The 71507-nt window shown below is 41.1% G+C and overlaps 2 protein-coding genes and 1 long non-coding RNA gene across 7 annotated transcripts; 1 reads left to right on the forward strand and 2 right to left on the reverse strand.

Annotated features, from left to right (window-relative positions):
• The first annotated feature begins 2910 nt into the window (after positions 1-2910).
• Positions 2911-4444, forward strand: LOC115797614 (uncharacterized). 2 transcript variants are annotated; one of them, XR_004021438.1, is made up of 4 exons: positions 2911-2992; positions 3093-3200; positions 4119-4254; positions 4336-4444. It is a non-coding gene; the product is annotated as an uncharacterized LOC115797614 (long non-coding RNA). The 2 variants fall into 2 exon arrangements; XR_004021437.1 differs by having other exon boundaries at positions 2912-3200.
• Positions 4445-6094: 1650 nt separating this feature from the next.
• Positions 6095-26196, reverse strand: LOC115797422 (circularly permutated Ras protein 1). 2 transcript variants are annotated; one of them, XM_030754002.1, is made up of 19 exons: positions 26152-26196; positions 20694-20745; positions 20412-20468; positions 18002-18133; positions 17833-17919; positions 17663-17748; positions 17320-17517; positions 16616-16660; positions 16413-16502; positions 13420-13571; positions 13245-13326; positions 12957-13084; positions 12492-12576; positions 12305-12411; positions 9794-9906; positions 9577-9688; positions 9340-9480; positions 7225-7318; positions 6095-6605 (listed from the first exon to the last, which is right to left on the reverse strand). In XM_030754002.1, the coding sequence occupies exons 2-19, from the start codon at positions 20743-20745 to the stop codon at positions 6462-6464; spliced, it is 1905 nt and encodes a 634-aa protein (XP_030609862.1). In that variant the 5' UTR covers positions 26152-26196; the 3' UTR covers positions 6095-6461. The 2 variants fall into 2 exon arrangements, with proteins under 2 accessions (XP_030609862.1, XP_030609861.1); XM_030754001.1 differs by having other exon boundaries at positions 6095-6602; positions 26152-26182.
• Positions 26197-28216: 2020 nt separating this feature from the next.
• Positions 28217-40045, reverse strand: tkfc (triokinase/FMN cyclase). 3 transcript variants are annotated; one of them, XM_030753712.1, is made up of 17 exons: positions 39967-40045; positions 38930-39119; positions 38736-38840; positions 37039-37226; positions 36216-36294; positions 36027-36116; positions 35558-35592; positions 35396-35480; positions 35214-35303; positions 33599-33715; positions 30736-30855; positions 30215-30352; positions 30036-30142; positions 29822-29928; positions 28998-29031; positions 28803-28895; positions 28217-28724 (listed from the first exon to the last, which is right to left on the reverse strand). In XM_030753712.1, exons 1-17 carry the CDS (start codon positions 39970-39972, stop codon positions 28566-28568), a joined length of 1743 nt encoding a protein of 580 aa, XP_030609572.1. In that variant the 5' UTR covers positions 39973-40045; the 3' UTR covers positions 28217-28565. The 3 variants fall into 3 exon arrangements, 2 of the variants coding, with proteins under 2 accessions (XP_030609572.1, XP_030609573.1); XR_004021395.1 differs by lacking the exon at positions 28998-29031 and having other exon boundaries at positions 28587-28724; XM_030753713.1 differs by lacking the exon at positions 28998-29031 and having other exon boundaries at positions 28593-28895.
• Positions 40046-71507: the final 31462 nt, after the last annotated feature.

Below are 71507 nucleotides of genomic sequence, written 5' to 3' on the forward strand. Positions count from 1 at the left end.
AGTTATAAGAGGTTTGCATTTCTTATGAGTTTTTACTTCTAGTCTTTATTTTTCAATTTTTTTTTTTAATTTACTTTAATTTCAATTCTTTCAACCCTGGATTACTCTTTTAGTTGTTTAAAAACATTTCCTTTATTTGTTTTTAGTGTAAGTTTAAATGTTTCTAACAGGGAAGTATTTATCATTTTTGAGTAGCTGTGTTTGTAAATTTGACCACACTGACTAAGGCTAAAACTGAAGACATTTCCTGGGTATTTTATAAGCTCACACTAACTTTTTGCTTTTCATTTGTTTTTAAAGTTCAGCTTTTATTTTTATTTGTTACCTAAAATGTTCACATATATAGTTATGTAAAAAAAAGAAAAAAAATAATAAAAACACACCCTCTTCCTTACATATAATTTAAAAAAGTCATCTTGTTCTTTGCAGGTCTTAAAATTAAGCAAGTACAACCTCCAATGAAAAACAACACTTGACATATTATAGTGTCATTATTTGCTTAACAAAAGCTAAGTAAAAAAAAAAGCAGTGTGTGGAAAAGGTACTCACCTTATTACTTCTGGATGAATGATGTATTAACAATTCTATGAAAGCAGAAATTTTGGCAGTTTGCTGTTCTGGAACATTCAGGTGTGTGTTAATACAATTTATTTACATATACAATTTATTTACAATTTATTTACAAATTGCCTATAGTAAACCCTAGAATAAATGAAATAAACATTCTAACAAAAAACTCTAAAAAAAATATAAATAGTAATAGAAAACATTTTAAGAAAATCCCCATGACAAAATAACCCCTTCCCTGCCATCCACAATCCATGGTACAGTCCAATCAGCTGATTAAGAATAAAAGTCAGGTGGAGTATCCTAATGAAAACACCATCCTCAGCCAATCAGAAATGGACCTCAGAAGAGAGAAGGGTCAATAAATGCCAAAAAAACAACCTACTTTAAAACCACCAACATCCTTAAATACATTTAAATATGATGTTAAATCAGACACTCACAATCATCATTCACTGAAATATCATTTAACAAACGAATTAACAAAGTGCTTTAAAAGACTTGTTCTATCTCAGATCAAGGTCAACATCCTCAATGATCTGGGCAGCCACCAGTATCCCACCGCATACATCAAGATGCTATTTGTCGATTTTAGTTTTGCTTTCAATACAATAGCCCACTGATAGACAATCTTAGTAATCTGCGATCAACCACTACACTGTACTCATGGAGTTTGGGCTTCTTCACCAGTGGACCACAGATTGTCAGGCTGGGTAACCACACATCGTCCATTCTCACTTCAGTCCAACCCTTTTCACACACAACTGGATACCCATCTATTTCAGTAATATAGGGTTATTTGCAAACAATCTTAAGTCCATAAAATTCTACAGTAAGAAAAATTATTCATAAGTGGAAAAGACAAGCGTGGACAACCCAGCAAATTCACCTTAAATTCAGACTGTGCATTTCTCAGAGAAACTGCAAAAAGCCCAAGAGGTACACCCAGGCACTACAGGCCTCAGTTAACACATTAAATGTTAAAGTTAATGACAGTAGGATTAGAAAAAGACTGAACAAATGGCTTGTTTGGAAGGGCTGCCAGGCGAAAATCTCTTCTTTCCAAAAAAGACCTAGCATTGTAAAATTTCATCTGAACAAACCACAAAACTTCTGAAACAATGTCGTTTACACAGATGAGACCAACGTGGAGACGTTTGGCCATAATGCACAGCAACACATTTGGTGAAAACACAGCATATCAGCATAAACACCTCATACCAACTGTCATGCATGGTGGTCGAGGGGTGATCATTTGGGCTTGTTTTGCAGCCACAGGACCTGAGCACCTCGCAGTCATTGAGTCAACCACGAACTCCTCCATATAACACAGTATTCTAGGGTCAAATATGAGGTTGTCTGTCTGACTGCTGAAGCTTGGCTGAAACCGGGGTCATGCAAGCGAACAATGATCATAAGCATAGCAACAAATCTACAACAGAATCGCTACAAAAAAAAAAAAAAAAAAGAATCAGTCCAGACCTCAACCCAAACCAAATGTCATGGCAGTACCTTACGAGAGCTGTGCATAAACAAATGCCTGCAAACCTCAATGAGGTGAAGCAACGTTGTAAAGAAGAGTGAGACAAAATTATAGAACCACCTTTGTGCTAACGGTGGTTCTACAAGCTATTAAACCATGGGATGTACAATTTCATTTGGCCTTAGTTTCTTTTTTTATAGGTGTATTTAAATAATTTTAGAACCTGTTAAGGAACATATGATTTTTTTTATGTCCTAATATTTAAAACCTTAAAACTTGAAAGAGGGTATATTTTCTTTTCATGACACCATCTAAACATATACAGTACATACATATTGTATGTTTTTAATCCAAATCAGTAATGGAAAAAACTTAGCATTCATTTAATGTCAAACTGCTTTTGGATATGAACTCTACACCTGTTTTGTTACATTTAATCTTTTTTTTCTGTCTTTCTTTCTTTGTAATTTTGGGTGGGGGTTGCCTTTATTAGATAGTGACATTGTAATGACAGGAACATAGGTAGCGAGGGGGGAGGACATGCAAAATGCAAAAGTATTAAAGTCTTACTAAAATTTTAATATACAAATAGTGGTAAGTTTTAAAAAAAAGTATACCACTAACTATTTCTGAACACTTAAATAGTAGTTTGTTTTTGTAATAGCTAAAAGACAACAAAACAGCTGAATTTTAATCTTATTCAACATGCCCATAAGGCCAACTTTGAGAAACAAGAACATTATTCTGCACACTCATTCTCCTTCCTCTCTGCATGTTCTGCTTTTTCCAGTCACACACCCTTTCTTTGCAAATATAAACCATGTGCCTTTCTTTCCTTCTTGACAGTTGCTATTGGCTTCAATATTTGCATCATTGCCACTATGAAGATGCTGACAGTGTTCGTACTTGTTTGTGCCATGGTGGCTCTGGCCAGAGGTGATGGTGAGTTTTAAACCTAATGCTACAATTGCCACAAAATGAGCATTTTAGAGAATGATTCAACCTGATTTAGACTCTGTCTCATAGTCTTTTTGTCTCTAAGCAGAGAATGGGTTGTTCAAGAGGTCATCATATTGTCCCACTGACTCGATTACGTTCAGAGGTCGTTGTTTCTTCTGTTTCAGCAAAGATGACATGGGGTGATGCTGAGGTGATTACCGTATTTTCCGGAGTATAAGTCGCACTTTTTTTCATAGTTTGGCTGGGGGTGCGACCTATACTCCGGAGCGACGTATATGTGACATTTATAACACATGAACCAAAATACTCCAGCCACTTGACATCTCCGTGAACTGCAGCTTTAAGGCAGTCTTGCGTAACCTGTGGGCGCAGTGGATGATGGATATAGAGCACAGCTTAACGGCAACTGGGAGAATGCGCCACCCAACTTTCCTGGAAGTCATTGGATGGATCAAGAAAACTTGGGCTTCAGTGACAACCAAACCATCCTGTTGGGATTCAGAAAGGCTGGAATAATTGGAACTGCAGCTGACGACGAGTCTGACTAACGCGACACAGAAGAGGAAGCGGCGCTTCGTCTACGGAGTGTACGGAATTGTTTAGAAGTGACACCGAGGATGAAGAATTCAATGGATTGATGGTTTGGTTAACTTGTTAGTATGTTCTTTATGCTATGGTTATCTGAATAACTTAATGTTACGTTAACATACCGAACACGTGTTCGTTGTGCGTCATGTAGCTGAATGTGTTACGTTAGCATAACGTAGGCGTAACCGTGTTCGTCTGTTCTTTAATCCATTATTATTTTAAATTGCCGTTCAAGATGGAATTTCTGCTCTGGGTCCTCGGATTCTATCAACCCCCTCCCAAAAAAGTGCGACTTATAGTCCAGTGCGACCTATATATGTTTTTTTCTTCTTTATTAGCATTTTTTGGCTGGTGCGACCTATACTCCGGAGCGACGTATAGTCCGAAAAATACAGTATCATGATTTGAGTCAGTGTACAATGTGCAGTTTTTGTTTTAAGTTTGATGTGGGTTTTTTGTTTGTTTTTTGTTTGTTTTATTTTGTTTTTACTAATTCTGCTCCGTTACCTTAGCTCGCTAGAAATTCTGTCTGACCAATAGAGCACACCTCGCTTCTGTGCACAGTGCTGAAGAGTATTATAGCATCCAGAGAATGATAAAAAACCCTCACTCAAGGATTGGGAAGAACATGGCTTGGAGGCTCCGATTGCCAAAAAGTATATTTTAGAGTCATTAAACTTTTTTAAAATGTATTCTGTAATCACAGTGTCTTTCATAAACTGTGTTGTGTCTTTTAGGAAGGTGTTTGGTTGTGGAGTGATGGCACACCTTTTGACTACCAACACAAAGGAAAGTTTGATAACCGCTGGTGGAGGGCAACAACTGGTTTGCAAATGAATTATGGAGGTAAATAGAATATTTCTATGAAATAAAAAAATAACAACTGAACTTTTTGGACTGTTTTGGACTGTCTGGCCAGTACTGAATGGTGCACCTTTCATTCTTACAGAGCAGAACTTGTGGGATGACGTGGCAGTGTAGCAGTAAGCTTCATTTGTCTGTGCCAAAGAGACTGGCATAGAGTTTCCTGTCAAACGCAAAGGTGTGATTTCATGTGACTTCAACTTTGTGAGTAATAATAATGGAACATAAAACAATGAAGAGTTATCAAGTTAGTCATTAGTTGCTTTCTAATGCCTAATAAGAGCAGGCTATACAAATGGTGTAATTGATGCTGTACCGTGGATTTATTGTAGTCTTTCTTTTCTTATGCAACATTAAAAGGCTCAAGAACTGAGACAAGCTGGTCTGTGAATCTGTGATGAATCTACGGTCTTGCTAAACCATGACAAAATAAAACACTAAAATACTTCTTTGCATTAAATGTCATTATTTAAATAGCATGTTGGTACAATAACTTTTGTTTGGGTATGTAGTGAGTGTTACACTATTAAATATCATTAGAATAGATACATGTTACTCAAAAATCAAAGTATTTGCTTTGCAACTTTTGTTGTTTCATGTGAGGCTACAACTAATGAAATGAAAACAATCATAAAATAGTGACAAATGTCAGTCCCAGTTACCCAGAGCTCAAAGCAACAGCTTAGTGTTTGTTTTGTTCAATCAAAAGTTAAAGATCAAAATTATTAAAATACTTTAAAATTATAATACTGAATGAGAAAAAAATTTAATGAGCTACCAAAATGTTTTCTTTTAATTAAAAAAAAAACTCTTCCTATATATGCTGTTTATGTAATGATTTAATTTTATAGTGTGACCATCTACTGGTCAGTGGCAGATAAATGTAGAGAAGTAAAAACTTGATGATTTCCCTCAGAAATAATAGAAGTATAAAGTGGTATGATGAGAAAATGGTCTGTTTTGGTGCGCATGCGCGGAACTGTGCATGCTGCCCGTTACAGCGCTCCGTTATGTGTATAGATTTAGATGTGTTTATAGTCAAATTATCTCTTTAGTCTTTATATTTTTATGCCTTAGTGTATGTTATTGTGTTTTTGGTTTACTTGTCTAAATGAAACGGTTGCAGCTGTAACAACAGAAATTTCCCTCTGGGATCAATAAAGTATTCTGATTCTGATTCTGAAATAGTATTTATACCTTAGTAAATGTACTCATTTCCATTTACCACTGGGCTTATAAAAATGATGGTATTACATAGTATTAGAGAGTAAAGACTGATTCACTATCTAAAGACCATTACTACTACAACAGGAAAATCACATACTGATGTATAACTTGTGACAAAGTGTCATGAGCTCTTTGGTTTTGCTTGTGTCCATCTATTAGAGAAAAATTTTTCCTACAGCAGTTTAAATGCAGTTGACTACATAAAGTAGTCCTTTTGAGTGGAACTCTAGATGTCAATTCCAAGAAAGAGCAGGATTATCCCACAAAAGAAAAGCATTAATTGCATCATAAACAACATTTTTGCAATGTAATAAAGACAGTAAGAATTTTAAAAATGTCAAACATGTATTTATTAAACATGAAACAAATAGAACTGTTTCATTTAATTACAAAATTCCTCTAAAACAGAAATCAAATAAAAACACATTTGTTTGGCTACATTTCTCTACTATGACTGATCAGTTTAGGACAGTCAGGATACTGGTTGTCAGGTTGTCAGTCTTCCCCATTCGGGACCAAAGTTTCTGATCCCATTTCAGTCCTGAGGATAAATTGACTGCTGAAAACCTATGTGGTTTAAGATAAATTAAACAAAAGTAATGAAGTTGTTTGTTACAGTCAGGCTTCAAGTTTGGCTCGCTTTCATTTGGCCTATTATAGGGTTAATTTGAATGATGTTCACACTTGTCCTCTATACTCTGGGCTTCTTAAATAAAAAGAAACTTATTCTTTCTCTGATCCAAATTTTAATATTGACCTTTTTTTTTTTTTTTTACACTGCTTCCATGGCAGCCTTTTTTTTCTTTGTGATCTTCTTTTGGATCTCAACTGTGCTGCAGCTGTTATTGTTGTTTCTGACACTGCTGGCTCTCTTCATCTGGTACACCACCTTAGCTGCTTCATCTGAGAGAGCCTGCTGAAATGGAAATAAAGAACTTAATAGCTAATGTGTGTTTAACTAGCAGTTACTAACACAGAAACAGACAGTCTAAAAGTATTACTGTCCTGATGTAGAATTAAACTAAACTCAATTTCTTGTTCCAGTAGAACTCAGTTTAGCAGTCAGTGGCTACGCTTAGAAGTCTGATCTTTTTCTTCTTTCTTCTTTTTTTAAATTCAGTTATGATAAAATAACATAATTTGATAAGACAATGCCACTGTCCTGCTAAAAAACAACAAGCTAAACAATAAATCAATCTTGGCATCAAATTATTACAATTTATGTCCCAGTAACAAAGAGAAAGAAAGAAAGAAAGAAAGAAAGAAAGAAAGAAAGAAAGAAAGAAAGAAAGAAAGAAAGAAAGAATTACAACTTCTGTTTAGTGTTTATAAATGTCCACAGGATGGTGCTGTTGTATTAGTATTATTTTCCAAAACTTAACTGGTGTCTGTTCTGTGATTGGCTGCTCAGTCACAGACAAACAGAACATTAGATACAATGTCATAAAAATAAAATAAATACAAGCAAAACTCCCTGCATGGTACAATATTTATTAAGTGAAGTGCCTTTGTTATTAAACTAAAGCTATAATTACCTGGGATTCTGTGGTAATGTCCTCACAGATTGTTGTCATGGTTTCCATCCAGTTACCATAGATACTCTCCTCCTTCTGGATTGGCCTCCACTTACTGCAGTACGGAAAGAGGAAGTGTGTTACCACCAACATAATCAAGCTGCATACACTTGAACTCTAAAACCTAATTCTAACCTATCCATCCATTTTCTTCTGCCAACTCCAACCCTTAGTGTGAAATGATCAGGTAGAAATTCGAAATGACCCCAACAGGCTCAGTGAACCCATAGTGTGGGTGAAATGATGGGCTTGGGTCCCCACAGTGCTATGTAAATCGTGTGTGTGTGTGTGTGTGTGTGTGTGTGTGTGTGTGTGTGTGTGTGTGTGTGTGTGTGTGTGTAATATCTACTATTTTTTTTTGCTACTTTATGTTTATACGGATTTAAAAACATGAGTACACAGAATTATGAAATTTTATAGCTTGATTTAATAGCACAATGGCGTGGTGATTAGAACTGTTGTCTCACAACTAGAAGATCAGGGTTCAAAACCACCTTGGCCCGGGCCTTTCTGTGTGGAGATTGTTCTCCCTGTGTTTGTATGGGTTTTCTCTGGGTACTCTAGTTTCCTCCCACAGTCCAAAGATATACAGTTAATGGGGTTAGGCTAATTGGTGATTTTAAATTTCCCATAGCTGTGAATGGTTGTCTCTCTCTCTGTTGCTACTTTCCCACCGCCGAGGTTCCGGAGCCGGAACAAGTTCCCGTGTCGATCCCAATGAACCGGCGAAATGCTTAAGAACGGGCCCGCGTTCCCACCGCGTTTCTGTGAACTGCTCCTTTACGTATGAGTGTGAGCGGGTCCTCGTCTGGACACGGAAGCTGAAGCGCACAAACGTCGGAGAACACGCTCCCCTTTCTTGTGCTGCAAATACGTTTTACGGTCCAAACCAAACTACTGCAGTATCTGTGTGCAGCACAGAGGGGAAACACAGACAGTGATTAGAGCCAGACGACAAGTACGCACTTTGTGTCCTTTTATCTGTGATATGAACTGATACAAAGCAGCAAGTTCAGCCTTAGAGCCCAACCTAATTCACAGCCGTGAAAATCGCTTCGCTTTTCTCATGTAATACACATGTAATATGGTAGAAAACTTGATGTTGAGACGGCAGAGTCACGCCCCTCTGCTGCTTTCGGCACGGGTTCCTGGTTCCAGACCAGCTAGTTTGCGGGGCCGGTATTGAACCCATTTTTCAGCCGAGCACCGAGTGTTTCGGTGGTGGAAAACCCGCCTAACGGTTCAATTTACGGCTCCGGCTCCGGAACCCTGTTGGTGGGAAAGAGGCTTGTGTTAGCCCTGCAACAGACTGGTGGCCTGTACAGGGTGTACCCTGCCTTTTGCCCTATGACAGCTGGGATAGGCTCCAGCCCCCCTGCAACCCCGAACAGGATAAGTGGAAGAGAATGGATGGATAGTTAGATAATTAAAGGGAAAAAATTGTAACAATAGATTAAACACAATACCTAGAAAATATAGATTTCTATTATATGAGCAATACTGCCCTCTAAAGGAAGGCAGCACTAACTACAGAAATAGTAAAATGAACGAAAAGCTACACGAAGTGTAAATCTATAATTTAATCACTTTTAAGCATAATTATTACTCAACATAATGTATAAGACTCATCTAAATGACTACTAAAGTAGGTTAATTAGTTTTTCTCTATTATGATAAGATTCTCTATTCTGATAAGAATAGAGAATATTATGATAAGATTTAATGGTTGTGTCATTCATGTGATGTCATAAACTTCATTTCTGAAATGGTGGTGCAGCTATATGATCATTTGCAGAAAACAGCGGCTATACTACTTGGGATTGATATGGATATTTTAACCTCTTTCTGTCACTTCTACAAAGTATTTACATCTATACATTTCTTACAAGTTAGATATGAAATATAATAATAAAAGGTCTGAAGGAAAAGCAGATTTCAGAGTCTGGTCTTCAGTGACTTATGATCAAACGGAGCTTATATTGACATAATGACAATGTCACGCACATTGTCATTATTCCTATTTTCTTCATATACCCTCTTCATGGTTTAGCAGTCAAGGGCCTCAGAGAGTCATACCTGACTTGTTGGAGCAAGTCTTGCTGTGCTTTCAGCTGCCTCTGTGCCTCCTGCACTTGGCCCTCCATGGTTAAACTGGCACAGAGCTGAGCACAGTGAACGCCAAGTACTGCCATATTGAGTCTACTGGCAGAAATCCGACTTCAGACAGACAGACAAAGGAGATAAGATAAAGAAAGTTATAAGTTTTAGTTGATTCTGCTAAAAGTATTTAATATCCAGCTACTGCTGTTTTACCTGCAGGTAGTTACTGGTCGCTGTTCAGTGATGATGCGGGTGATTCTGTGTTGGTCTCTGGTCTTGAAACTAAGCTGCAACTGGAATGGAAGCATGCCTTTCTGGAGAAAAGCTGGCAAAGACAATCCAATATAACAAATTAAATAAGAGTTTGGTTTATCCTATTAACTGCTTTCTGCAGTATAATTCATGTTATAATATGGCAAAGTTGACCTACTTTCCATAAAATCAGGTTTGACAGCAAACTGGAAGGTGATCTCCAACCCTTTGGTGACATTTCCAATCTCTTTCACCAGTTTGTGATTGTTTTCATCCTCATATGGAAAATATCTACAGTGGAAGAGAGAGAATGGTGAAAATAGGATCAGAAAGAAAAGAAATCAGTATTTTGGCACATTACAAACTACATATGCATCAAGGTATATCCACTATATTGTATTCGCTTGTCTCCCTTCAGACACATGAATTTAAATAACATCCCATTCTTTTTTTTTTCTCAACTACACTCTTTATTTATAATCATATTCTTATACAGGTTTGCAGAGCTGGGGAACATACTCGTCTTTTGTGAATACAGTGGAATAAGAGGGGGAGAAAAAAAGGGGGAAAAGGGGGGATGGAGACTAACAGAAGTTGCATAAGATGAGATAAAAGAGAATAACAGTTAATGTTACAATGTTTTAGGTTCACATCATAGAGAATATAAGAAAAAGTACCAGTAATGACAAAAAAGTACAGATAAAATTAGATCACGTGAAAACAGACATCCCAACTGAATCAACCTTATATTCCAAACTAATCCTAGTGTATCTCTCCCAGTTATGCCAGTGTTTAGAGAATTGATCCATCTTTAGATTAACAGTGAAGGTTATCTTTTCGATTTTGTAAATATCTGCCACTATCTGGGCCCATTCCTGGAGCGTAGGTTCATTCTGCACCATCCATTTTCTTGTGATTGCCTTTTTTCCTGCTGCTATTAATATATCCCAGAGATATCCGTCTATTAACTGCATTTCATCCCATCCTTAAGCCATAGGGTTTAAAAAGCAGATATAAAAGCCACCCTTGGCAGTTATAACAGCTTCAGCTCTTCAGGGAATGCTTTCCACAAGGTTTAGGAGAGTGTTTATGGGAATTTATGACCATTTTTGTCATGTCCTAGGCCGGTGGCCCAGTGTTTTATGTTCTTTTGGTGCTATTTGAGTTTTATTCTCAGATTATGTTTTGTTATCTTTTGTATTTGTCCTCAGTTGGTTATTTCTAGTTCCTTGTGTCTCCCAGTATTCTCTGTCAGGTTTGTGTCTCTGTTCCCTCGTCGTTCTTCCTGTTTTATTTTGATAATTGTCCGGTCCCTGTCTGTTGTATCCAGTTTTGTTCCTCCTGGTCTCGTCTTGGTAATCAGCGTCGCCTTTGTTCCCACCTGTTTCCTCTTCCCTCATCAGTCCTCCTGTGTATTTAAGTCCAGTGTTTTCAGTGCCTGTTGTCGCGTCGTTGATGTGGTTGCGTCAGTGGTCCTGTGCTGTGTGTGTGTCCCTGAGTCCTGGTTTGGTATTAGTTCTGGCACTTATCCACCTCCCGTGTAGCTGTGTTTTGGTCTCTTCAAGTTTCACAATAAATCCACCTTTTTTATTTGAACCTTCGTCCGAGTCTGCATCCTGGGGTCCTATCCTGCCCACCACACACACTCTAGTCATGACAATTTTTAAAGAAGCATATTGGTGAGGTGAGATACTGGTGTTGGATAAGAAGGCCTGGTTCACAGTCTCCATTCTAATTCATTCCAGAGTTCATTCCAGTATGTGATTTTCCTTCTGTCTAGTTGAGGTCAGAACTCAGTGCAGGTCAGTCAAGTTTTCCACACTAAATTCGTTCATGCCTTGCTTTGTTCACTGCTGTGCAGTCATGTTGGAACACAAAGGGGCCATCCCCAAACTGTTCCCACAAATTTGGGAGTATGAAATTGTCCGAAAGTCTTAGTATGCTGAAGCATTCAGAGTTCCTTTCACTGGAACTAAGAGGCTGAGCCCAACACATGAAAAACAACCCCACACCATAATCACGCCTCCACCAAACTTTACACTTAGCACAATGCAGTCAGACAAGTACCGTTCTCCTGGCAACCACCAAACCCAAACTCATCCTTCGGATTGTCAGACTGAGAAGTGTGATTCATCACTCCAGAGAACACGTTTCCACTTTTCTAGAGTCCAGTGGCAGCATGATTTACACCACTGTATCCAATGCTTTGCATTGTGCTTGGTGATATAATGCTTGGATGCAGCTGCTCAGTCATGGAAACCCATTCCAAGAAGCTCTCTACACACTGTTCTTTAGCTAATCTGAAGACCACACAAAGTTTGGAGGTCTGTAGTAATTGACTGTGCAGAAAGTTGGTGACCTATGTCCACTATGTGCCTCAGCATCCACTGACCCCACTCTGTCATTTTTCATGGCCTACCACTTTGTGGCTGAGTTGCTGTCATTCCCAATCACTTCCACTTTGTTATAATACCACTAAGGTGACTGTAGACTATTCAGTAGTGAGAATATTTCAGAACTGGACTTGCTGCACTATCATGATACCACGGTATCGTGGTTTTGGGAATAAAGTGTACAGTAAACATGCAAGCGCATGCCACCACACAAGTCTATGTTCTTATTACTGTTAGATTTACATACAAAACAGGCTAAAATATTACTGTTACTGTGTTTTTCAGTTGCCACTCACACTCCATCAGAAGCAAGCAGGGTTGCTTTGACGCCTGTAGCTAGGACATTGTCTTCTGACACTGATTGGATCTCTCTTGCCACTGTGCCAATGCTGACAATATTTACCTGTGCAAGACATGAAAGAAGAGTTACAGAAATATGGTCTTATTTGTGTTTGCTAGTGTGAATTATTTTGTGTGTCTCACCCTTCCTCCGGTAGCGTCAGCCAGTTTACCAATATCAGCCAAGCGACAGTCTGTCCCTTCAAAACTCATTACTGATATTATGACTCTGAAAAAGGAAAAGAAAGAGATGCAGTGTTTTCACATAATTATTGTTTGTGGTGGTATTCGGAGTACCAGGAGTGCATGAATGGAGGCACATCCATCCCTTCTTAAAGAATTATTATATAATAATGTATAAAAAGCTGACTTTGTGATAACATATGATCTCCTTAAAAGAATCAGGTGCCTTTCCTGTTAGTTCATCATCCTTTAGATGGACTGTACCTCACTGTCTGAGTGTGAGAAAATCTACATGTGGGAAATACTGGGGTGATATTTTTCATAGTAACACACAGTAACACGGAGTTGTTTTATATGATTTGTTAAAGCCATTTTTAACCATTATGACGTTAATGCAATTTAAAATCAACAAATGTGTGTCCTTACCCCTTCTCCACTGCCTCTATAGCCAGTTGTGTATAGAAATATGGAGTAAAGGAAGAAGGGGTCAGAGAGGGAGCTTGCTCCATCTCACCGAGTCCAATGTTGGCCTTGCCATCAGTACATAAAATGACCTGCAAAACATAACAGCACCAGGACTATTTTTTAATAATGATGGAGGTCACTGCACCCAGTCACACCAATCATCTCTAAATCTGAGCAAGTGATCAAATAAGCAAATTTCCCAAACTAAAATATCTGACCACTCCTTTAGAGGCTTTCACACTCACTCACCTTTGACCCGGGGTACCTTGAAGCCATAGCAACCGAGGCTAACGCTGCAGGACCAAGACAGGTAGCTCCATGTTCCCTGAGTCTGGTTGCCAATATGTGGAGAAAACAAAGAGTGTTTAAGACAATAAAGAGAAAAAAGGGTTTTCCATCTTTGTAAAACATTTCTAACACTTACTCTTTGACCCTTTGTATTAGATGATGATAGGTCTCAGCAATACAGTGTGGAATGTGGTAATTCACACCTTTTTGCCAAATGTGGTCATAGTCAACCAGTGCCCAGTCCCTGAGAGTGAGAGGAGTACTAGTACCATCACCATATATTACAACCTGGAAAACCAGCAGAATGAGGTCAGAGAATTGAGTGGAGGTTTCTCCCTCCATCTGCTAAAGAGCCATCTTCTACAGAGCATGACAGTTTATCATGGTAAACAGGAAGCCCTCTCTTGTTTTTACTGGGGCATGCTACATGACTGTCAAATACACAATGTACAAAAAGGACAAAAACAGGAAAACATTCAAAACTCCTGCATTTAGAGATAAATAAGACATGCAATAGACTGTATGTCTAGTTCTACAGTTATGATTTACAAGGGCCATGGTAGATATAGCTATATCTTTGTAGTCATTGTAACTTTAGTGACATCAAGTCAAACTTCTGGAATATTGATCTGGTCATTTAAGTAGCAGAGGGGGTTCTTAATCAGTTTCAGCTGCTTTGGTGTTAATGAAATTAACAACAGGTGCACTAGAGGGGCAACAATGAAACAACCCCCCAAAACAGGAATGGTTTTACAGGTGGAGTCACTGACATTTTTTCTTCCTCATCAACTGTTTTTTCACTAGTTTTGAATTTTGCTAGGGGCAATGTCACTGCTGGTAGCATGAGGCAGTAACTGGATGCTACAGTGGTTGCACAGGTATTCCAACTCCTCCAGCATAGCACGTCAATGCATGCCATTGCCAGAAGGTTTGCTGTGTCTTCAAGCACAGTCTCAAGAACATGGAGGAGATTCCAGAAGACAGGCAGTTACTCTAGGAGAGCTGGACAGGGCCAGAAGGTCCTTAACCCATCAACAGGACCGGTATCTGCTCCTTTGTGCAAGACGATCAGGATGAGCACTGCCAGAGCTAGAAAATGATCTCCAGCAGGCCACTGGTGTGAATGTCTCTGACCAAACAATCAGAAACAGACTTCATGAGGGTGGCATGAGGGCCTGACATACTCTAGTGGGCCCTGTGCTCACTGCCCAGCACCATGGAGCCTGATTGGCATTTGCCATAAAACACCAGAATTGGCAGGTCCACCACTGGAGCTCTGTGCGTTTCACAGATGAGAGCACGTTCACCCTGAGCGCACATGAAAGACGTGAAAGGGTCTGGAGAGACTGTGGAGAACGTTATGCTGCCTGTGAGATCATTCAGCATGACCAGTTTGGTTGTGATGGTGATGTCTGGGGAGGTATATCCATGGCGGGATGCACAGACCTCTACAGGCAAAGGCACCCTGACTGCTATTAGGTATTGGAATGAAATCCTTGAACCCACTGTCAGACCCTACATTGGTGCAGTGGGTCCTGGGTTTCTCCTGGTGCACGACAATTCCAAACCTCATGTGACGAGAGTATGCAGGCAGTTCCTGGAGGATGATGGAATTTATATTATTGACTGGCCCCCATGCTTGCCTGAACTAAATCCAATAGAACACCTCTGGGACCTTATGTTTTGGTCCATTCGTTAGGAACATGCTCTGACCTTGTCAAGTAAGCATACAAGTACGTGGGGGCCATACAAATTACTGAGTACCATTTTGAGTTGCTGCAATGAAATGTAGGCAAAATTGACTAGCCTGCTGCATCATTTTTTCCCTTTGATTTTTAGGGTGTCTTTGAATTCAGCCCTTTGTAGGCTGATCATTTTCATTTCCATCAAACGAGGTGGCATCCTAAGAAAGACTGCATAACGCAACAGTACAAACAATCTGAGGGGCCTGAAACTGGATGACTCAGAACCTACACAGACAATAAGAACAATGTAAAAATAGAGTGATAAATCTCAAAATAATTTTTTTAGGGGTTAAAAAAGGTAGCTAAGGCCCCGTTTACATGAGAGTGTTTTCAGTGGAAACGCTGATGTTTTGCTATCAAAGTAGCGCGTTCACACGGAAACGTTTCAGAATCGATTTCCGTTTACACAGAAAAACTCTCCACTCTGGAGCCCGTTTTCAAAAGTTATCACTTTCGCTCCATTCCCGTGTAAACGAGAGGCCGAAACACATCAAACGTAGCCATTTTTGGGTCACCAGGGTGGCTCAGGGCATGAGCAGGCAACCGTATACCCCGTGTGGTGGAGCAGTTGGCGTAGGTTCAAGTCCTGTCTTGTCGCCATTTACCACATGTCTTCCCCATCATTCCTCCTGCTTTCCTGTTTCTCTCCACTGCAAGAACTGTCCAATAAAGCCGTAAAAAGGCCAAAAAATACCTTTTAAAAACAAAAAAAACTTAGCCGTTTTCATCTGAAAACATTCTTGTGTAAATAGGGCCTAAAATGTCAGCATCCCCACTCCTGTCAAATCAAAGTTTATTTGTCACATGCATGGTCGTACAGGGTACAATTAGCAGTGAAATGTTTTGATGACTAGTCTTACACTATAGCACAAGATCAAGATATAAATAGAATGATTTTAAAGAATATAATCAAAATGTACACTGAGGTAAAATTGAGGTGGAATCATTAACAAAATACAGTCAAAATAAAATATATAAAAAGTAACAAAATATATAAACTAGAATATACTATACACTCATTACTATACATACTATACACTAGAATGTAACAGATATTTACACTAAAATATAATATATAGATACAGGGTATGTGTAGGGTGTAGGGTGCATAATATAGTGCAAATAGTCCAGTGTAAGACCCCTTCAATCTGAAACAATCATAATGATTGTTCCCATTGTGATGGTTGTGATATACAGGATCCCAAAGACATAATAAATGATGAATGCCTTACATCTTTTACTACAAGCTCGTATTTGATTAGGAAAACCTGCTCTATTGCTTTTGGAGTGAGATAATTATATTTGCAGTAGCAAAAGTAACAGTAGCATGCAAGAATCATTGCTATGATTAATAATCTACTACTACCACTACTACTTCTCCTACCTCATCATTGAATGTCACCAGTGCCACCCTCCTATGAGGGGACTGTTGCTTTATGGATGATAGCGCCCTGTAGAGAGCGTCCTGCATACCCTGTGAAAACATACCAAAACAGCAAAAACTTTCAAACAAAAAGTACATACAGCCCAGCCAATTCATTTTAATTTGTTTATTATCAATCAAATAGCAACAAATTATCCTCTCACCTCTAGCCTGGATTTGTATGATAGAGAGCCATTGCTTGATGGAACCTAAAGTAGAGCAAAGACAATGAGATTGATCATTTCAGATGCAAACAAACACTCTGCAGTCATTGAGTTGACCATGACTTCCTCTGGCATACCAAAGTATTCTAACTGGGTCATGCAACAGGACAATGATCACAAGCACAGCAGCAAATCTAAAAATCCAAAGAATCCAGGTGTTGCAATGGTCCAGTCAAAGTCCAGACACCAACCTGACTGAAATGCTGTGGCAGGACCTTAACCCTACAACACTAACGTGAGTTTTGGAACACTATCACTCTCACTTTCATGTGGGTGAAAATCACCCAGCATTAGTGTTCTGGAGTTAAGCTGTGCATAAACAAATGCCCACAAACCTCAATGAACTGAAGCAATGCTGTAAACAAGAGTGGGCCAACCTTCCCCCACAACATTGTGAGAGGCTGATTAAGTCACACAGAAAACAGTTACTTCAAATTATTGCTGCCAAAGGTGGTTCTCCAAGCTATTGAATCATGGGGTGTACTTAAGACTTCCTTACAAGAAGTCTTTTTGAAACCATTAGGGTCATCTCCTGCTGCCCATTAAAAAAAATCCACATTTAAGGCACATCCATGTAGAGACTTGTTTTTACATTATTATATTGGTGCTAATAAGTAACATATCCGAATTTGCTTTCCACACACCTCTGTTGTGACGCTCATACTGCCAGAAATGTCCACACAGAAAATGACTAGCGTGTCCTCCAAGTTCTGGTAGTCATCTTCGCTCTGTCTGGGCAGGTAAAGGTCGTCACTGCGCACACCTGCTCGCTGGCCAATACACAGTGTAGCCAAACTCTCATCTACGCTGTTTTCACCTCCACAGAACTCACACTGCCACACCTGCACAAGAGGAAGAGGATTTGCTTTCATTGGTTTTAACTACCTTTGTTCCACTGATGTGGAAAAAATAAGCCAGAAAGAAAAAAGTAAAAATAGAAAGAACACAAAATAAAACAAAACATGCAGGAATTAAATTACCACTCACGTTCTTCTGTAAGGAACTCAAACATGACAAAGCAGAACTACATTTCCCACAAATCACTGGCTTTTGGAAAGTCTCCATGCCCGAGTCTGGTAAGAAAAGGAAATAAATAGAGTGATAAAAGCAAAACAGACCTTGGAATGAAATCTGTTTGCAAGTGTGCGTCCTCTGACCTTGACTGATATCAACCAGTTTTCCAACACCGAGTGAGACGACATTGACGTTGGCCTTCAACCTTGTTACACCTTCTAGCTTGTCAACTGATGAAACATGACAAAGGAATGAGAGACAGAAACATTAAATCTGTCTTTATGGAAAGAAGGAGAGGTGAACCACACTCACGCCTGGGAGGGACAGGAGGAGGGAGGGATAGAGGAGCAGGTGGAGGCTGAAAGGAGGGACTATTGTAAAGAGGAAGGGAGGTAGGCCGAGGTTTCCTCAGACGACGAGGGGGCAGCGGTGGAGGAGCCGCATCTGTAGAAACAAGGAAAGACCAAATAAATGACTCATGTAGCATCAGTGAAATTAATCTAAGATCTGCTGTTGAGCACGCCAGAATGTGTAATGCCTTACTTGTATGAGTTCCCATCTATCTACCCATCTGTTAGGCCTACAAAAACAACGCTGTGTATCAAGCTTTCCCTGGGCCTCTCATTGGTACAGTGAAATGCTGGACTAAGGAGGCTATGACTTCATTATTTCACTGCAGTCACTATCTGATTTCCATATTTAAGATCCAATTCAATTAAATTTTGTTTATGTACTGCCAAATCACAACAAACTGTCACTTCAAGGCGCTTTTTGTAACGTAAAGACTACAATAGTTGAAAGAAAACCCCAACAGTCAGAAGACCCCTATGAGCAAGGACTTGGCGAAAGTGAGAATGAAAAGGTTTCTTTTAACAGGAAGAAATCTTTTTCAATGTTTCTTTAAAACTAGTCTTTAAACATTAAAAGTCTATCACACAATTTTGAGATATTCTCAAAATTGATGGAATTATGAACACAGAAAAGTACCATCAGATTTTGGTCCACCACACAATACCATCTGGAAAGAGTCAGATTGGCAGCAGCTTCATTTTTTTTCAGCATGACAAGATCCCCAACACTGCTGGCTGAAATACAGCGCCAAACCATGACAGAGCCTCCACCATGTTTTACAACTCACTGTTGTACATCTCTCCTGATCTCTTCTGGGGTGGCTATGGCTCAGGAGGTAGAGCAGGTCATCTACTAATTGGAAGGTTGGCGGTTTGATTCCTGGCTACTCTAGTCTGTATGCATGGATAAGATGCTGAACCCCAAGGTCCTCTCAGACGCAACCGTTGGAGTGTGAATATATGTGAATGTTAGATAGAAAGCACTTTGAAATAGAAATCAGTGCTTGTGTTAAAGAGTTGGATGTGTTGTATAAAGTGCTTCGAGTGCTCAGCTAAAGTAGAAAAGCATTATATAAGAACTAGTCCATTTACCATTCTGTACATAATGACAACAATTTGAACCAAAACTGTCAAATTCTGTTTCATCACACCATAAGACCTGTTGCCACTGATTTTCAATCTAGTAAAGTGGAGGGGATTTTTTTTTTTCCTGAACTTGAACCATTTAGTTTTAGATCCTTTACCTAACCAAATGCTTAATGAAAACAAAAGTAAACAGCAAGTGAAAACAGAATTAAGAATTAGGCCTAAAAGTAGAAGAACACTAACTCTGAAAGTAAAATGAAATAGTAATGTCTTTATGCATGCTCAATCATTCAGGAAAGGAAATCCCAGAAAGTGGGAGAAACATTACGTCACTCATCCTGGTGAATTCCTCAGTCTCAGCTGACTGCAGTTTTCCCCAGCCTTATAAACGGTACACTTGCATAACATTCGAAATTAGCACCACTGACTAACAATGGGCCATGAGCTCATTTTCATGATCGCTAGTATGCAAATTGTCATTACCACTGATAAATGACCATGAGTACCATGTAGGGAAAAATAAATAAATTAATTAAATATATATATATATATATATATATATATATATATATATATATATATATATATATATATATATATATATATATATATATATATGTCTATGCATATATTATTATATCTCTATATATATCTATATCTCTCTATCTATATATATATAATATATATATATATATATATATATATATATATAGTATATATATATATATAGTCTATATATATGTATATATATATATATGTATATATATATATATATATATGACTGGGCTGTGCAAGAGCAAGTGTAGCTGTAAATTTCAGTGATCTGTGTTAAGAATTGATAAGCAGTAATATTTATTGTCTCTCTTCCTTTCGTTACAGCCACAGACATGACACTGTGTTGGTGAGAAATGCGGTCTTGCTGAGAATGGGGGTGGAAGCAGACTGACACAAAATGATTTTTAATTTGATCAGCATTAACTGTCGCACTATTTTTTATGTCTTTGTAATTAAATCTGATATATTTTTCTCTGTGTGGACTTTCCCTCGTTGAATTGCTATCTTTGCATCTCCTACACAGTCTCTGTCTCTGTGTCTTTTGCATTTGCAAGCATGCCCACACACTCATGTACGTTACTGCTTAATATGCTTTCCTGTTATTTCGCTGCAATGCTCTTGAGAATTTAATCAACTGTCATGTCAGAAAAACAACAGTTCAGAAACGTCATCGTGTCATAAAGCTGCATGCTTTGTGCACAGTTTTGCAAGTGCATGCACAAGAAAATTACCTGCTTGCTGCTTTCCCGGCACTATGTTGTCATACTCGGGGCCCATCGGAAGAACGCCTGTAGATGGAGGAAAAAACCTCGTTATAACAGGCTTACGCAGTTAAGCACGAGCTCTTCCATCTTGGTGAAGTGCACTGAGTGCAGACAGAAGCAGACTGTTGTGCAGATTTGGCTCAAAGATGCCAACATTTCACATGTGGAGTGTATTAGAAATGTTTTAACTAGAGCAAACCTGTGAGCATTATGTGACATACTGAGGAAGACAGACTTTGATAAACTCACCTGATCCATCTGGACTCCAGTTACAAACAACGTGACTGCAGGCAAACTCCATCTGCAACACACAACCACACAAAATTAATTGCAATACCATTTAAAAGACCTACAAAGCTCACCGGGGTTTTATCTTCAAGAATCAAATGAATCAGATAATGGTGATGAAGAAAGTGAGAAAAGCTGACATATCAGTTATATGATTGTAGCAGATGAGCTTCCTGGCATTGTCAGAGTGTTGTCACCATGGCAGCTGTTCCTTTGGTTTGGTTATTTTTCTAGTTAACAGGTGGCTGAGTAAAACCATCAAAGAAAACACTTCCTGTCATATGAACACGGAGGCAACAGAACAGCACGAGAAGTAATGGCTTCATGGAGTTGAACTGTAAGCATGAATGTGAAAAAAAAGTTGGCTTCACGATTAATTAGTGCATGCATTTTTGTTCGGGTTTGTTTAAAGTACAGTTGCAGGCGCCAAAATGACAGCACAGAGCTAATGTGAGCGAGTTCAACATGAAGGAAGTTGCAGGGTTTAACGTTTTGAGAGCTTTACTATTAAATTATTAATGGGATTTAGATTTTAAACCAGCCCATGGTCACAGTTTTTAAGCCAGACTAATGAGCATTAACGGGGTCAAACAAAAAATCACAAGTGTTAGGGATTATTTTTTACTCGGTGAATAAAGGACAAATGTTTAAAGGTAAACTCCAGTAAATTAAATAATAAACAGTGGATCAACCAAATAATAAACAATTAAATAATACATTAGACAGAGAGCAACTGATCAGAAAGTAGTAGACTAACTTCTCTGTTTCAGTGCATCTTATCTTGAGGACCGGCCACCGAACGTACAATCGGAACATCACCAGCGTCACCATGTTCTGTCATTAATCTGGACAAGATTTCTCTGTATTGATTAAATTAGAACATGAGGAAGAAGATGTGCCCATGACTGAGAGGAATCTGAGTCATTAAAAACCAGCTCGAACGAAACTGAATGACGAAGGTCAACTCATAGCGCCCAGAGATTGTTTATGCTTAGATAACAACGTGTATAAAAATGTTTTGGTTAGACAGGAACACGGGCTCAGAGAGAGAGAGAGAGTGCACACTCTTACTCTGATTCCCCACATGGCCATGTGTGTATTTTCCTGATTCTTTAATATATTAAATGTTTTACTTTTTTAATTAAAGTGTTTCAGGTGTCTTCCTTCACAAAAAACCTGTTTACCTGACAGATGGTGACCCTGACGTGATCGAGGACTGATAACAGGTAATGACAGGTGATTTGTGAAGGAGGATGATTGGCAAAAGAGGACAAAGGGGAATATTTTCTCCAGGACTCACCTTGGGACTTTTACTCCTCAAAACATTCACAGGAGGCCTCATGAAAAAGGTAAGCAGAAACCTGATGTTTTTAAATAACCGAATTCTGCAGAATTGGATGTTGAAATTTTTTGTTAGTGAGGAGGAGGTAAGGTCTTGAGAGAACAAATTTTAGAGGATCTGTTGAACTGTTTAAATCTTGAAAATATTAAAGTGTCAGAAAAACAAAAAGGGGTTGACTTTAAAAAATGAATAAATTAGTAATGGGTAAAAGAAACAAAATAAGTGAAGTGATAAGAGTTGAAATGAATGAAAAAAGGATTGTGAGAGACCACAACCACTAAAGACAACAGCTATAAACTGTACTCATCAGGCTAAATCCATTGCTCTAATGTGACTCCAGATGACTCCAGAATGATCTCATGGGCCTCTCAAACCTGCACAGTTTTTTAAAAAACTGACAGATTCAGCTAACATGTGTGTGTTTGAACTGTGGGAGGATGATGGAGAACCTGAAGGAAACCCACGTAGGCGCTGAAAGAACATGCAAGCTCCACACAGAAAGACTTCCTGTGAGCCGACAACCAAACCGCTGGACCACCCTGCCCTGATATGACTGCTCTATCCTGCTGCCTTGCCCCTAAAAATGTGAGATTTTTGACTGTGTTTTTGTGTTCTGATGAATGATTAACTGTTTCAGACATTTCTCAAGCAAAAGTTCCTTCTTCCTTGTTTCAAAAGTGAAAATGTGCCAGTTTTTTTTTTTTTAATCATTATAAATTAAATATCCTCAGACTGTGGGGTCTGTGTTACACCCAGAAAATAAGCCAAAGATCCCAGTAAGTATTTTATTTTTATTTTATTTTACATTAAGCTCAAAGTTAAAAGGAGGAAGGTGTTTAAAGACTGAAAGTTAAAAACAGCCTTCAATGTAAAGCAGCTGTTTGTCGGAGCCTGTTTTTGTGTTACCATGAAGCCACGTGTGCACACAGGGAGTAAAACATTAAAGGTTCTCACGTCGACAGCTCCCCTTTTATTTCTTCAGATTATCACAGAGAGATTTGAGATGATATTTTGCACAATTTTTCACGGCTTCTTTCATATTTATAGAAAAGGGAATCACTCAGTTCATCAAGACAACTGCCGTCTGCACTGCTGACAAACAAAAATCCTGATCCATTATAAATGAACGCATAAAGTAGAAGAAATAAATGTAAACCTGTATAATATTAGGATTATAATAAATGCAGTCTTTTTTTTTCAGATTTAATTGAATCCAGAAACATTTTAAGGACAGAGACACTCAAAAAAAAAAAAAAACCCTACTGTGTCATGGCAGGCTCATCATTCATTAGTCATTCTTCACACATACTGACAAACACAGTGAAGCTCAGGTCATCATGACAGAATAATATTAACACAAAGCTCTTCTTTTTTTTATGTTAAGAAAAATGAATAAATAAATAAAATTCACTACAGCTGAGCAAAGATAAATCTGTCCTGGCTGACAGGACGAAAGCTCTCAGGTCAAGTTCCTTTATTTGTACCCTAAAGGTAAACTTGCTGTGCAGCGTAGTGAGTCAGCTCATAAAAACACAGACGTGATTAAAAAAGCAAAAACACAACATGTTAAAAGCAAACAACACATATAAGAACAAAAGGAATAAAAAAAACAAAACATGATGAAAGACATAAAACATACACAGCATCCACCCATCCTCTTATCCTGTTCAGAGTTGTGGGGGGGGGCCCAGCTGTCTCAGGGCGAGAGGCAGGGTACACCCTGTACAGGTCACCAGCCTGTTGCAGGGCCAACACAGAGAGACAGACAACCACTCACACCTATGGGCAATTTAGAGTGACCAATTAACCTAACCCCACTAACTGCATGTCTTTGGAATGAACCCACCCAAACACGGGAGAAAATGCAAACTCCACACAGAAAGACCCCGGCTAAGGCGGAATCAAACCCAGGACCTTCTTGCTGTGAGGCACCACGATGCCACCATGCTGCCCTAAAAACACAGCATGGGGTTGAAATTTGTTAAAACCTATGGCCGTAGGACCAAAACTGCTTTTATAACGCTTGGTTTTACATTTGGGCATTTTATATCTGCATCCTGACGGGAGAAGCTGGAACTCACAGTGCAAAGGGTGAAATCCTCTGCACCTGCCTGGAGCACAGAGAACTGCAGCTGTCCTGTCAGCAGTGTTTTGTCAGTATTAAGAGACGAGTTTTCTGAGAAAATGCTGGTTCCCTTTTTTTTATACACAGCTTCACAGTTTGCCTCAAAAGACAGTTTGCTGTCAAAAATGGTGCCAAGACATTTATACGAGCTCTTCTCGTCTAACTTGCAGCAATAAAGAAAATCACAAAATGTTAAACAAAAAAAAAAAAAAAAAAAAAGAAAGATTCAAAACTTAAATCATCTATTTTGAATCACACAAATGTTACATTTACAAATAAATTTTGCATTTTCTGAATTATTCCAAAAAGCATTTCTTGTCATCAGAGATTTAAATTTCTGTATTTAACTCTGAGAGTCTGGGAATAAAAAAACATTTTGAGTGCACTATGACGTTAGCTCTGTTTATGCAAAGAAAAGAAACACCAACCTGAGAGATTCGAGGTATTATTTTCTTTTTGTGCATCAAAGGAGGATAAGTGACAACAACTTAACACAGCACACCAAAGTAAAACTACTGTTTGACCACTTAAGTGCACTTTGTGCAACCTTAGCTTTGTGAGTACTCTTGACTCACAGAGCTAAGAATGTATGGTGCGTGAGGCCCTTTTCTTTCATTCCTGTGGCCCATAAACTGCAAATCAATTACAAATGATCAAAAGAAACAAATCCGCACCTCTGTACTCCCCAGTGTGCAGCCAGAAAGCTGTACATCAACGTAAGTTAGTTAACTCAGAAAACTTGAATACATTAAGCTAAATGCACTCGTTTAAATTGGGTACATTTTTCAGTGTACAAAAAAAAGGTGAGCATACCCTGGAAATTATTTCCTAGTTTTGCTTCCTTAAATCAAACAACTTTATCAGCTCACTAAATCAATCCAGGTTGTCCTTGGAATGCCAAACAAGTTGAGCTGCGTGTTTCTTATGTGTATAACAGAATTGCTGCAGCTGTTTGCATCAGTTAGGTACCAGAAGTATCGATGCCACAGGTCAGAGGAGAATGGCCAGAGTGCTTTGAGCTGATAGGAAGGTAAAGGTAACTCCAACCAACTCCAACCAACCAACCAACATTGTCCAACTTTGAAGCAGATGGGCTACAGCAGCAGAAGACCACACTGGGTGCCGCTCCTGTCACATGGTTAGAGTCAGAATTTGGTGTAAACAACATGAAAGCATGGATCCATCCTGCCTTGTATCAAAGGTTCAGGCTGGAATGGTGTGGGGGATATTTTCTTGGCACGCTTTGGGCCCCCACTGAGCATTGTTTAAACACCACAGCCTACCTGAGTGTTGTTGCAGTTGTTACTGTCCATCCCTTAATGTTACCATCTTGTGACAGCTGCTTCCAGCAGGAAAATGCACCATCACACAAAGCTCAAATCATCTCAAACTGATTTCTCGGACATCACAATGAGTTAACTGCACTCAAACGGCCTCCACAGTCACCAGATTTCAAGCCAACAGAGCACCTTTGGGATGTGGTGGAGCGGGACATTTGCATCATGGATGTGCAGCCAACAAATCTGCAGCAACTGTGTGATGCTATCACGCCAGTGTGGACCAAAACTTCTGAGGAATGTTTCCAGCAACTTGTTGAATCTGTGCCATGAGGAATTAAAGCAGCTCTGAAGGCAAAACCAGGCCCAGCACTAGCAAGGTGTACATAATAAAGTGTTCAGCGCTGTTTGTTAAACAGGTTTGGTAAATGACAAATGAACCTTTCCTGCTGCCATCTGTTAGTGAGTGAATTCTTTACCCTAAACATATTTAGGTCTGAAAAGTGGGGGAAAAAAAATGTGTGAATATTATCTTTAGAGACTTTAGTCTAACAAGTTATCAAAAGTTAACAAAAAGCATAAACACAAGATTTCCTCGTGCCTGAGAATGAAAGCTGCGATGCCAGTTTTATCATCGATACACACACACACACATTACAATAAAAAATTAGTTACCTTTGCAGCAGTCTGAGCGCAGCAGTGTTGCTTAAACTGAAAGTGTCTAATGCAGCAGGTTTCTAATATGTGTGAGAGTGTGGGCGTGTTCAAGGTCTAAACAGCAGCGCTTTGTGCTGATGTGTGTCAGGAAGTTGGTGCAGAGCTGTTTTTTTTTTTTTTAAAGAGTGCGACTAAAGTGGAAAGGAAGAGAGGGAGCACAGACAAAGACAAGACTTGTATCTGCATGTTTTAATCATAAAAGATCACACTTGAAGATACAGCGTTACTTACAGACTGTAAGCATCCTGAGTCAGCTGCCCTCTCACTGTGGAGCAGAGAGTGAACTGTCATTACACATTATATGTATATGTATGCATAATATGTAGTAATTTTTTCATTTAAGAACAGTAATATAAACTACATTTAATATGTATTATGCTATACAACATAATGGAGCAAGAAAGAAAAAGGATGGATGCATGGAGTTAAATTTCTTTTTCTGTTCCCTCTGGATGAGTTTTTCCCAGTCTGGAAAAATGTTAGTTCGCGTTTGCAGCACACAGAGTCTGGTTGCAGTCAGATAGTTTTGTTTGGAGATATTTCCAGCTGAGAGAAATAACCCAGAAAGATCTGCATGGCACCCATAATCAGAGCTGGTTGAATCCTCTAAATCCTAAGAAAAGGTGCTTCAGTGCTTCCTCTGTTACCTCCTTTAGTGTAAGAAAAGATGTAAGGAAAGATCATTCAAAGCAACACATTGTCTGACAACACAATGACAAGTGGTGCAGATCATCTATATGATAAGTGCTTTTCTTTCATTACATAACCTGCTGATTCCTTTTGAACCTTTAACCACAGGGGTGTTAAAGCCACAGAAGATTGCACTGCTGCATAAAAGTTGCCTTGTGTGAAGAACGTACACCGATTAGAATAAACCAGCTCTACAGGCCTCAACACTGATTATGAGCTGCAATAAAGTGATCATAGTGAATTTTATAGTCACCATATTGCAGTTTGCATTAGCTAATGTCTTCACTGATTGCAGCCTTTAGGATTAGCATTAGTGATTAGCATTTTGCAGGAAATGCAACAAAAGTATTTCCAAGTTTTTCTTGTTATCTGAATTATACTGACTTCAGTCACAGAAAGCCTTCATGAAGTTGCACCGGATCATCTCTGCAGCGAGACGCAACGATGAGTGGAGCAACTGATCACAAGTGAAAAACATTTATTTCACATATTCCTTTAAAAACAGCCACTGGAGTCACATGAAGTGTAACTGCAGTTGAACTTTTAGAACACCACGGGCCTTACAAACCTGGGGGATACATTTTTAAGGCAGGGTCTAATTATATGCGCCAATATGTTACCTTATGGGAAATGTGGCAGCCTTAGAGCTACTAGAGCTTCACCTGAGCTGTTTTCAGGTTTATGGTGATTTGTTGCTACCGTTCTGTTCACCAGTGAGTGGAGAGAGGTGAGTGGGAGATGTATTGCGGCTGCATCTGCAGTGATGTGGATGCTGCACTGGTCCATCATGGTAAAGACAGAGCTGAGCGTAGAATTGAAACTGTTGATTTACTGGTCAATCTACATTCCTACATTCGCATATGGCCACAAGCTTTGGGTAGTGACTGAAAGAACAAGATCGCAGATACAAGTGGTGGAAAATTAGCTTCCTCCAAATGGTGGCTGGGCTCTGTCTTAGAGACAGTGGAGTTTAACCATTCGGGAGGGACTCAGAGTAGAGCCGCTACTCCTCTATAGGAAAGGAGCCAGCTGAGGTAGGCTGTCTAGGATATGTCCTGGCCACTTCCTGGGTGAGGTGTTCCGAGCAAATCATACCAGGAAAAGGCCCTGAGACAAACCCAGGACACACTGGAGAGATTGTCTCTCGGCTGGCCTGGGAACACCTCAGTGTTTTCCCGGAGGAGTTGACTGGAGACCCCAGATAAGCAGGAGAAATTGGATAGTGGATTCTCTCTTCTCCTGCACATCCCTTGGAGCTTTTTTTTTTTTTTTTTTTTTTTTTAAATTAGAAATATCAAAAAAAAAAAAAAAAATCACAACATAAATCTATTCATACAGTTTTCATTTATCTATTTTATTAGTAGAAACTAGGAATGTCCATTCCATGATTCAGCTGCTCATACAAAGTTCATATGCATTCAGCTTTTAATGCAATAGGTTTTAAAGAAAACACCTGAGTTATTTTTACCATATAACATCACACTGCAGACTTTATACTTTTTTCCTTTCATAGACTTAATTTAACAGTTTGTAATGACTCACTCTGTGTATAGTGTGAAAATTAGCTTTCAAAATCCTTAACTATGCATCACAGAGTCAAATTATTTTTTTATATTAATCACTGTGGTTTCACAGTGTTGGTTAGGTAGTATTAGCACTCTGCTCTTTTCCTGGTTGGTGAATCACTTCTGCCCCTCGAGCACTTCCAGGACAGTTTTCATGATGGTGGCTACAGCCACAGCGCCGGGGTCGGGCAGGCTGACCAGGTAGGGGGAGATGTAGCTGGCTCGCCCAGCCTTTGCTGTAAGGTTACGAGTTGCCTCCGCTCCCGAGGCAGCTTTCTGTGGAGTCAGAATGAAAAGGAACACCATGAAGAAAAATCTGCTGAGTCAGCAGTGCAACAACAGGTGGCAATGTACCTCCACAGCAGTCTGTAGCACAGCCATGTGTCCCCCAGGTGGAGCTGTTGTCAGCTTCATCAGTTCATCGACTGCAGGACACAAAGCATCCAGCTACAGGGTGAGAGAAACAAGAAATTTCACACAATAAAATATATTAAATAAATCAGATAAATAAGATTTTTTTTTTTTTTTTTTTTTAAATCCAATTCTTACCATTGTTCTGTCCCCGGGGGCAGCACCACCGTATCTAGCAGAAAGTTAACATTTAAAGGCAGACCTGGGCATTGTACAGAAATCTAGAGCTTCAGTTGGAAAACAAAGTGGACAATTTTGACTTCATCACCTCGGCAGAGCTGCGATAACCGCTACACAGCCCAATCGCTCATGTTTGTACATGCAATAACAAAAGACTTAGATTACAGAGGAGCTGGCTGCAGTACACTCAACTACACAACAGGAATGAGTGCTTGGACAGGCTGGGAATGAAATGGGACAAACTATCCAAATCTGACAGGGAAAAATGTTGGACTTTTGAAGTGGCTGCAAGACGAAGTGACTGAAATGAACCCAGAAATTAAATTGGCATTTTTGCACTGTATTATACACCAGAAGGTGTTGTGTAAGTCAGTACTAAAAACTAACAAATAGTTCACTTAATCATCAGGGCAAGAGCTCTGAATCACAGTGTTAGACTTTTGGAGGAGAATGGCAGTGAACATGGTGACATAGGCTACCACACAGCTGTCAGGTGGCTCAGCCTGGGCAAAGAGTACGGGACCGGAGAGCAGAAATTTGAGGGTATTTAGGGACAAGGATATTCCAGAGCTCTCAGATGCCAAATGGAAGGCAGCTCTTGCCTGTACTAATGAATGAACTAAATACCAAACTGCAATGAAAGGGTCTATTAGCACATCTAAAATAGCACGTGGAGAGCAACACGCCAACAGTGCTGATCAAGATCAAGAGCTCTGAAACAGCAGTCATATAGCCACGTGAAGAAGACTGAAAGAAAGGCACTCTTATTATCGAAGCCCTACTTTTTCATTGCTTGTGTCCCAGCATTCATAGCACTGGCCCAGGCTGCAGCGTCGCTCCGCCCCTCAGTGACACGACCGGCCGCCGCAGTGAGGAACAGACTGTACAACTGAAACATACTGAGCATTAGTATGTGTGCTTGTTCTGATTACAGCAGAATAAAGCTATCAAACACCACTTTAAAAATAAATAAATAAAAAAAATAAATAAACCCACCGCTCCTGAAGACCCGCCCATTTTTTCCTGCACCAATCCAGCGAGGATAGATAAGAGCTGCCCGGGGCAACCGGGAACCACATGACTCTGGAGCCACTCCTGAATGGCTGAACGAACATCTTCACTATTTTTGCAAGTCCAGCTTGAATACACTGATGATGCCAGTTACCATTTCTTACCTCTAGCAGCCTGAGCGTGAGTGTTCCCGCAGTCTCCATCCCCAGAAGCACGGTCCAGGGAATTGAGTTCTTCCTGCTTTTCCAACAGAGTGGAACAAATCTTCTCCAAGACTTTACGCATCACTGGACTCAGTGGTCCTGCCAGGAACAAAATAAAAAAACTTCCAGCTTTTTTCCTATTTTATTAGCATATAGATAAGAAATTATGAGTATGGCTAAACAGTAAAAGGTAATGGATGTCATGTGTCCTTATTGTTATTTCTAATATACCTTCAGATATTGAAAGCACTGCTAGAACACATAATGTCCTCTATTAAAATAGAGAAATGTTCAAAAAGAAAAGCCACCATAATTTTAGCTGCAGTTCCATTAATGACCACTAGACAAAACAATGAAAGGACATGCAAGTTTAAAATTTCAGTTTCTCTTATTAATATTTGTTCAAAATATTAAGGGTTTCATAGAGTTACACACAGGGATGCGTTTGCAATACACAAACCCAAAATAGGTTATGAACCAACCTTCAGAATGTTTCTCCTCTTGAGGCCGTTTGCTGGTTGTCAGTGGCTCTGTGATGTAGCTCCGCCCACTCGAGCTCACACTGCTGAGGTTCGGCCAGGCAGGGGCACTAGTCTTAGCATCTGGGTTGGATAGAAGAGGTGCGTGTGGGTGTACTAGTAGCATTTGTAATTTAAATCTGTGTGTCTGAACCCATATGTGTTTATTTACATACAGTTGGGGTCAGTTGCTTGCATTCGCCCATCATGGGCAATTTGGGGATTTTTAATGATGTCTTTCAACTGTTCTTTTCCAGGGTGGAATGATCGTACATTTTTAATTACTTTAAAAAGAATTGGGTGCACAAGTGTGAATTTATTTTGGATTTTCTCTAATCCACACAGGCTTAAATATAAACATACACCCCCACTAATATTTGGTTAAATGTCTCTTAGCAAGTTGCACTTCAATCCGATACTTTTGGTAGCCATAACAAGCTTCTGGCAGGGCACTTGGGTGGCTCAGTGGATGAGTAGGTGACCACGTATGCCGCATGGCGGTGCAGACGGTACAGGTTCAAATCCCAACCTGTTGCATTTACTGCTTGTCTTCCCCCCAACTCTCTCCTCCCACTTTCCTGTCTCAAATCTGTAAAACTACATAAAGCTGCAAGAGGTCAAAAAAAATAAAAACAAGCTTCTGGCATAATTCTAGATGGATTTTTGAGCACTCTTCTTGGCAGAATTAGAGTTCAATTAAATCTGTTAGTTTCCTGGCACAGACTTAGCTTTTGATGAGTGCTTGTGATCGCTGTCCTGTTGGAACACTCAGTCGTTTCCATGTTTCAACCATCTAGCTGTTGATTTGAGGGGAAGTTGAAGAATTTGGAGGTAGCCCTCCATTATTCCATCCACTTTGTGCAATCTACCAGCTACCACCACCATGCTTAAAAGTTGGTACAGTGTTCTTAGGTTTGAAAGCCTCACCATTATTCCTCCAAACATATCCCCTGTGGCCAAATAGCTCAATCTTTGTCTCATCTGACCATCAAGCTTTTCTCCAGAAGGCATTTGGTTTGTCCATGTGGGCAGCTGAAAATTTCAGTCGAGCTTGAAAGTGTCAATTTTGGATCAGGGGCTTCTTTATTGTTTGGCGCCCTCTCAGTCCGTGGTGAGGGAAAATGTTGGGATTTTTATTACCTTAATGCTGACATATATAGCTATTGTTGTTATTTTTGTTTATCACATTTAAACTGTTTTCCACTGAAATAAAATCTTATTCAACTTGCTACTTTATTGTGTGTCTAGAAGTAATAGGAGGGTTTGAGGCCTGTTGAATTGCTCTTATTCATGAACAGGACACTGAAGCTTATGTCACCTCTCTGTAGCAGCCTCCTTTGGTCGGACAGGCCCTCTTAGATCATCCTCAAAGCATACTCATCTTCTGCTCTAGCCCAGTGTTGAACCTGTTGGTCATTCAAATTCATGCTTAAGGGTCTGTACTCATAAAACTGCCTTTTTTGGGTTCATGCACAGGACACCCGTCATACAGCGTGCCCAATTTTTGAATTACTCAGGTGGTAAAGATAAATCTGTCCAGTGAACCTAACCATGGGCTAACGTGCTTATGTAGCACAGCCAAAGATTTTGGAAATGCAAATCAAGAATGTGTAAATCTGTCCATGCAACAAGTCTGGGGGCAATTTGGCCCCCACTTTCTCCCTCATATCTGGTCAGTGTAAGTGTGGGCAGTTGTAAATCCTTCTCCAGGAGTACCATAGGATGGCCACAAGGAAGTTGTTACTGACAATTACTGTGATGAATTTTTCTTACTGTCTTGTTGATGTATTGAAGATGCTCCGGGATGTTTGTGCATTTTTAGATAATGTCAGTAGAATTAATGACAGTTTCTAATGAATGTTTGTAAATCACTGACTGTGCACAAAACCTTAGACAAAGAACAGCAAAGAGTATATAAGTTGATGGGTAGCAGTAGTTGGGGCAGTGTACGTGTGGTGTGGGTGCTGTTGCTGTCCGTTTTTCCTCTTGCTAACTGCTAAGGCACAAACTCCCAGGAGGCTACTGCTTGCTTTTGTTTTTTGTAACTTTGTCTGTTAATAAACCTTGGTAACAAAACCTGCTCATCTCCAGTGATTTTTTAAGGAGTCTTGTTCTTCTGCTGAGGAGCCTTCTCGCTCCATTGGGATTATTTTTCTCCTGCTAAAAGGGTAACGGGAGTGTCGGGCCTCGAAACCATCAAAAACTGGTTTCATTGTGGACACTGGTACTGGTGTTCCAGCAGTTTCCAGTTCATGGCAGGCTTGAGTCTTGGTGGTTCCTGAACATCGTAACATCTGAGGGTGACAATTTGGCTCTTCCTCCAGACTTTGGCAAGGTGGTGGCACATCTGAATAACTTGTGCTTATATACACAATGGTTTGAACTGATGATCTAGGAATCTGCAGTAGTTTAGAAATGGCTCCAAAAGACCTTCCCAGCTCAGGTCATACATAGATCAGCCACTCTTATCCTCTGCTCCATTAGTAGTTTCTTACTTCAAAGTTCCAGGAAGTATTCTGGCTACACACTGATGAATTTCACTGACATTTTATGGTCTCTGCGCTCTACTTAGGGCTAGTCTCTTCTGCACCATAAGGGACGCTTCAGGCGTACAACTTTCAGGCTTGAATGCTCTCACCTCTCATTCCTGTCGTACACTGGATTTGTTGCTTCCCTTGTGCTACTTGTGCCAAAGTTGAGTTGAATGATTGGTTGTTACTGCTATGAAGATCATGGCAGCAAAGACTGAATCTCTGCATACTCCCCAATGTTCTGAAAAACGTCCTCACGAGTATAGAAAAACAAACCTAAGTGTTTGAAAACCTACCAAACAGCCTCAGCGTCTCTCGGTCGGCCTTCATCAGGGTCAGCGACACCCCCGCCATCTCCAGAGAGGTCATGAACGAGCCGGACATCACCCTGGCAACCACCACTCCACGGCTTTCTGTAAAAACCACCGATCATGTTCCAGAATATCGGGATATGTTAACCCCTTGTTCTCCTGCCAGCCAAAGCTTTAAGTAGCATTCTCCAACAATCAAATCACATCCATCATTTTAAGATGTCAGCAGTGCATTTTCCTGTTTATTAAATAACAAGGTTTAAAAATATTCTTAAGTTAAAACAGTGAATATGTGAGAGAAACACAGTAAGGCCCATCTAAGTCTGGTTAAACGCTTACCACCTCTAAAGTAAGACCACCAGCTCTGATCATTCTTACAGCAAAACTGCATCGCAGGGGTCTCCGGTATCATATCGCAACACCATCTCCCTGTACCATGACACCCATGTGGTGCTGCTAATTCCTGGTTAAACCATGCTAATCTGTAGCTTTAATGTTAAAATTAATACATTTTATTAATGACAAATAAAGCCCAACAAGGCCAGGCTCCTGCATATAATGAGTTGTTAGGTCATGTGACCCATGGCACTAACAATGACCGTGCATGGTATGACAGGGGGCTTAGTGAGTGAGGAAGGATTTGACTCAGAAGTGTGGAAGTGGAGTCATATGTAATGCTGTCAGGAGGTGAGATGGAAGATGGTCCGACATTAGAGCAGAAAGGTGAAGGCTCAGAGGAGGATATACCAATGTTTGAGGAGCCTGAGCTGGGGCAAAATTATGAAGAGAAGAAGTACTGAGTGAGGAAGGGATCTGAAGTTGTGAGATTTGGCTTCCCTGGCACAAACTGCAGCAGAGGACGCTGGCCTGCTCATATACACCGGCCTCCCATGGTCTCAGCAGACTAATGCAGCCTTGTTACACTCTGTTTAAAAGAGGTCTCACCAACAGAGTAAAAGAAAAATGATCTGACTTAACTGACGTGTGTGTGTCTGTGTGTATATATATATATTCAACTGAAAACACTCCTCTGACCTCTCCCCTTCTGGCTGCATTGTCTGGTCCTCCTCCACCTCATCTCCTGACAGTAGTAAGTCTGATTCCTCCTCTACAATTCTGAGTAACAAAGTCCATGTGCTCTGGTAGCACAGCCCCCACAAATGTGGCATCAATAGAAAGCCCAGGATGTCCTCTTGACAGTGCAATAGGACTCATATAGATTGTATACATGGTGCTTGACAGAGGTCTCAGACTCATGCTGTCCACAGAAGACAAATGAATTGCTGGGTCTTAGGAGCATACACAGCAGGTGCAGAGATCTGATCAGGGACTTTTAACTGCTCCACGCTCTCTTATTTTAAATTCAGGTGACCACGCTTTTCGAGGTTGTAGCTCCTAAACTCTGGCACAGCCTTCCTCAGCCCGGACCGGCTGAATCTGTGGTTTGTTTTAAACACTCAAACTCTTTCCTGTCGGTTAGCCTTTACTTAATCTTTGTCCCATTGTTTTTGACCATAGTTATGGATGCATGTTAGGATGGATGTAAGTCTGTGTGCTGGAATCCATCTTTAAAGCTTCACACACACAAATACTCACTCACCCAGGCAGATGATGGCCGCTCTACTAACCACAGCCATCTCCAGGCAAGACAGAGCTCCGAGGTTATTCACACACACAACCACACTGTCTCCTGTAGGAAAGAGGAGGGGGGGGAAACCCACACATGGAGCAGCAGCACTAACAGTAAGCATAATATATGAGCAATAATATTATTTAGTGGACCTGATTTCAGTGGCAGATGCGATTGGCTGCTTGGGTTGGTCATGTGGTCTATCATGGTTTTGACCACCTCATCAGCAGAGGCCACCTGAGTGACAAGATCAGCTGAGTCCATATAGCCCAAAGTTAATAGCACATTCAGGCTGTTGTTCAAATCTGACTCACCTTTGACCTCTTTATTCCAGGTTCACCGTGGATACCTAAAATTAGAAGCGGAAGTCCACTCAAATCAAAAGACCCCTAACTGGAGATTTTTGACATGCTGAAATTCTAACATCCTCATCTCATCATTTGAGTTAACTAATCCTTTGGAGACACTTTTGTTTCAGTTATACTATTTTATTGCTCTTAATTGAACTCATACACCACTATTGGGTGGTATTAATTTATTTTTCTCCAAAATATCTGTCTGCTGGATGTCAATAATGAAGATTAGGGCATCTGATCTGATTTTAAGTAGTTTCTCACTAAAACATGTAGACAGCATTCATTAGCTCAGGTAGAAGTTTAATTCTGGAAATAAAAAGTCTCGATAGCCAATATCAGACCTAATGTCACAGACTGCTCCTAACTCCCTACTAATCTCTCCCTCTCACAATTCGACCTTCTCCATCTTCCTCTCATCATCCCTCACCCAGCCCGAGCTCCATGTCTCCTGGCGCCAGTTCAAATGTAGGCAGGCAGCCTGGAACGCTGCATGGAGACAGACTCACCCCCAGGGTGCCTGGAATACAAAACAAGCATCATTAAGAAAAGTATCCTGTGTTTCCACCAGGTATTAAGTGAGGGAGCAAATTTTAAAAAAGAAAAAATAAAGACTCACCAATCCCCTTTAAAACCTCTGTCACCTTGGAAACAATCTGGTCCAATGAGCAGCCTTCTTCTGCTAAAGCACCTGCCAGCTGACAGAGAGCAAGACCGCATGCTTAAAAGGCAAGAGTTTCTATTAAGAAAACTACTACATACATCTAAACAAAGTATCCATGTTATCAGTCCGAATGATGCAAAAATATGTGAAACAATGTTTCTGCAAGTTTCATTTTTCCCCTTCTTACATGTAGTGACTAATGCAAAAACAAAATAATTCGTATATTTCTGTATATTTTTCAAGTTCATAGCATAAGATATACTTTCCTGATCACTCAGATTTAGGAAATTACTGTGTTAGAGCAGCCAGAATGTGAAAAACAACCCAGATCAATAAAATAAATACAATATCATAAAACAAAGTGGCCCTGGAAGGTTAAAAAATAAATAAATAAATAAATAAATAAAATACACAAAGCACTCGATTTAATAGAAAATAGGAATAAATATGAAGGGTTCAATAAACCAAAATTTTAAAAAATAATACAAATGAAGAGTTTAATAAATAAAATGTAAAATGAATGATAGTATTGTGGGTCTTATGTTTATGTTGCCTCATGTAGCTTTAGTGCAGCATTTGTACCATTAAGACATGAAGTCAGTTCACAGTTCTTGGGGAATACTGCTACTGTGCACCAGGTTTTATTTAAGATTGAAGTTACACAAGTGCAGTGATAAAGTGGTGGAATACCCTTTTAACTCAACATACACTTATACTGGTCTTGGTTGAAAGCTACAACCAAGGTGAATCACACATGTACAAGGCTGCTGTTGTGTACCTTGTGTATGAAGACGGTGCCACACAAGCCTCTTCTTCCGGCCTTACTGGGCTGATCAAAGGCGCAGTCTTCTGCAACTATCACCATGTCAACAGCAACGCCCTGGTTACAAGCCTGCTCTGCAGCCAATCCAAAGTTGAGGCGGTCGCCGGTGTAGTTCTTCACGATGAGAAGGACCCCGGAGGCTCCTGTTTTAGGAAAACTTGTTATTTAAAACATTTAAACCTGCAGCATGACACAGACTGTATATAAAGGATGGACATGGCTTCCAGGACTAAAAATAGTGAAGCACCTGTGTTCTTTCTAACGGCCAGCAGGGGGTAATTCCTATGGCTGTCCTCTGGCATACAGTTCATAAACTGTATTAAAGTCTATGAGATAAACGCTTTCCTCGTGGGTTTCTGGCCACATTCTCCAGTTTTAAGTTTTATAGGTTATAATATGGAGGTAATTTTATAAATTATGGTCCTCATTAGAGTCAAAGAAAGATAAAGTGGGGTACACTTTAGAGTGGGCCTGCCTTGTGATTGACTGGTGGCTACCCTATGAGCAGTATCCTCAGTTTCTCAGTCACCTTCACCCTTCATTCACATGGAGACCTTGCTAACCATTAGGTAATATTACGAAGGCCATGTCCATCTTTTATATGCAGTCTTTGCTCCCTTCTGGCAGTGAGATTGCTACAACAAACGTAGTTAAGCTGTGGTTATGATGGGTGTTTGTCCTCACCATGGATTTCTTTCTTTATTATCCTCATCCTTCTTTTGGTGGGTTTCTTTTTTTTTTTTTTTTTCAAAAATCAAGGTCTGTGACTGCTCGCAGTCAGCTGCTGTCTTCTTTGATGAATTATGATAAAACTGCAATAAGACGGAGTCAGTCTGCTATCTTTTTGTGATTGAATGGGTTCAAGTTGGCAATTAAATGCAAACGGTCTGTGATAATACAGTGATTGTCCCAATTAACCAGTGAAAACTGCAAATTCACATCATCTACTCAGGTTCAGAGTCCAGCCAGAATCTCAGAGATTTGAAACAGAAATTCCTCCACAAATAGCGACGTAGCTGGTTCAGGATGGCAATTTAACTGCTAAATGATACAGGCGCTCAGCAACCTTTGCTTTTATATTGGAATATAACCAAAATCCAACCACCTGGTATCCAGCTGAGTTGACTCCACTACTGCAACCCTACTGATTACCAACATAATGCAATCAATCTGACTGCATTTATAAATTAGACAGCAATTATTTGTGAGCCTGATTGCAGACAGTCTGAGTTGGACAGCTGGAGACAGGTTGCTTCAGAGTAGATGGGTGAGCGAGTCGGACCCTCCGTGACTGCTTGCAAAAAAAATTCTAAAATAAAATCAAATAAAATTCTAAGCAGTCACTGGGGAACCACCAATTTTTCCTAGCTGAAAGGAAGCTGCTGTATAATTTTTTACGCAAGTGTAACTAAGACTCAGACACACCATTAATGGAAAGACACAAAACACACAGATTTATGAGCTCTTTTGGCAAAGGCTCAAATATAAAAGCTCCAACTTTAAATAAACATTTACATTTATTTTTAAAGACAAGCAGTTGCACCACACTGTGCTGTACATGCACCAGAGTTAATATACAAGATCAGTAATTAAATATGCACTACCATCTCTCACACACCCCTCCCAAAAAAAAAAACTGAAGGACACATTACCTGCATTGTGCAAGGAGAGAATGGCAGCCAGGATGCTGGCAGGAGGCGGAGACGCAAACACTCCTCCTGAGACAGCCGCCGACAGCATCCCAGCACCAATATAACCTGAGGACACAGAAAATTGGAGGAGGACAAATCAGAGCCGAGGTAATCAGAAGTATCCCGTGCTCAATTTTAAATTACTCAAGTCCTACCTGCGTGTGCAGGCTCGTGGCCCGAACCCCCTCCAGACAGCAGGGCCACTTTGCCCTTGAGGTTTTGGAGGTCAGACCGAAGCACGACTCTGTGGCCCTTCAGCAGAGAGAGGCCCCCCGAGGCCCTGACGAGGCCGAGGAGAGCCTCATCCACGCAGCTGTCTGCTGAGTTAATCAACTTCTTCTGAGGCTGAAAAATAAATAAATAAATAAAAAATAAATAAATAAAATGCATTATGCTTAAAATCTGGATGCATTTGGCAGACTGTCCTGCAGGAAATGATTTAAACCACCAATTATAATATTCCACATGGGGATAAATTAGTTACATGTCAAGATAATTTTTTGAAAAAGAAAAGAAAGAAGAACAATTAAAGAAGTAAAAACACTTAAGCACTACTCAGTCAGGCAACAGCGCCTCTGACAGGCCTTTTTTTTTTATTTCCAAAATATAAAGCTAGTTGTGAGCCACGCTGCTTTAACTGCTGGTGTTGCTAGTTTTCTCATTCATATTCAAGCAGTGTCAGCTGTCCTCATTGTTTTCAGTCAAGCCTCAAAGACACAGCTGAGATGGGATTCAGCCTTAAAACGTCACATACATGCGTATGGATTTGTTTACTGAGTGTGTGGAAATCACAAATATCTGAATTATTAAAGTCCAAGGGTCAGTTTATGAGCAGGTGCCACACGCGCCTTTAAGCAGGTTGCCTGCTTTATGTCTACATTATGTGTGTGTGTCTGTGTCAGTGAGTTCTGAATTACAGCAACCTCGTAAACACACGGTTAAAATGACAGCTGACAAAAGCTGCACAATAATAATAACGTTTGATTTGCAGCAACAGCGCGATTACAGCGTTTCCGTTACCACGGCATGGACTCTGATCCTTCCGAAGTGTGCAAAGCACTGCGAGCCCAGCCAGGCCAGCAAAACCCTGACACTTCGTGACAACACATATTAACAACCAGACAAGCGCATATCTTCACTCATGTTCAAATACATCGCTTCAAATTATATAACTTTTTTTTTTTTTTTTTACCTCCATCTTAACTTTTCTCCCTCCCTCTCCCTTCAGACAGCAGGCAGAACGAGCAGCATCAAGCTAGCTGCATTCAGTCTGACACCTGATTTAACTCAACTGTGCCTCCAAAATAAAAGCACATTAGTTTATTTTTTATGTGTGTATATAGCTTGTGAAAATATAAAATACATAAAATTTGTATAATGTTGGCTATACGGCAAAGCTAGACTGAGATAAGCTAAAAGAGCTAAAAGATGTGAGGCCAGCTTTACACTGATGGTTTTATTTTGAAAACATTTATTATTTCACACGAGAGAAGGGAAACGCCAGCCACGCCCATTTTTTGTTTCCGGAAAATTGTTAAAATTGGTCTGGACAAATTGGAGCGGAGTGATTTGACATACTCCACCTTTGCGTCTGGGTGTTTCTGCGGGAATGACAATAATCAACAGGTGTTTAATGTGAAGCCAGAGTGAGAAAATCTGCTGCTCCTTTTGTATTCTGCAAGCGAGGACTGAAAGCACTGTGTCAAAGAGATTTCAGTTTATTCCAGCTGATTTTATTTGTATAGCCCAATATCACTAATGGAGGTTCAACGGGCTTCGAATGAGGTCACTTACATGTTAAATCAGTTATTAAAGAAACAAACAACCCATCAGAAATACATACTCATATGCACGGTCATAGTACAGAAGTAGAAATAAGTAATACAATCCTCCATCCATCCATCCATTTTCTTCCGCTTATCCGGGGCCGGGTCGCGGGGGCAGAAGCCTAAGCAGAGAAGCCCAAGCGTCCCTCTCCCCAGCCACCTCCTCCAGCCCATCCGGAGGGACCCCAAGGCGTTCACAATCCTGTGAAACAAAAACAGAGAAATATGAAAAAAGAGATGATGAAACAAAAGAAAGAAAACAGTTGTTGAAATAAAAGAAGTCAAACGCCAATGTGAAGACCCAATGAAGATGGTTTGAATGTGCCAGATTATCAAATGTGGCTTTTATTATTATTATTATTATTATTATTATTATTATGCAGAACCACTAGCTAAATGGCAGATTAAAAGGGTGTTTTAAGGGGAGTTAAAGAGAGTCTCTTGAACTTATCTGCAGAGTTTGCATCTCCAATATTTAGAGGTTGGCTGCTCCAGAGTTCAGGGGCATAAATTCGGAAAGCTCCAGTCACAATTTTTTTTTTTTTTTTAAATCTGTGAAGAGTATCTGATAGCTAATGGTTTGGCTGTGGAAAAACATGGATTTTTAATTGTGGTGCAAATTCTCATTCTATTTGCCAGCACACTCACTTTACCTTTAAATGTAAGTGACAGTGAGGAGTTAAATGAATGCATTTGCTTGTGTTATTTGTGGACATACTTGGACCTTATGCAGTATGTAGCCCCACTATTGATCAGAGGTTTCAAACTCATTGTAGTTATTTGGTTGCATATTTAACCATTGTGGGTTTAACAACTGTCCGTTTACAACAGAGATGATTAAGAGCTAAAAACTTCCCTTTGTTAGGTTTTTGGAATTAACAATTTTACTTTTGACTTTTTGCTTTTGACTTTCTTTTAATCATCCAAACAACTTCAAATCTAGAAATATACATTAAAGTTCTGTCTGTGCTCCATTCCTGTTTAGTAATATTTGTATCATCACAGCAAAAATGGCAGCACATTTATTTAAACATTAATTATGGTTTACTTTATGAGAAAGTTTTCAGATTATGTGTATGCATATATTTATATATATGCAGATATAAATATGTATGTATGTGTTGTATATATGAGCCAATTTTTTTAGACTACCACCCAGTGTAAGGTTTATGCCACAGCTGCCATAAATTAACAGTATTGGTACTTAGCAAAATGACTTTTTATGTGTCTGTAATGGTTAATCCATCAGTATGCCCAAGCCCTTTAACTGAAATGATATTTTAATGCTAAAATATATATTTAGGAAATTTCAAGTTTACTCTTTGGCAAAAAAAGCTGAAAAAATAGTAAAGCACTGCTTTAAAAAAAAAAAAAGATGTCAAATTATGGTTAATTACTTGGATGCTTGAACAGAAACATTTGTTTTATTAGTCTAATGTTATTCTAATTTCTGAGTTCTGAAAGAAGTCCGGTGTGCTGGCTCAGATTTGGGTATAAAAACATGAACTCAGTTTGTTATTTGTTATTTAGTGTATAATAAATTTGTTAAGCACATATATTTTGACTTTTGTCGCTATTTTTATCTGTTATTTGAATTTTGTGTAATTTTAGACTTTTGAATCTTGAATTAGAAGTAACACACCATTTAAACAGCGGAGTAAAAAAAATCTCGTTTATTTTATCAACCAAGTAGAGGATGGAAAATTCCACTGATCAATTTAAATGTATTATTAATTAAATGTATTTATTTATTAATTTAAAAATAAATGTATCTCACCCAACTTTCTATTAACAACATTAATTAGTCCACAGGTCCCCCCTCTTCCAAACATTATGTCCCGTCTTCCTACCAGAGAGGGAAACTCCGCTCACTCGGGCTGCTCGGTTAAAATATTAAACCAACCCTATGGTTCCTCCTGCCATGACGCAAAGATCCCGGCGAGTCCGCTCCACTCGGCTCGGAACCGTCCGGAGCAACATGCAGGATGGCGAGTTTGGAGACAGCCGCCGAGCACGAACGTATCCTGCGCGAAATCGAGAGCACCGACACCAACTGTATCGGACCGACACTCCGGTGAGTGAGTCTCCCCCTCCCCACCACCACTCGGCTTCCCGGGGGAAAGCAACGCTGAACGCGCGGCGTCACCCAGCTTGTGGGAGCCGCGGCTAGCTGGCTGCGACTAGCGCCGATTCAGCGGCTCCTCGAAGACTCCCGGAGCTTGCTCAAAACTTTAACCCGTGTGCTTCCATTGTCGGACAGCTAGCCGGCTAACTTTAGCAAACATTAAAGCTAGCTAATTTGCACTTTGAGCAATAGTGTGTGAACCTGAACGGTGAGCTCTGGTTGTCCCGACAGGCTGTTTTTTCATCGACATTGTTAATTTAGCTTTGTCCTTAAAGTTTTGGTAACCCGTCCACTGGAATTTCAGCAACTTTGGCTAACATTAAGCTAAATGAGCTAGTTAATTGACATTCTGCTCTCACCGGGGGACTAGGTTGTTTCTCGTGGCTGAGCCTTCTGTGTTTGACTGAGTGGCTCTGGAGCCTTTTGGGGGAATTTGTAAACTTTGTGCTGGAGGGGTGAGTGTTAGTGGCTCTGCGTATCTTATGAGGCTGTTAGCAGCAGTTTTATCTTCGAGTGTCAAGTGCAGCAGCCCTGACAAACCCTGCCTGTGCCAATGAATGAAGAGAGGCTCAGTCCAAACCCTCCCGAGCTACAGAGAGACATTTGCTGAAGCTTCTTACTGAATGTTTAGTGTATTTATCAATAATTGAGTGGAAGCTACACTTAAAGGCTGAGCGACCTGCCTTGTTCCTTTTCCTCTGTTTGGTTTCTCAGCCCCATTAGCAGAGGAAGGTGCTTCATTTTGTACCTGAAATGGCTCTCATTCGTGCTTATCATCAGCTTTCAGATCAGAAAATATACGACGAGCCCTATAAAACACACAGGAACAGCGTTTTGGATCTAAACAGAGGCTGTGTTTAACTTAAGATAAATACAAATAAGAGCCAGGGATTTCTTCGGAATTGGCCTTTGAGGGCCCTCTGTGAAGAAGCTTTGTTCCTGAGCAGCGGTGTTTGCACTGATTGTGCAGAGAGGAAACGGGCAGTGAATGAAGAGGGGAAATACAGCAGGCTATTAAAGGCTTATCAAAGGTGTGTTTTTTCCCTCTGCGTTGGTCTCTTCTGGCCATCATGAGGCCTGTCTTAACTTTTTATTCAGGCCAGCTGCTGTGTGTGATGGGAAGTTAGAGCAAGCTGAGTGAACGCACTCTGTGTGTGTGTGTGTGTGGGTTTATCAGTCCTCTCCAGATCCTGTTGCTAAAATGACTTGACAACTTTGTGCGACACCTCCGGCAGCCACATTCTCCTCAGTGGATTTGTGTGCCGTTATAATTTTTTTTCCCTGTGCGTGATGTTTCATCGTTTCCAGTGCCCCTCTTCTGTCCAACTCAGACTGTGTGTTTCCACTTCACCCCGTGTGCACTGGACACTCTTAAAATATACCGGCACAGTCTATGTTTGGAACTGTCAGCTTCATCATGAGCTAAACTTAGTCCAGACACTTAAAAGAGGGAGTTTTGTTTGCAAAGGAAGGAAGTTGTTAATTTTGCATGTACGCGTTTCAGTGGGAAATGAAACCTTTCAGAAGCCTTTTTTTTCTTTTTTTTTTCTTAACTGTGGATATTCTAAAGGGATAAAAATGTTTGTCCTGCTGGTCAGTTGAAGCATATAAAACACTTAAACAGCTGGTAATTCTGATTGATAATACTGTTGGTTACAAGGACAGATGGTAACTAGTCATCAGCTGGCTTTTCCTGTTCTAAAATTCCCGCTATTCCGGCTAAATATACATGTCACATGTAAAGGGAGAGCCCAGACAGTCTTCAGAGGAAGCTCTTGAATTCACGCTCTCATTCTTTGGGTCACTGGCCACAGTTCCTGGTCACAGGTGAGGGTGGGAGCATAGATCGGCCGGTAAATCGACAGCTTTGCTTTCACACTCAGCTCACAGTCACTTTTACTCCTCCTCCAGTATTTTTGGAGGCATTTCTGTACACATCTGAAGTGGTGACAAAATTCCGCAAACACTTTCCATTACTTTATTTTTCAAAACTTAATTGAGAGAATTGGCCAATAAACTGATAGTGAAAATAATCAGTTCTTAAACATTTGGTTTTGCTACATCTTCTGTAACTCTTTCTGACTCATGGCTGTTGTTCAGATGCTGCTCAGCCTCCACCAGTATAACTTTCCCAGGACCAAGACTCCTCAAAAACAGCTAGGAATAATCAGGTTGGCAATGAGAAGTAGGGGTGTGTGTGCGTGCGTGCGTGCGTGCGTGCGTGTGCGCATGTGTCTGCAGCGGTGGTGTGCAGGTCGAGGCTAGCTGCAGAATTCCTCCCTGACAGCATAAATACGAGAGGAGCAGCCAGCCGGCTCCCTCAGGTTACAACATTCACTCACAGATTCAGAGGCTGTGGACGTGCTCCTCCATAGCTTGTGTTTAAATACTGGTATACTGTGTGTGTGGTTGGACCTGTTTCATCTGCTTTTTGCTCTGTGACAGCTGGGATAGGCTCCAGCCCATCCTCGACCCTGAATTGGACAAGCTGTTAAAAAGATCGATGAATGGATATTTAAACTTGGTGCTAATGAGTCAGTGAAGTCCTTCATGGTGAACCCAGATGTGCTTTTGAAACAATTCAGCTTGTTGTGGTTGCCACAGGTCTAGACACTACTGTAAAAACTGTCACTCAGTATATTGATACCTTACAGTGTCAGCTAAACCAGAGGTCTGTGTAGAGCCTGAGGATTATCTTGAAGTTTAATAGTGGGGGGGGGGGCTCAAAATTCATGGTAGAAATCCCACAGTGTCAGCCATGAAACTCATTCAGTGTGTGAGTCATTTTAATTAAAATTTCAACAATATCTGCTGGCATATTTGAACACAAGGTAAAAGCAGAGACTTTGGGAGATTTTAAAGTATTTTCCTCCCAGGGGTTAAAAGGTCAGGCAAGCAATGCTGTCAAAATGTATCACAAAATCACATTGATTATTTTATTATTTGAGCAAAGAAACCAGTGAAACCAAACGCACATAATCGAGCTGTTCTAATAATAGAGGTGGGAATCACCAGACACCTCTCGATACGATATTATCACAATACTTCATACACAATAAGATGATATTGTTTTTTTAAACATTTTTTGATATGCTGAGTATTGCAATATCTTAAAAAGGTGATAAATCAAAGTATTTCCACTGCAAATAATGTACTCAGAGTTAAACTTTGTCAATATGTTTTATCTAATAAAATATCTCACTTCAGTTGTCTGTGCTGCACATTCAGATTGTCAAGCATATAAACACTGTCACTAAAACCTGCCATAAATGTGGCCATAAGACAGTCTGCTGTCAATCTGTGATTGAATGGGACCAAGTTGACATGCAGTTTGTTTCTCAGCACAAGTACAGCAATTAACTATGATAAATCATTGAAAGTCACATATCTGTTACTGTCTATATAGACAGAATTTCACATTTAACTGAAATTCACATTTAACTCTTATATTTGCACTCAGCAAACTTCCTGTTCTGTAGGAATATAACCAGAACTCAACCAGCTGGCAGCCAGTTGAGTCGAGTCCCCTCAAGTTGTGTTCATTGACAAAGATTCATTCAGGCTGATGGCAACATGCTGGCAATCTGTCTGCATTTATAAATTAGACAGCAATTATTTGCAAGCCTTCTCTTTGAGAGTGAATGCAGACGATCCAAGTCGGACTGCAACTGTTTGCAGAAAGGTTTCTTCCTATTTGGCGACCTGTGCAATCGCTTTGAGACCAAAAGCGGTCCCGAGTGTGCAAAACCCCTCAAGCTCTGGACAACCATTTAGACACCACAAGTTGCAGAATGTGAAGAAGAAAAAAAAAATCAATATAGTCACCAGGCAGGCAAGTTTTTATCAGTTAATTAATGAATTTTTTGGTAGATACGAGGAGGTTGGTTAAGCCATTAGCTTGCTCTCAATTAGGACGTAGCTTTGTCAAGCTAAATGTGTCCAGCGCTGGATGGCTTTTTGGTTGAGCCGATTTAATGTAAGCTTGATTTTTAATGTAAGACGGCTGTTAACATCAGTACAGAAACTGCACCTTCATGGCATGGGCTTCCATGGCGGAGACGCTGCACGTAAGCCTTAAATCTCTAAGCACAATGCCAAGTGTAAGGTAGAGTGGTGTAAGGCACGCCACCAGAGTCTGGGTTTGGCAAATGTCAGGAGAAGGTTACCGGCCTGACTGCACTGTGCCAGCTGTAAAGTTTGATGCAGGAGGTATAGGATAAAGCTATGGGCTTATTCTGGGGTTGGCCTCTTAGTTCCAGTGAAGGGAAATCTTAATATTTATTTACCAAGAGATTCTGGACAGGTCCCTGCTTTCAATTTTGTGGGAAAAGTTTGGGAGAAGGCAAAGAGTTAGTTTATCCAGTAGTATTTCTGTTGCGTGACTAGCTGCCCTTGCTAGTCAGTACTTTCTTATGGTACACTTGAGGGTGAAGAGCGCTGATGTCAGACCTGCTGTTTTCTGTGTACATTTTAAAGATGTCACCAGTGAGCTTTCCAGCTCTTTCATTTTAAACTGTCGTTTAAAAAAAAAAAAAAAATGCAGCGTCTAAAGAAAAGAGCCTGGTGCTGCGCTGCCTGCTGTATGCTGACGGAAACCTGAGAGGTTTCTGTGACTGGGCTGTCGCTTTCTGCGCTGACACTCGAAAACGTTCCCTCAGGGTCTGTGTCATTGTTACAGAGGAACGTCTCCATCACAGTTAATCTCTAAAAGCCTCTCTGTGTTGGATTGCATGTTTTTCTACATTGCTGTCAGGTCATATTAGTCTCAGATTTACAGGAAGTTACACCATCATAATAATATAGTCTTCAGTGGAGATTTGCACGCGTTTAAATGTCCTCAGAGTGTTGGTGCATCACACACGAACCCCACAGAGATTTTGTTTTTTTCTTCTCTCTCTCTCTTTATTTATGATTTTTAACAGTCAGTGAGGGATTTCCTGCCTTGCTAAATGGCAGTTATGCTGGCGTGCACACTTGCTTTACGGCACGCGTAATCGCAGACGGGCAAAACCGCTGATGACCACGGAAAAGTTAAACTGAGGCTGATGAATGAGTGACATTGTGTTGAAGTCAGTGATGTGCTGCTGTATCATGACAGAGCAGCTTTGTGCAGTTGACTGTATCTAAAAGATGGATATGGCAACCACAGAAAGAGACAATATTTAGTTTAAATTTTACGATGATATAAATTTGGCTTTTTATCTAATATTCTCAAGGCCTGCTTGTAGAGTCTTTCTCTGGATTAGTTCATGTGAGAGAATCATGGTATTGATGTGCAATTAAAGCCTCAAGTTTAACTGTTTGTTTTTCTTTCGGCTGCTCCCTTTAGGAGTCTCCACAGTGGATCATTTGACTCCATCTCTCGCTGTCCCTCCTGTCACACCAACCCTCTGTTTGTCCTCCTTTACAACATCCATGAATCTTCTCTGTGGTATTCCTCTTCTCCTCCGGCTGGGCAGCTCCATCTTCAGCATCTTTTTGTCCAGTATATCCACTATCCCTCCTCTGCACATGTCCAAACCGTTTCAGCTTTGTTTCTCTAACTTTGTCTCCAGACTGCTTAAACTGAGCTGTTCCTCTGATGTACTCGTTTCTATTCTTGTCCATCCTGCTCGCTCTCAGTGAACATCTTAAATCTCAGCTCTGCTGCTTCCAGCTCAGCCTCCTTTTTGTCAGTGCCACCGTTTCCAAACCATACATCACAGCAGGTCTCACTACCGTCTTATAAACCTTCCCTTTCACTCTTGTTGCTCTCCTTCTGCACAAATCACCCCTCACACTTGTCTCCACTCTGCCTGCACTCTCTTCTTCACCTCTCATGTACTGTCCATTGCTTTGGGTGGTTGACCCCAGGTATTTAAACTCATCTAGGTCCTTGCATGTTCACTTTTCCACCTGTCTCCCTCTCATTCATACACACGTATTCTGTTTTGCTTCTACTGACTTTCATTCCTCTTCTCTCCGGTGCATACCTCCACCTGCTTCCTGCTCTCACTACAGATCAGTGTCGTCTGTAATCAAGTCAGTTTCTCCTGCACAGCTGAGCATTTTAGTCTGTGGGGGATTGGCTCGCTTTTGGAACAGCCAGCTGGAGAAGGAGGGAGTGAAACTGATAGCTGGAACCTTGTCACAGTAAAGAGGTGTCCACGCAGGAAGTGACTTGTGGTGATCAGTCGGTGCCAATCAGGTGATGATGGGTGAAATAACAGCTGTGCAGGTCGTAAGTTAAACCTTTCTCAACTTTGAGAAGAGGGAGTGAAGTTGTCTCAGTTTGCCTCATTACATCAAGCCTTTGTAAAACTTTGCTTTGCATTTGGTGTGAATGCAGCATTGGAGAAGATGACACACACACACACACACACACACAGGTTAACTGTTCTTTTTTTTCTTCTTTTTTATTTATTTGAACTGTATTGATTTCTTTCAGGAAATCAGGAGCTAACATAAACGCATTAAATGGCACAGCAGTCGATTTTAAATCTGAATTTCTGTCTGCTCCAGCTGAAACCACTGAGCTTAGACACGAGAATAACGGTTCTTCCCCTCGGATATTTTTGTGTATTTGAATCAGTTTTATTGGTCATATTTATTTCTTCAACAGCTGAATGCATCACAGGCCTTCACCCTTGTCTGTCTGTCATCAAGCTTATTCTGAGGTGTGCTGTCTATTCGGTTGGAGAGGCCTGTTGAGTAACTTTAAAAGCTTTGTGTGTGTGTGTGTGTGTGTGTGTGTGTGTGTGTGTGTGTGTGTGTGTGTGTGTGTGTGTGTGTGTGTGTTGAACTCCACCCTGTGTTTAACAGCGTGCAGCTGGGGAGATTCGTCAGATTTAGCCATTAATGACAGGGAACCTTTATGCATGTGCTCATTTTGTGGGTTTCTACTGGCTGGCCTTGGAAAACGCTCCTGATGGGGTTAGAGGTGTTCATTTAAACTATTACAGAGCAGCTCAGTCATTGTGCTGGAAGTTTAGCCACAAGATCGCACGATCTTATATTAAACTGCAGAGCTAAGAAACATTCGCCTCAGCTGTTGTGTTGGGCTTAAAAATAAATGAGACGATACTTGTTTGAGCTAATGTTTGTGATGAAAATGGTTGGATGATCATAAACAGGGATTCATCGATCTCATCCTGACTCAGAGAGCTGGATCGGATATCAGTGAACCAACTGGTGCTATGGTGTTTACAGCACTACACAACAGCAGCAGTGCACCGGTTTGGAGGCATTTCAGTCCGGCTTTACCTACAGTTTTTTTTTTTTTTAAGTTTGGAATAACTATTTGAATGGGCTCCAGGTATATTTTGTGATTTTTCTTCCACTTTAGACAATGACGTGTTTGATTTTTACTAGAGGATCATCCCCCACACTATTTTGAAAGATCAGTCACTGCTAACCAGCTGGCTGGCCCCTTACAATTTCATATTTTTCACTGATCAGTGATCAGTGACTGCCATCTCATGGCTGGACTTCTGCTCTGCCAGCGGAGAACTGCTTCAAGTGTCACAATGCTAAGTTTGTCAAGACTGCAGAGCAGAACCAAAACTACCAGGAAAACCTGCAGTCCAAGAGGTGGAGTTTGAGTCTGTCCACGGGATGAGGAACAGCTGATGTTTGTGCAGTTATTTATTGTCTCACAGTAGGTTTAGTGTTATTTACTAATGTGTTTAGGGAAGTGTGGGAACGTGTCTTTGTGCAGCTTTTTAAAAAAAAAATTTTTTTTATTAAGTTTTCCTTTAAGGTCGGGGGCCAGATTGAGATGGTTATATTTTGTACATGTGTGCTCCAGAGAGGGTAGTAGCTACTGAGCTTTCAAAATATGACGAAGCACTAGTTAATCTATTGCAGATGGGAAAAAACACTAAAATGAGTCACCAAACGTACCCTGGGACAGTGTTAATATACCCGGGCAGCCGGCCCAATAAAAATCCGTGTGTGAAACCCTGCGTTGAACACTGCTGAGCGGCTCTTAGTGAAAGCTCTGTGGAGGAGATGTTCTCGGTCATCTGCTTGTTTTCTGTGTGCTCAATGATGCCTTCCTCTGAGAAACAACACAGTAACACATTCAGCAAGGTCTGAGAAGCTCTCCATCTGAAGAGTTGAACTAGTCAGAGAACAGAGGGAGTAACTCACCACAAGCTTGTTAGATCATGCACACACACCCTGCTGAGTCATCAGTCTGCACATAGAAAACGCGCACACACACATATCCACACATTCACACTCAGGGTTTTGCTCCACGTCTTAAGTGGGTTAAGATCCTATTTAGCCAGCTGTTGAGCAGTCAGCAACTCCTCTCCAAAGATCCTTGGCTGGATAACACTCTCTCTCTCAGCAGATGAACCAGTTACACACACACACACACACACACACACACACACACGGGCAGTTATTTACAATGATGTCATAACTGAGAGCAGCCTTGTTGAACTTCGACCAAACTTTTTTGCTCTACAGAAATCATGTCTTTCTTTCTTGCTTTCTTGCTTGCTTGCGTTCACTCTTTGTACAACCACATCTCCTTTAATTTAGATCCATTTGAGCACCCCTCATGTCATAATTTGCTGAGTAATGGCAGAACTGATGCAACAACACGTACATGCTAACCTGCAGCTGACCAGGTGGGGTCATTTATGTATATTATGTTGTGATATTTTACCCCATCGGGCTGCCTGAGCCAATAGATCAGACTTTTTGCTGTCCCACAGTGGGACCATTGCAGCATCTTGATTTTTATTTTTATTTTTCTTTCAGCCGTTCTGTTGTAGATTTGCTGTGTTTGGGATTAATTTCCTGTTGCATGCCCCAATTTGGGCCAAGCTTGAGCTGTCAAACAGAGGAGTTCATGATCATCTCAATGACAGCGAGGTACCCAGGTCCTGTGGCTGCAAAACAGGCCTGAGTCATGACCCCTCCACCACTGTGCTGACAGTTGGTATGAAGTGTTTGTGCTGATATGTTGTTGGTTTCTCTCCAAACTTATCACTGTGCATTATGACCAAACGTCTCCTCTGTCCAAAGGACAGGACGTTGTTTGTTCAGATGCTGAACTTTGCAAACCTGAGCTGTCCTGCCACGTTCTCTATTAGAGAGAAGAGGCTTTCTCCCAGCCCGTACTCATTTACTCTTTTTCTAATTGAACTGTCATTAACTAACATGCTGACTGAGGCCTGCAGAGTCTGAGATGTAGCTCTTGGGTTTTTTTTTTTTGCAGTTTCTCTGAACATTGTACAGTCTGACCTTGGGTTGAACTTGCTAGGAAGATTTAGCTTTGTGTTAACACACACCCGAATGCTCCAGACCAGCAAACTGACAAAATCTTTGCTTTTATAGAGATGTTCACACTTTTCTGATGACCACTTAATCAAAGTGGGTCTGATCAGCAGCTCCTGGCTGCTGCTTAAACCTCTGTGAGAACAGTTAGGGTGGACTTTTTTACAGTGTTGCATAGAAACCTGCAAAATCTTTCTCACACGACAGTGCAGACAGCTGTTGTTTTAACTGCCTTCTAATTTATGTAGTGTTGTTGTTGTTGTTGTGTAAATCTGACCTACAGGCGGTGGAAGGACTTCTGTTCTTTTCTTTTTGCATTAAAAAAAGAGCAACTGCTCATTAGTCAGGGTCCATTTCAGCCAGTTTGTTTGGTTAATGCTGTCAATGCCCCAATCAGGTCAGCAGCGAGTCAATTGACGTGTGTGTGTGTCTGTGTGTGTCTATGTGTGCGTGTGTGCGCAGTCAGACCATTGGTTATGTTTAACCCTTGCTTCTAGTCACTACATTGTTCTGTGAAACGTCACAAACAGGCCTGCAGAAGGCTTGATCCTTAAATAAAATAATGTAAAAATCTCACATTTAGGATATCTGATGAGGAAAGCAGTGTTGGCATGACAAACACAGGTAAAGCCAGAGGTGGGACTTGGCCATTGCAAGATAAAGAGAAAAGATAAAGAGATATCTTCCTGTCATGTCATGATAAATGCGTGAAAAATATTGACAGTATCAGGACAGGCAGGCGTCTTGATTCATACACTGAAATCCTGCATGGTGTGGAGGGAAGTGTCAGACATGCTGTGCGGTATCAGATTGGTTTTGTTGAGCCTGTGACACACACACACAAAAAAAAGTAGTAGTGCTTGTTTCCTCCATCACAGGTTATAGTGGTAGTGTGGGCATGACTTTAACAGTTAACAGTGGTTTTCAGATTAGATTAAAAATAAAGGTTTTTAGAGGGCAAACAATGTAAAAGTAGCCAGTACTTCAGTATTTTAACTGCTTTTACAAGTTTGTGTTCATTGTCCAGTACTGCATGTTTGAAGGGACCCATAGAGGTGAAAATAAAGTATGTTTACTCAAAAAATGCAGAGGAAAATAATAATAATCGCCTGTGTTTGGAACTTTTTTTTTGTGCAGACAAGGAGCAAAGATAAGTATCATACCCTCTCCTCCTGTCTGTGTCAGACACCACCAGGCACTGAGCGAGTCAGACTCTTACAGGGTTACCAGTCTCTGCAAATATGCTAACATGCTAATCTTAGCTCGTACACACAGGAAACCAGCCATTGTTTAGCAACTTCACGAGAGAATAAAGTGAAAACTTTCCACTATTGCCACCAAAAAAGAACGACCAAGCAAAAAAAAAAAAAAAAAAAATCAGAACACATGCCTGTCTCTGCTACTGCTTGTATTGTAGTTATTATGGTCCCAGTACTGGGAACAACAAATGTTTGAGCCATAAAGAGGAAAGGTCACGGGGATTTTCCCCAAGGTAGAAAAATTAGACTTGGACTGATGTCCTCCCTTCCTACTGTTCATCTACACTCAAGAGTTTATTTATAACTGCACTTGTTTGGACTTTAATTTCTGTAGTCATTTCATTAGCAGGTATCTTTTTGGGTAAATGTTTGGAGTGCTTCATTAAGTCATATTAAATCTGCATGTATGGTATTGTTTTCATGAGGGTTTTCTATGTGTGCATCTAACGAAAGCAGTTGGTGGTGTCAGAGCTTCACCCTGTTGTACATGTTGGGCATTTCCTAGTCAGCAGGAGGAAGGGTGGGGGGTTTTCAGCTGTACACAGGTGTGTGTGTGTGTGTGTGTGTGTGTGTGTGTGTGTGTGTGTGTGTGTGTGTGTGTGTGTGTGTGTGTGTGTGTGTGTGCGTGCGCGCTGTTTCAGGAAGGGAAAAAACACAGGAAGTGCTGTGCTTACTATTACAAAGAATCCACAAATCACATGAGGTTGTTCTACATTTGTGTCCTCGTGTGGTGAGGAGGACACATTTCATTGCTAACTCATGAATTGAGTTTTGTGTGTGTGTGTGTGTGTGTGTGGTTCTTTAACTCGGCAGACTGACGGCTTGTCCAGCTGGAGTTAGTATGAATGTAACGCCAAAAGGACACACAGGAAGTCTTTCATACCTTATGCAGTAACATTTTATAATACAATACTGTTTTGAATTGTTGATTTTGAAATATCTTGTTTTCCTGTATTCTTCTTCTTATTATTGTAGTAGTACAACTAGTTGTGTGTGTGTGTGTGTGTGTGTGTGTGTTTATAGTGGTTGTGAAGTGTAGTTGTTTCCACATTTGTATAACAAGCCAAATCAAATGTGCAGATCTGCCTGCTGTGACAATCCCTTCAGAATAAAAGTAGGAAGTTGTTTCTTCTTCCTACTTACTAACACCCACAGGAGGAATCGCCCCCTGCTGGCCATTAGCGAGGATGCAGATTTAATCCACTGCACTGGGAGCTGTTCACCTTTTATATACAACCTGTGTTTCACACATCACAATGGGCCTATCCCTATGTGTATTTGGAAATATTTTGCATGCCATTTCATGATTTTGATATATAATTTACCAAACAGTTGATGGATAATGTTCTTTAATAAATTTCAGATCACACCAAGCAGCCCAGCTGTTTCTTTTGACCTTTTTAAAGCCATGTACACTCCCTTTACTGTACTATTTGTATGGTGGGGAAAAAAGAGGTGCTAAGGGGTATTTTAATTAACCAGTGCTCCCAGCAGCACTTTAGTCTGTAGTGAGCTGAAAGCAGCACTTAGGTTAACTGCTTTGAGGTAGGAACAATGTTGCTAAATTATTTATTTTATTATTTTTCTTTCGCAAGCGGTCCATAGTCCAAGAAAATCAGGTCAGTAAGACTAAACAAACTGGCCAAGTCAGTGCAGTTTTAATTGAAACATGATCAGTTTGTATCAAGATAACAAATCAGTGATTTGTTTGAGCTCCACAAAATGTCACAGCACTTACTACCGACATGCCCTGAAGCAAGGCAGTGCACTAGAAGCTGCTGTGGTCAGTCCCAGCTGTGAAGACTGCTGGATCAAGAGGGCCCTCTGCTGGGGATTTACTGTAGATGCAGCAGTTTTCTTCACTTCCTCTCTTTCTCCTATACCTATCAAGGGTTTAGAAAAACAATGTGTAGAGAAGAAACAAACTCTCCTCAATTAATGCTTTGATTCTTCCTTTAAGCTTCCATCTGCTTGTAGGACCTGAGGGTTGATTAGTTTTCAGTGGTCACATAGAGCCGTATACAGTGGAGCAGTAGGCTTTAGATTCTTGGTGAACAACCGTCAGTGCTTCAACTAAAACATAACCAGATTGTTTAACACTATCTTGGAGAATGAGAGCGGATGCCTGAGGAGTGGAGACAAAGTGGACTGGTACCGATTTTCAGGAACAAAGGTGATGTGCCGAGCTGTAGTAACTACAGAGAGATAAAGCTAATGAGCAATTCCATGAAGATATGGGAATTAGTTTTTGAAGAGAGGTGATGATCAGCAAGCAGCAGTATGCCTTCATACTGAGAAAGAGCTCTACAGATACAGTGTTTGCTTTGAGAGTGTTAAAGTATAGAGAAGGTCAGAAGGAGCTGCACTTTGTGGATCTAGAGAAAGCACATGATAGGGTGCCAGGAGAGGAACTGTGGTACTGCATGAGGAAGGCAGGGGTGGCAGAGAGGGTGGTGCAGGACAGCAAGACAATGGTGTGTGGTGAGAGTTACACATGGGTTCAAGGTATGGGGTGGAATTAGATTAAGGCTGTTCTGAGTGCTGTCCTGTTTGCAGTGGTGATGGACAGGTTCACAAATTATGTCAGGCAGGAGTCTCTGTGGACTATGATGTTCACAAATGACATTGTGGTCTATAGTGAGAATAGGGAGCAGGTGGAAGAGAGCCTGAAGAGGTGGAGGTATGCTCAGGTGACAAGAGGAATGAAAGTCAGTAGAAGCAGAACAGAATACGTGTGTGCAAATGAAAGGGAGACATGTGAACATGCAAAGGAGTAGAGAGAGTGAAGGTAGATGAGTTTAAATACCTGGGGTCAATAATCCAAAGCAACAGACAGTACACGAGAGGTGAAGAAGAGAGTGCAGGCAGGGAGGAGTGAGTGGAGATGAGTGTGAGGGGTGATTTATGACAGACGGAGAGCAGCAAGAGTGAAAAGGAATGTTTATAAGGTGGTAGTGAGACCTGCTGTGATGGATGGTTTGGAAACGGTGGCACTGACAAAAAGACAGGAGGCTGAGATGCTCAGATTTTCACTGGGAGTGAGCAGGATGGACAGGATCAGAAATGAGGACAGCTCAGGTTGAGTGGTTTGGAGGTAAAATTAGAGACAAGGCTGAGGTTGGTCTGGTTTGGACATGTGTAGAGGAGCTATAGTGGATATGGAGCTGCCCAGCAGGAGAAGAGAGAACCCTCAGAGGAGCTTCATGGATGTAATAAAGGAGAACATGCAGGGAGTTGGTGTGACAGAGGAGGACAGGGATAGGGTGAGATGGAGGAAAATGATCCACTGTGGCGACCCCTAAAGAGAGCAGCTGAAAGGATTACTAAAAATAAATGAATTAAAATGGCATTGAATGCAAGGAATAGTAATATAAACCAGACACTTGAAATCTTTATGTTAAAATGTAATAAACTGATGAAGGAAAAAGGTTAAGGGCTTTGGATGATGATTAAAAAAAAAAAAGAAAAGAAAATGTTGCATCTCTTCTGACCAGTTGTCTTCTGTTTTTTTTGTTTTGTTTGTTTGTTTTCTTCTTCTTCAGGTCCGTGTACGATGGTCAGGAACATGGCCTGTTCATGGAGAAGCTGGATGCACGAATCAGGAACCACGACCGAGAGATCGAGAAGATGTGTAACCATCACTTCCAGGGGTTTGTGGACTCCATCACAGAGCTGCTCAAAGTGCGAGGAGAGGCGCAGAAGCTGAAGGTGAGGCGTGCCGCCGAGGTCTGTCACAGATGCGATGGCGAATGTGTAAAATTCAAAGGACAGATGAAGAAATTGAGAGTAAACGTAGATTTAAAAGCATTTGATTTAATGTCTTCCTCATTTTTTCTTTTGTTTTTTTTTTGTCTCAGAGTCAGGTGACTGAGACTAACGAGCACCTTCAGGAAAATGGCAAAGTGGTAAGCTGGCAGACTCACAGAGAGAAATCCTGTGTGTGTGTGTGTGTGTGTGTGTGTGTGTGTGTGTGTGTGTGTGTGTGTGTGTGTGTGTGTGTGTGTGTGTGTGTGTGTGTGTGTGTCTGCTAACGTTCTCACTGACGTCCTCTCCTCCTCCTCCTTCCTCCTCTTTAGCTCATCATGTCTATGGAGGAGCTCAGACAGTGTCGGGTACAGCAGAGGAACATCGCCACCACGATAGACAAACTGACGCACTGCCTACCAGGTAACACCGCAGCACGCGCAGCGCAAAGGCCTTATTGTAACTGCTCCATTTATTATTATTTTACAAAATGAATCATCTTTCTGAGGGGTAAACATGCTTGAAAACAAGTGTTGGGCCATTTTCTATCAGTTGTTGGTATCCATCCGTCTTCTATCACTTGCTGAGATTCAGGGTTGTGGGGAGGGTGGAACCTGTGCCAGCTGTCATAGGGTGAGAGGAAGGACAGAAAATTCCTCGATCAATGATTGCATCTACAAAAAACAGGGTTTAACATTAAAATGGTAAATATAGTTCTGCCTCTGTACTGTGTGTTGTTATCCTAATTTAATTTGCTAGTTTTGTTTGTTTGGGGTGTTTTCTATGATGGTACTCAAGTATTTCTTTTATTAAGCAGCTCTTTTCCAAAGCCTTTATAACAGCATATTTTAATGCAGGCAGGCAGAGCTGAGAGAGAGTTTTCACAGAAAGCTGATTCAGTTACTCATCCTTCTTCACTCTCAGCTGTCTGCAGGTTTCTCCAACCTTATAAACGGTGCAGCTGCATAACAGCTGAAACCAGCAACGCTGACAGTGGGTCGTGAACTCGGTTTCATGATCGTTAATATGCAAATTATCATGACCGTTGATTAGAGTGTTGGGGAATGGCTGCAGGAGACTCCTCGGTTCAGAGATGGATCAGAGATCCCACTGAAAATGCCACATCCAGATGAATAGAATCAGCTTCCTGGGAGTTCCTTACGTGGATTATTCAGCATGCATCCGGACAGATAGTGTTGTTCCCGTTACTTCGGACTAATTTGTGGTTTTGCATCTTCTTCTTTTTTTTTCTCCTTTTCAGTTCTTGAGATGTACAGCAGACTTCAGGAGCAGATGAGGGCCAAACGGTATGTATCGAGTCAGTTTGTGGAAACCCTGAAAGAGATATTTTCTACAGGTCAAACTGTTCATGCTGTTCTCATTGCCAGGGTGGGGAATAGTGCTGTGTTATCAGAGCCATTAGCATTTATAGTTCAGCACCAGCCAAAAGTTTATCCAAACTTTTGACTGGTGCTGTGTTCACCTAAACAATCAGCCCACTTGGATCATTTTGATGTTTGTTAGCTGCCAGCCACAAGATGGAGCCAGAGCACCTCCATTAGGAGCTGAAACAACTTCTCTGAATCTTTTTCCGTTCACTGTCCTCGGGCTGCCTGTAGACAGGAGTCTGGTTGGTCATAAATTTGTCGTTTTGTTTGTGTGTCTTCCTTCGTCTCCCTGTCCTGCAGCTGCTGGGCTCTCAGAGAGCAGGAAGAGGTCAGCCAAGAGCCAATGCTCCCAGAGAGAGAGAGAGTTTGTGTTTGAGAGATGCAGTGGAGTGAAGTGGGCTGAGGTGTCTGGGGGATTTCTGTGTTGCCAAATCTCTGTGAGGTGTATTTATTTCTCCGTGTGCGAGTGCTCATAGGTTGTGGGTGTTTATCTCAGCGTGTTTCTGCTTGCTTCCAGTCATGCATCTGTGTGTCTGTATGTTTTGCAAGCCCCTTCTCCCGTAATCGGAAATTCACAGGTTCAGTCTGCATCTGTGCGTTTCAAAACAAAACCAAATTAGCTGCATTCAGGCACGAAGGAGGGGAAAAAAATCGAGTTTGGCTCAGATTTCATCCTGAAGTTTCAAACCAGTTCACTGAGTGATGGAACAAATAAGCTGACTGGACCTTTCCTAATGCTGTGTGTCACTGTAGGTACTACCCTGCGCTGCGGACGTTAGAGCAGCTGGAACAGACGTGTCTCCCCAAAGCGGGTCAGTACCGCTTCTGCTCCATAATGGCAGAAAACATCCCCAAACTGAGGATACAGATCCGCGACACGGCCATGTCGCAGCTGAGAGACTTCCTGGAGAGCATTCGGAAACACTCGGATAAGATAGGAGAGACTGCCATGAAACAGGTACACAAACACGTGGGGCTGACAGAGTTCAGTTGACAAGATCTCAGTAGGGGGATGACAGTTCCTTGGTGCAAGTTTCCAACTTTCTTCTGATTGGCTGCCCCTCACAAACAAAACTTTTTAACTGTAGATGGGTGTGGGGTTTTGACTTAGAAGACCATATTAAGGATGGTCTTCTAAGGATGGAGGTTTCTTCCTGTTAAAAGGGAGTTTTTCCTTCCCACTGTCACCAAGTGCTTCCTCACAGGGGGTTATTTTGACTGTTGGGTTTTCTCTGTATTATTGTAGGGTCTTTACCTACAATACAAAGTGCCTTGAGGCAACTGTTTGTTGTGATTTGGCGCTACATAAATAAAATTGAATTGAATTTGCATTTTTGCTGTGTTTGACTTCTTCACGTTAAAAATCCAGAGAAAATAAACACAGATGGATAAATGTTATAAGTATACCTTCAAAGGTCAGATCTGGTTTTTAGGGTTTCTCAAAGAGATAAGTGTGTGTTTTCTTGTACTTTCCCTGTTGTGAAGAGATGGGACAATAAATCTGTCTACATTAGTCATATTTCAAAGACCTGCTTCCATTTTGGTGACAAAAACAAGTTACGTAATATAAATGGTGACATTTTTGGCCAAACACTTGTTTCCGAGTCAGGCAAGTAGTGGTTATGGTTTGGTCTGTGTATATGGTGTGGTGTGTGTTTTTTTTTTGAGGACCAGTTTGAAACCTTAACTCTTCTTCTAGGTTTTTCTGGCTTTATCTGACCCTCGAGATACAACAATGTGCCAAAAGTGGTCACTTCTCTGGTTTTGAAACTCTTTTGGGAAACTGAGGACATTCGGTCTGTCCTCACTTTGGAATAGACTTTCAAAGGCCTGCTTGAGGGTTCAGGCTTAGTTTTAAGGTTGTAAATCAGTTACTTAGTCAAATGAGCAAACTTGGGTCACAAAAAGCACGTCCCCATAATGTAAATGGTTAAAATGTGGTTTATGGTCATGGACTGGTGTTTCTCATCAGGACCAGTTTGAGTTAGAGAAATGGTCCATCCTCACTGTTACCCCTTTTCCACCAATTTAGAGACGTGTGTGTGTGTGTGTGTGTGTGTGCGTGTGTGTGTGTGTGTGCGTGCGTGCGCACATGTATTTGTGTGTGTTCGTGTGTCTCTGGTAAGGACTGTACTATTTTACTGCCTGTCTGACTTCATGCCACAATTGGTTTTTGTTCATCATGTCTGTTAATCAGAAGCAGCGTGTGTGTGTGTGTGTGTGTGTGTGTGTGTGTGTGTGTGTGTGTGTGTGTGTGTGTGTGTGTGTGTGTGTGTGTTGTCTTGTCTGTGGTTCCACTGCCAGTAAACAAGTATGCTGGCGCTGTAGGAGACACCGTGGCTTGTCAACACACACACATACACACACATACACACAGCTTTTCAGCACTTACCTCATTGTTTTTGTTTTTTTTTTTCCCAAGGCCAAGGAAGTTCTATATGAGTGTGTCTGTTTGTGCGTTTTATGTTCTCTTGTGGTATCCATGGCTCAAAGTGAAGGCCTCTTGTTTATTTGTGTGCCTCCATTATTTGGGGAATGTTGTTCCCTGGAAGTGCAGGATGAAGGGGATGGATGGGAATGGGGAAGGAGTGGTTCGTGACACAGATGAGTGGATGGAGGCCAAGAATAAAGTGGCTGCATAGTCGTTTTATATTGTACTTTCCTCTTTAATACATTTAATACAGTAGATTAAGACATTTAGCGATGATGAACCACTCTTCTGCCTGCCCATCCATGGTAGCAGCAAAATGGAACAAATAAAACAAAATGCAGCACAATGTACAAATTCCTAAACATAAAACCTCTCTAATGGCCTCTCAGGATAATAATAAACACACACACACACACACACACACACACACACACACACACACACACACACACACACACACACACACACACACCTCCTTCTCCACATTCCTTACGATACATTTCAATTCAACAGTAAATATGTGCATATTTAACTTCCCCTTATCCTTGTCAGGGTCGCAGGGGGCTGGAACCTATCCATCTGTCACAGGGCAGGAGGCAGGGTACACCCTGTAGAGCAGGGGTCTCAAACTCATAGGCCGCATTCGGCCCTGCCCCCTACTTCCGGTCCGTGATTTGATGTGAAAAATATAAGACAATTTGGCCCTTTAAGTTACTTTTTTTTTCTTTTTCCCCTCCAATACAAGTAAATACAAGTGGAGACAAATTAGCTTCCTCCAAATGGTGTCTGCCTGGGCTGAGCCTTGGAGATAGGATTAGGAGCTCAGTCATTTGGGGCTCAGTAGAGCCTCTACTCATCCACGTTGAAAGGAGTCAGATGAGGTGGTTCGAGCAACTGCCTCCTGGATACATGCTAGGTGAGGTGTTTCAGGCATGTCCAACTGGGACGAGGCCCCAGGCTAGACGCAAGACCTGCTGGAGAGATCTCAAGAGTACCTTGAGAATACTTCAGTGTCCTCCCCGAAGAGCTGGAGAAAGTGGCTGGGAAGAGAGAGGTCTGGGCATCTTTGCTTAGACTGCTGCCCCTCTCACCTGAACTCGGATACACGACAGAAAATGAATGGGTGGATAGAACAGGAAATAATCCAGGTTACGCTCGTTGGCTAGTCACAAGTCATTAACCGCTGAGTGTGCTGTGTGCTGGGGTTCACATTCAGATCTGCTTCATGCTCATCATTTCCGTTTTCAAAAGACCAAGAGTGAAAATGCTCAGCTTGAGGCTTCATAACAGGACTTGACAAATCAATGGGGGATGTTGCGGTAGCTGCCTCTTTTATATTATCTGTGGTTGCCACACCTAGTCACACTAGAGTTCAAATTAGATGGCAACCTCCTTGCAACTAGGAAGATTTGGTGGCTGCTCTGTGAATGCATTTAATTATTATCTTTTGATTCAGTGACCAATAACAAGTAGTTGGGCGATCAAGTGGAGTGACTGGAGCATTATATAAGACATTTCGTGCAGTTTTTTTTCCCCTCCTCCAGTTTGCACATTTAGAACACTGTGAATTAGGGTTGGGCGATAGAGAGTTTTTAAGAAATATCAATATAGTTTCATACGCAATATAAGATGAGACAATATTGTTTATATTGATATGTCTATACTTGTAGATCCACCAGTTCACCTTTCTCTTCTACCAATTTGCCTCTGCACAGCTTCCGCCTCTCTCACCGCTTCACCCGTAAATCATGCAGGAAGCAACAGCATGGCAGTGTTGCCAATTTAGCGACTTTGTTGCTAGATTTAGCGACTTTCCCCCCGAAAAAGCAACTAGTGACAAATTTAGCGACTTTTTCCGGTGACGATGGCGACTTTTGAAGCATTTTGGAAACCTGAAATCCTCCACTGTCACCATGTTGTGTGCACACACAGCCTTCATGCTGCGTCCATTGATTCATATGCTTTGGCATTGCCCGGACCCCCAAGAGTACCTGGCTGCAGGCAAGAGGGCGCCACCATACCACAACTCCACAGCAGAAGTTGGTTTTTACCGTGAGTCACGTGACCTTAATAGTGGAAGTGGGTCTTTTTCAGTGTCCTCATGATGCAGCCGGCAGATACGTAGACTCCGCATTGAGTAGGTGGGCCCATTGCAGTGATACGTCAGCGCATGTGCCTGTGGATTTACTGAGCTGGCTAAAATCCTGCTGACTGTCCATCACCCTTTGTCTGTGTTTTCAGTCTTAAATAACTGCAAATATTATTAAGGACATTTCTTTCCCATCAGGGGTGGGGGGGAATCAAAATAAAACAAAACTGGTCATTTTGAGGGCAGCCACTAGAAGAATGCATACGTCCTAAAGATTTTGGCTTCAAAGTACTAAAACAGTTAATTTGTAACAGTGGGAGAAGCTGTTGAGTAAACAGGAATTGCTCATGCAGGCTGTGTTTGCTACTGAATTTGGGCTTCTCGATTGGGGATGGGGGGGGGTTCAGTCTGTTAGACGTCATATTATTTAAGGTTCCCACTGGTGACAGTCTGTTTTGCTGACACTAAACATCAGGATGTGATACTTTCTTTCGAGAAGTTATCCGTTTTTAAGTATATTTTTCCTTCAGATGTGTTAGTATGCACATATTAAGTGGTAGTTTAAAGCCCTCTGGGGAAAAGTTAATATATATATTTACTATTTTTTGTCCTCTAGATGTCACTAGAGGATCTCAGTTCATAATCCTGCTGCTTCTGGTTGACAGCGAGTTTTAAAGGTCCCCGTCTAGAAGGGAAAAAAAAAAAAAACAACCAGTGCAGGTCACAGGGGTCACAGAATGGTTTGAGGATTTCAACCTACTTGAACTTAAGATTTCAGAGTGACCTTTGAGGCAGCTGCCATGACTGTAGAAAGATCGATGTTCATCCAGCATTTTACAAAGAACCTTTTATATTAGTTTTCCTTTAATTTGTCATATCTTTGTGGGAGAGTGTATTTGTTTTCTCTCTAAGGAAGGAGGTAATAGATATTAAATTGAAACTATGATTGCAAAATCTTGTCTCCAAACGCGTCCCTCGCTACACACACACACACACACACACACACACACACACACACACACACACACACACACACACACACACACACACAAGTAGTCCCCATTTATAACATCTGCACACTAACAACCCTTCAATGACCTTTAGGTGGGGGGTCCTCGGACCACAATTTGAGGATCACTGGCATAGAAAATCCACTTGCAGTCACTGAAGAAGCTAACCGCTAACTCCCCAAACCACTAATTACAAGGGAGATTATGGAAACCCCAGCAGTCCAGCAGACCTGATACTGATACGGGGATTATGATGTTGTATCAAATGTTTGGCTCAGAGCACACGCGCGCGCGCACACACACACACACACACACACACACACACACACTCAGTCAGAAGCTTCATGACTGGTTGTGTGTGTGTGGGATTGAACGTGCACGAACAAATTAGAAGTTCTTCCACTCATTTCCTTTCCTCCTCTGTCCCTCCTTAACCCTTTTCTTCTTCCCCTGCTTCCATTTTTTTCTGTCACTCCATCTCTTTCTCCCTCAGACAGTGTGTCTCTCTGGTGTGCTCTGTTCCAAATTAGCTCCAACTCTCTGTACCCGGCCGTCGTTACAACTCCCTCAACCAAGGATGTGAAAATAAATAGATCTGGGGGGAAAGAAGAGGTGGAGGAGATCGAGGAGTGCGAATGGCTTACAATGGAGCTATTGTCTGCTGCCACATGCCCATGGAGGAGGAGGAGAAAGACAGAGGGAGGAAGAGGGAAGAAGAAGGAGGATCAAAGGATGAAGTAGAAGATGGGTAAAGAAGAACAAAGTAAGAGGGAGAAAAGGGAGCACTGACAATTGATGGTGGGAGAGAGAGAAAAGGTTTAGATGTACAAGTAGAGGAAAACAAGGAATGGGGGGATCATGATGGATGAGAGGGAGGATAAAAGGTGTGGAAGTTAGAAGATGAAGAGGTAAGAGAAATGTGGATGCCTGAAAGTACAGCAGGAGGATGCTGAAAACCAAAAAGAGGGCAACCAGGTGAACGAGAGGATGAGAAGGTGATACCACTTTATGGAAAGCACGTCTTCAGTGAAGCCAGTTAGCCGAAGGCCCGAGTTCTCCAACTCTTTCAAGAAAGGAAGGAATATTAGAGACAGGCTATTTCAAATGGTGAATCTGCATAGACTGTCAAAACAACCAAAACTGACTGTTATCCAAAATTGTTATTCAGTGGAATCACTGTTTACACCAGTGGCTTCATCACCTGTGTCCGTGTGTTACTGTGTCTTGAATGTGCATCAGTCTAAAAGTGCGCACCATTAAGAAAAATGACAGTATCAGGCCTGTTGCCAGCTGTCTTAATGAGAAGGCCCATTCAGGAAGAAGATCACATTTCATCCCAATTTTTATTTATTTTTTTATTATATAAATATACTGTCCAGCCAAGGAGAATGGGCTAAAGGGGCCAGCTTTATACCTTTAGGTACTTTCACTCTCAGGTATCACCTGATGGCACGTCCACACTGCTGCTGAATGTAAACAGGGTCGATCAGGAGACAAGGACGGTGGACCATCACAGATTTGTCAGTGTGATTGCTTTCATGATGGTACAAACTGTGCTGTGTGTCTGTTTATGAAGCCTTCCAGTTCACATATATTAGACTGTTCAGGCTGGGTTTCCCTGGAGCCTCTTTAATCATATCCCCACGTACAGTGAAAGTGTTAAAGGGGGGCATGTCTTGCTTTTATTCCTGGATTGTAGTAGCCCCCCAGAAACACTGTGCACCATGGGAACCCCACCCGCCCAGCAGCCTAGGCCTATTGCAGCATAAATAAGCATGTTTATGGATGTTATTGTGTGTTAGAGCCTTGACTTCAATTCAGGAGATGAGGCTTGAAGTGAGGAGGAAGAGAATGACATTTTATTATGATGCTGTTGGCGTTGTCACTTTAATGTTTTTGCTTCTTTGGTTAAGCGGACCCCTTCTCAGATGATAAAACATAGGCATGACCCTTTATATCTTGAGTCTGAAGGTGCAGGCACAATTTAAAATGTCCCTGCACAGCACACAAATGCGTACGAGTTCTTTTGTCCTCCACCTTTGGCGTACTGCGTATGTGGCCGGTCTCCAGCGTAAAACGCAGGATGGCGATGTCCATCTCAGCTGCTCTATTCAACATGGTGGTTTCCACAAACCAGTACTTGTGCCTATGTAGTTTTCATTGTAAATTTATGAGAATGCATCAGTTCGTTGGAAGTTGTAATTACGCACTAATCAATATATATTTATGAGAACGTTCTTCTTTCTTTCTATTAAATAACCTCAAAAAACGACTGACTGTACCTTTTAATATGAGCATCCACCACTATAACGGCATTTCAGTTATATAATATGACAGAAAATAAGTAAAAGCATAATGGGTCCTTTTTTTTTTAATATAAAACTGAGGGAGTGGAATGGGCCAGAATTGTCTCAAAATGCCTTTGTCGTTCTCCCATAACTCCCGTCATTTGTCATGTCTCTCTGTGTGTCTTCCTGTCCCATCATACCCCTCCTCCTCAATATGCCCATGTCTGTCTTTTCGCTCTTCCTTTCTTTCCATCTCCTCATCTTTCAATTTCCCTCCCTCCTTCATTCTCTTGTTCCTCTTGTTTTTCTTTTTCTTGTGTTCGCTTTCAACAGAGGACGACTCTGGAGCTTCTGCTGTGTATTCAGTAGGCGCGCGCACACACACGTACACACTAATGGGAAACAGATTGTTGGGCCTGTGAAGTGGAAGAAGATTGATTACCTGTATCTAGTTACTGAACACACACACACGCGTGTGCGTGCAGTGAGGGTGGCGGAGGGTGCGCGCTGGGTCGGTGTATTGAACCATCACAAGGGGAATGAAAATAGACTGTGTTACGGGCTGCTGTGTCACCCAGTCTGGACTCTGTGTGTGTGTGTGTTGTCTGCCGAATAATGCGCCACAGTTCACTGCCATCAGACACCATTATTTCTGGTTGGCCGACTGCCTGCCAGAAAGTGATCTATAGTAGGGATGCCCCAGTCAGATTTTAGCCCTGATCCTGATCTGACTCATTTGTTATGAAGTATTTTTCTGTACGGAGTGCCAATTTGATTTTTACATTTGACTTTGAGCATTGTCAGGATTGTTTTTCCAGTACTGAACCAAATTCCAAATCGATACTTAACATTTTCCTAAGATTTTTTTTTTTTTGGGGGGGGGGTCATAGGTAAACTTTTCCTCCTCCTCTTCTGCTGCATGTTTTCTTTTAACTGTAACTTTTGATACCTGAGGCTTCTAAACTGGAATTCAATGGGCACATTTTGTAAGGTTGAAAAATTGAAGTATAGAGAGGTAAGAACAAGATACAAACTGCGGAAGAGAGAAAACAAACAGTAATGACAAGCAAGTGTTCTGTTCATCTTGGGAAGTCCTCCAGCAGCATGAACCTAAAGAGTTATCCACCATATTGGACGCAAGTTAAAAAGGTTTTTCTTGACTGGTTGGCGAGTAGTTCCTGGAGGTTGCTTGCTCTCGCTAGGTCTGCAGTTGGTTGCAATAAGGGTGGTACATCAAAAACCTCTGATTGCTGCGGTTTCTAGCAGAGTCGCCTGTAGTTTGCATGGAAGATGCTGACTCGTTTGCAAATACTTGCTAACTACTAGCTGAGTGGCAGTAAAACTTGAAAAGTGTGATGCAAACCAGATACGCAGACCGTTCACTGTAAGAGTAAAATTTCAAAGGGCACAACTTTTGCTTTGAAGGCGAATGGTCTTTGTCTCCAGGTTGCATTGCACTTTCAATTTTACTACTGCTCTGAGGGTAGCTGGCAAGTGGTTGTAAACCAGTTGGTGTGTTCTATGCAAACCACGGGTGAGCGTGGTAATCTGCTAACAACCAAAACAACTGCGAGGAGGTTTTTGCCAACTTTTCAGGGAATAGATGTTCTTTTCTAGCCAATGGCGGATGCTAGGAGGTCCGATCTCTAGGCCTGTATAACTGGGGCTCCCAGTGAGAGTGCTTCATTCCAAACTGCCCCACAAACATTCAAAGCTCTTTAAAGGTTTAAAACATCAAAGGTTTCTTGGATCCCGCAAACACATTTTTTCAAATATTAACAAATTGTTTTGGAGACAGTTTTAAATTTGTTAACAGCCATTTTTTTTTTTTCTTTTTTTGTAGATGCAACCGTGGTTTCCAAAACTGCTCTGTCACTTTGATTTCTGTCACAGAAAAATGACACAGATGTGGATTTTTCACAAATAGTCTCTCCCACAAGAAACGGCCCATTGAAACCGCTTGTCAGCAAGCACATCTCTGCATCTTTGCTCTTTCACTTACAATTTTTGTCAGTTCCCACACACAGAAGGCATCAGCTCACCTCAGCTTTTGTTTCTGAAGCCATGCTGCAACATATTTAAGTCAGGGCTGCACTTGTGGTGTTTCCACAGTGTAATTTCCGATAATTTGAAAAGTATTTAGCCATTTTGCTCTAAACGGATTTCAGTGTGACTGATCCCAAATCCTGTTCTGGCTTCCTCTTGTGTAAATCTTTTTTTTTTTTTTTTTTTTTTACTCCTATGCCACCATCTATTCATCTCCTGTCCTCCTGTTCCCCACCTTTCTTTTTGTTTCCTTTTTTCCCCCCGCTCCTATGCTTCATTCTCTTTCCACTCCCCACCCCACCTCATGTTTCTCCCATGTTTCCCTCCTATAATGTCGCCCCGTTTCTCATGGCTTTTTGCACAACAGATGACGCACGTTCCCACACTTGTGCTTCAAGCACCACACAGAAAATCGTCTCCAAAGAAAAAACGCAACAAAAGACGGGGTTAAAAAGGCTTCTATGAGCAGCAGAACCTGGTATTATGCAGCAGTTAAGAGTGAATGATTGGGTGAGTGTGTGTATACAGTATGTCAGTGGGCACGAATACACCTGCCGACGAATGCTGGGGCCCAGCTCGACTGCTGCGTGGAGTTACTTGACGCAGGTGCTGACGTCTGTCTGCAGCTCTGCATACCTTGGGAAACACTCTGTCATTCATTGTTATCTGTCTTTGGTGGTCCAGCTACGTTAATTTGTATGCTTTAAAAGAAAGAGAATGCACTCTTGAACAATTATAAAGAAATTCCTCACAGACGCAACGGGACTCTTCACTTTGTGACTGTCTTGAGTTTCTCACCCTGTCATTCTTTCAGCATTTAGATTTAATTTGATGTAAAGTAAATAGAGGAAAAACTCAACGCTGAGAGACGTTTGTTTACTAAACATTCTTTTTTCTTCAAGAAAAAAAAAGAGGGTGCAGCTTGGCACATTGCTCTCTGTTAGGCCGAAGCTCCGGTGCAGCAGAACGAGACTTTCCTCTGATTTTGTTTGTTCTTATTGTCTCCCATGACTCACTTGTCGTGTGTGTGTGTGTGTGTGTGTGTGTGTGTGTGTGTGTGTGTTTGGACATTAGATCAAAGATGGCATTGTATTCATTCACAGCATCTCTGATATTGCGCTCTTCTGGGTTTGTGCCTATCTGCCCTTGTGTGCACCACCAGTTTTTCTCATTATCTTTGTCATTAATGGCTCAAAAAGAGGCGTTTGAAGTGTCTGACGTCTTCATTGACGTCCCATTCGAGACATTTTAAGTGCGCGAGGTAGCCTACGTGCCGGCGCCAGCGATCAGGAAGGCATTCACATAGGTTTTTCAAAAGGGCCCGAGACGGATCTGGGTGTGGATGGAAAGGCGAGCTGACCTCATTTGAGGGTTTTCCCACAGAAAAACTTTGGCGGCGGTATTGTGACCGAGGCTCGACTATGGAGGATTTCGAAGAGCGAACAGCGGCCATGTTTAAAAGACAAACATCAGACACATTTAGACATAAATAAAGATCTGAGATCAGTTTAATTTGTATGTAGCGGTATGAAGATGATGATCTACCAATGAGGTCCTGACAAAGGCTTGTGGCCACCTCTAGAGTGAACGTGACTTTGTTTTCATTTTGTTTTGGATACCAGCTTCCATTAATTTCTAACTAAAACTTCCTGTTTTTTAGTATTTTTATTTTTAGAGCTCCTCATCCAGCACTGCCGCAGAGGGAGCTGAATGTATCACTTCCCACAGTAATCCCCAAACAGCGATATAGACGCAGGACACAATTAGCATCAGATGTTGCATTACACATGGCATTGTTTCGTGGAGAATCTTTCCAGTTCGACTTTTCCATTTCCTTCTCTGTTTACCCCACCTTCTTTTAAATGACCATGTTTTTGAGAAACTTTATTGACAGGATGAGTTATACAGGACTGCTTGACATAGTGTGTTATTCTGCTGGAAGCAGTCATCGGATTATGGGTACACTGTGGACATGGTCAGTGAAAAAACTCAGGCTGTGGTGTTTAAACAGAGCTCAGCTGGTAGTAAGGGGCCCAAAGTGTGCCAAGAAAATACCCCCTCGCACCATTACACCACCGCCACCAGCCTGAACCAAAACAGGATGGATCCATGCTTACTTATTGTTTACACCAAAATTCAATCAGCCAATCAGCCTGAGATTTCTGTGTAAACCCTACAGTTGGTTGTGCGGGAAAATCCAAGCACTTCGTTTTTTTTTTTTTTTATTTTTATTTTTTATTATATCAGTTTTGCATGCTGCCATTTTTTTTTTCTTTTGGCAGTTTTTGTCCTCTATAATATTGTGGTGAATATGAGTTTAAGAAACATTAATGTCTAAGCTCAAGCTAAGGCGTTGTCGAGCAGAAGCACAGGTCAAATGTGTCCCTGTCTCCACTTTTCTGTCTCGAGCACTAATTTTATGTGCTTTGTTTTCATCGACTCCTCATCCTTCCTGTCTTGTCCTTCCCTTCCTGGCCTGCTATTTTCCCTCCTGTGTATTCTTAGGCTGCTTTGGTAAATCACTTTTATTGGTCATTTCCAATGGGACGGGGAGTGACTCAAAAGATCTAAACTAGTGACCTCGCAACACCAGCCGCAATTTCTGAGGTTTTCCCGAAATTGTCTTAAAACGGGGAGTACTATGAGCAATAACCAGAGCTTTTATTGCTCTCTTGCTGAGTTGGATTAACACCATTTTCCCGTAAGATGTATTTGAAAGACGTTTGTTTCTGAATTTTTGTTGTTTGCTTTTTTCCTCCCCCTCTCCCCCCTTCCTCTGTCTCATCTATAAAAGTATATCAGCTGCACGTGAGGGTGGCTACAACAGAGTGTGCTTACAGACGGAGAATGAGTGTTATCAGACAACATCTGGTTTTGGTGTCAGAGCATGAAAATCAAAGAGCTTCCATTGTTTTGCTCTGAAGTTGGGCCAACAGCTAAATGCAAATCCTCCTCTGTTGGACTTGAAAGTGATTCTGGGAAATATAGGAAATAACCAAAATGAACCAAACAATGCAGGTTTAAAATAATCAGTTCACTCTCCGCGGCTTTCTCATATGTGTTTCTCTTTTGTTTTTCAGGCCCAACTGCAGCGATCGTTGGACAGCTCCGTCTCCCCGCAGCCGAGGGCCCTGCTTGGCCGACGCGGCAGAAAGGAGGCGAGGGCGGGAACGAAGAGTCGTGGACAGGGTGGCTGCCCGCTGTCAGAGCAAGCCTCGGGCATTCTGGATGTGGAGGACGAAGAGGAAGATGAAGTG

This window comes from Archocentrus centrarchus, chromosome 18 (genome assembly GCF_007364275.1).
Source record: "Archocentrus centrarchus isolate MPI-CPG fArcCen1 chromosome 18, fArcCen1, whole genome shotgun sequence".
NCBI lineage: Eukaryota > Metazoa > Chordata > Actinopteri > Cichliformes > Cichlidae > Archocentrus > Archocentrus centrarchus.

What these genes read in the sequence shown, in the direction of transcription:
- LOC115797422 (XM_030754002.1), bottom strand. Translation starts at nt 20,745, where the DNA reads ATGGAGTTTGCCTGCAGTCACGTTGTTTGTAACTGGAGTCCAGATGGA. An exon ending in CTGGAGTCCAGATGGATCAG is followed by an intron (nt 20,469 to 20,693) that starts GTGAGTTTATCA and finishes CTCCATCTACAG; the next exon opens with GCGTTCTTCCGATGGGCCCC. An exon ending in CAAACCTGATTTTATGGAAA is followed by an intron (nt 9,689 to 9,793) that starts GTAGGTCAACTT and finishes TGTCTTTGCCAG; the next exon opens with CTTTTCTCCAGAAAGGCATG.
- tkfc (XM_030753712.1), bottom strand. An exon ending in CCACGAGCCTGCACACGCAG is followed by an intron (nt 38,841 to 38,929) that starts GTAGGACTTGAG and finishes CTGTGTCCTCAG; the next exon opens with GTTATATTGGTGCTGGGATG. An exon ending in AGAGGTTTTAAAGGGGATTG is followed by an intron (nt 36,117 to 36,215) that starts GTGAGTCTTTAT and finishes TTTGTATTCCAG; the next exon opens with GCACCCTGGGGGTGAGTCTG.